The sequence below is a fragment of the Haemaphysalis longicornis genome, unplaced genomic scaffold (genome assembly GCF_048455015.1).
Source record: "Haemaphysalis longicornis isolate Haplotype H1 unplaced genomic scaffold, Haemaphysalis longicornis Haplotype H1 scaffold_1, whole genome shotgun sequence".
Lineage (NCBI taxonomy): Eukaryota > Metazoa > Arthropoda > Arachnida > Ixodida > Ixodidae > Haemaphysalis > Haemaphysalis longicornis.
Window position 1 is genome coordinate 250,341,132 of NW_027526203.1, and position 71,558 is coordinate 250,412,689.

The window sequence follows — 71,558 nt, forward strand, 5'->3', positions numbered from 1 at the left end:
CGCAAGGGTCGGATATCAAACAAACATTTTTAAAGGTTGGCATAAAACCGGTGGACAAAGATGCATTGCGTTTCCTGTGGTTTCAAGCAATACCAAAACCGGGTGTACCACTTTCACCAGTTTTGACTTGCTGTATGACCCGCATCCCTTTCAGAGTGATGGCTAACCCATTTCTACTTCCCGAAATGCTTCAACACCACTTAAACAAAGAGCAGTACCCTCAAACTGTGAGACATACACGGATGACGTGCTCACAGGAGCTGGAAGCGGGAAAGCTGCCGTGGAGCTGTACAAAAATGCCACTGAAATGTTTGAAGCAGTAAAATGCTATTCCAGTGATTTCAACGTGACTCCCGGGCTACCATGCATCTCGATTATTTGTCGGGTGTGCTGAAGGTTTTGCGACGTACGTGGGACCCGTGTGCCGACCACTTAACATTCTCTCTATGTATGGATTGTATTCATGGCATAGAACCATTCACGAATTGGCCCATGCTACAAACAACGGCGTGGATATGTGACCCACTAGGGCACAACGTGAAAACTTGGAAGTGTTGGTAAGCATGTTGAACCCTAGCCTAAACGACATGACAAAGCAGCGCTTCGTGTGTCCTGTTGCTATCGTACTGCGTCTTGTCATTTGCGCTGAGGTTCAACATGAACCACTGGGAAGGGAGGGGGAGGGGGGGCTTTCTTTTTTCATTGTCCATGCCAAGGTCCTGTTCCACGAAGTATGGCGTAAAAACATCGACTTCAACACGCTACCTACCAACAGCACGGCGGCCTGGAAGGTAGCTAGACGGACTCCCTATCTCCCTGAGGTTCAAGTACCCTGGTACTACAGGTCGCAAACAAATGGAGGGAGGACGGACTGCTTTCACATTTCTGCTGATACCCGTCCAATGCCATATGAGGCAGTTGCCTACCTCACCCTGGAGGGTGAAAACGGTACAAGATCGACAACTCTGGTAAGCAAACAAAGGGTTGCACCAGGCAAGGAAATTACACTGGCGAGACTGGAACTGATGGCATGCCTGCTCGCTGGTCGATTGTATGGCTATATTTTGGAAGCACTCAAGCAACAGCCTTCAAACATCTACCTACGGACAGATTCAACAACAGCACTCTATTGGATTCATGAAGATGTTGGCCGCTGGAAGCAGTTCACACGCAACTGAGTCACTAAAATTCAACGCCTCGCGAACAAGTGCGTATGTAGACATCATCCGGGAAGAGAAAATCTAGCTCGCGACATCCCAGCCATGCAGCTGGCCAAAAACGCACTGTAGCGGAGCAAAGCACTGTGGATTTGTCCCGCATGCATATTGGGAATGAGTGGTTCCGAAAGCGATATACGATGAAATCGAACTAGGGGAAAGGAAGAAAACAAGATCATTGCCAGCGGCAACATCGCCACCTACTGAGTCGGGCGTGATCGATCTGGAACACTACGGCAAAATCTTAAAGCTAATCAGAGTCACAGCTCGGGTTTTTCAGTTCATCGCTAGAACCAAACAACAAAGCAGCAAATTGGGACCCCTCATATCTGACGAGCTTAATCAAGCTGAACGATACTGGATATGTTGGGAGCAAAAAGGGATTCTCAAAAGAAGTCACGTGTGCCGCCCACGGAACACGAATTACCCCCAACTCCGCTTTAAGAATGTTCACTGATGATTGACAGTGCTGGCATTTTAAGAGTTCAGGGAAGATCACAACATAGCCAACTTTGGTGTGGCTTAAAGCAAACAACTATAACAATAGCCTAATTAGGCATTTGAAAAGGTTTATGATAGAAACCATTTTGTGAACCTGGTGTGTAAACACTACTCACAGGAATATGTCATGACTGCATGATTACATTACAATAACCATGTGCTTCATTAGTAAAGGTACTTTTTCGGATAGTGGTGCATGGAAGCTTTACCTAGCGCATATATGCGGCATACGTAAACAAGCAACAGCTGCAAGTGAAATGACCACGAAAACTAGTCCCAAACGGAAACAGCATCTCGCATGAAGCACACATCACGTAACCAGGCAGTGCTGAACGCGAAAAAAAAAAGCACAGCCTGGACACACACTGCAGTTGCTGTACAAAGCACACTTGCCACCACATCACGCGGCCACAGAATAGGCGAACTAGCGGAGCACTCACGACGCTGGCTTGGGAACGCTGCAGTCCACCAGCGGCACTAGAGCACTGGGAACACCCTCACATTTCAAAACGCACAAACACCGCCACACATCGCTACCAACTGCGCAGATATACAACGGGAAAGTTATGTAAAAGGTGCACCCCTCGGATGCGATGTGTTTCTTGCAGTATCGGAGCTAGCGGCGCCGCAGCTTCACAGACACACATTCAACTCCGGGAGAACTGCGACGCACCACACACGGCTGATCGCGAGAGCCGAACTTCGACACATCAAACAGATAACAGCACGGCGTACACACTTGATATGAAAAACTTGCACTGTACACAAGCGCTGACCGCCACTGCGCGTTGCTTTCACTCACAGTGACCATATTTTGAACGTTATCGATGATCCAAGCGCGGAGACAGACCTTGACAGCTCGGAGCGCGCGAGAGCGGGGCCACGATGAATTTGGACTTATCAATCGTCTCGCGCTAGCGATGAGCGCGACGAGCGTATCTCTACACACTTGATAGAGAACGAAAACACGGCGCACCACTCTGCAGACGCTGGTACTGGTGCCTTTTCTGCCTCGGCTCCACACAAAGCGCGAACATTTGAAATAGACGAACGATAAACGCGTATCGCAGTACCGACTCAGGACCGGGGTGGTCTGTCGTAACTTCTGCAAGTCGTTGTCGTTTTTGATATCACAATCAAGTTGTGCGACGTACACCGTCCCCGCAGCTCGCCGCCGCCATGTTGCCGAAGGCCGATGGGCGTAGCCAACTCCAGCCGGACGGCTCCAGCCGGACGGCTCCAGCCGGACGGCTCCAGCCGGACGGCTCCAGCCGGACGGCTCCAGCCGGACGGCTCCAGCCGGACGGCTCCAGCCGGACGGCTCCAGCCGGACGGCTCCAGCCGGACGGCTCCAGCCGGACGGCTCCAGCCGGACGGCTCCAGCCGGACGGCTCCAGCCGGACGGCTCCAGCCGGACGGCTCCAGCCGGACGGCTCCAGCCGGACGGCTCCAGCCGGACGGCTCCAGCCGGACGGCTCCAGCCGGACGGCTCCAGCCGGACGGCTCCAGCCGGACGGCTCCAGCCGGACGGCTCCAGCCGGACGGCTCCAGCCGGACGGCTCCAGCCGGACGGCTCCAGCCGGACGGCTCCAGCCGGACGGCTCCAGCCGGACGGCTCCAGCCGGACGGCTCCAGCCGGACGGCTCCAGCCGGACGGCTCCAGCCGGACGGCTCCAGCCGGACGGCTCCAGCCGGACGGCTCCAGCCGGACGGCTCCAGCCGGACGGCTCCAGCCGGACGGCTCCAGCCGGACAATTCGCTCGCCGAGCGAATTCGACCTCGGCGTCCAACTTGGCCCGACAGGGCCCCCCCGACAGAGCACGACAGGCCCAGCCGGACCATGTTGTGCTCTGTCGGACTCAAAAGAAAACGGGCTTTAGGCTGAATATTTTCACGCGGACATGTGGTAAGGCTGGTGCTAGGTGCTGTATTTAGTAAGCACCGTGTATTTAGCATGATAGTGAACTTTGTTTTACTTATTACAGGCGATACGGCGTAAAGGTGTTTCCCGTGGATGTTTCCGGTGTTTCCGGCGTTTCCGGCTGATGCAGCAGAGACAAGCTTTCCACGGCTATTATTCTACAATAGTGCTGTTCAACAACATATTGTGATCGCCTGGCGTTCGACAGCCGAAAGAGAGCAAAGATGCCTGATGCGGCAGACAGCTGTAAGTATTAAACACTTCATCTTTGGTCACTTTGCCATAGTCATCTGGCAAATAAAAAGGTGTCTTTTAGCCTTCATGATGTCATTTGCATACACTTTTGCTTTCTAGCATCAGCTGACCTTAGTTGTGTTTTATTATAAATGTCATTAGAGACATAACACGACTGCATAACCAACTTTCTGCTTGGTTAAACGTGTGTCGCTTCCACTGCAGTTCATTAATGCTGTAGCTGTTTCAAAGTGCCAAACACTGCAGTATTTTTTAACAAACTTATTTGGTCACGAGTAAGAGGCGATGTACAGCTTCATTATTGATGGGGATTAGAAATGCGGCAGTGCGGCATTTATTTTCTGCTTGCCTCTTGTTGCTCTCCATGATTCGGCCTTGTTACTGTTCACTGATCCCATGATTAATTCCAATAACGAGAGGCTGACAGTTTTGCTGTAAAATTGCTTGTCTTCAAGCCACCCTTTTCGATAACATCTAGTACTAGCAGGTGGGCCTGAGGTTGCAGGTTCTCTTGTTGGTCTGGCTGCCTTTTCTGGTAGAGGTTGAAAAAAAAGAGGAGGAGGACCCTGTTGGTTTAAAATTTCAATAGGTGATCAGGACCCCGATGCTTTAAATTAATCCGTGGTTGGTCTCGTTCTTCTCAGGTGGCTTTTCAGTGACAGTGCTGTTTAGCCTGACCCTTCTGGTGAAAGAAAAGCCAGAGGCTTTGCTCTCAAAGCTGGTGTGCATATTTTTCTTCTGTATGATAAGTAAGTAAAATCTAGAGTAGTGCTTGGGAATTATGCTAAATATTCAATGTGTAGGCCTGCCAAGCTGTATCTGTGTTTTATGTGGAGCTTTGATATTTTTTTCCCTCTACAACTGTTTAGGTGAGATTTTTCGGGCGGTCAGTGTGCCAACATTTCCCATTGATACGTATGCCGTGCATTTACTGGGTGCGGCAGAAACTGTGAGAAAGGCTGTTGCTCCTGCTGGCAGGACATCTAGTAGTCGAGCTTGGTATTTCGGCACCTAGTCTTGTTTGACAATCAGTAAAACTGCATTATTGTTCTGTGTGATCACAACAGCTGTTCGAGCAGAGCACAACAGAGTACATGCAAAGGGAGCAAAAAGTGCAGTCCCACATACTGCACATGTTGCTAACGCCGTACCTAGGTCATTTATTTTGTGGATGGTTGAGGTCAAACACTGATACAGGCAAGGCAAGAAATCGCTTGCAAACGGGACATCCCCCTCGGGGATAAATATCCCTGAGGGATAAATTTAGCTCTGTATTTAAAGGGGAAATGAAGACAAAGTACAGGTTTGGTTCATTTGCAACGACATCAATAATGCTTTTTTTATTGCAAGCTTCAAAAAATATTCCGGATATTAAGGAGAGCAGATGAAGCAGTGGCTGGTCCCCAGCCATTTTCCTGCAACACCTCTGACATCGCAGCATCTTGTTTGTGCAACGGGCAGCCACTGACCAAAGCAAATGCCAATTTAAACATTAATTGGTGATTGTAGTGCAATGTTCCTGATTGTAGGATTTAACGCGCCGATGCAATGCAGGCAATGCATACAACTTGAATGTTAATGTGCAGTTAACACACTGAAAACTATGGTTTTCGTGCTGTCCACTCTTTGTGTCAGGCCTGCACATTATCTGTCGCTGTAGCGTGAAATTTGAACGCTTTTCAATACTTCTTGTGTTTTCTTCGGCTAAAAAAAGGTCTTCTGTGGCTGGAATGGAGCTGAGTGAGTTACCCAAAGATAGTTCTTTCAAATTGAATAAAGTTTTATTTTGTCTTAATGGTCTCTGTAACTGCAGGCTTGGGTTGTGCTGGGAAACCTAAAGCTAATACAGTAAAAATTGCGAGAAATGCGGGGATAAAAAAAACACCTTTTTAGTAAGGCTACATCTTGAGAACTGCATTATGAAAGCATGGATATGGCTTTAAAGTAAAAGATCCTTAATTTGAATTCGAAGGGGACCATAAAATGGTTCGAATTAAGCGGAGTTCGAATTAGCGGGCGGGCACTTGAATGAATAGACATCGTGCCACACTGCGCGGGCAGAACACAATGAAGCCACCGCTGGAATCGTGATCGCCGATTAGATACTACACGTTTGTTGCGCATGCCCCGAGATCGCAAGCCAAAAGCAGCGACTAAGGCACAAAGAAAACCTGCACAGGTGTGCACCGTTGCAGCGAAATAAGCCATCGCAGCAGCAAAGCGAGCGCGCTAAGCTGTTGTTTTTCTGTTTCATTGCGTTGCATCTCTAGTAATATTGGTTTGTTTTGGATTTTCAACACATTGTAAACTCTCTGGGCCGACGTATTCTGTGGGGAGCGAAGGAAACCAATGGATCTCAGTTCGAATTAATCGTTCTGGATACACCAGAGTTCGAATTATCGGGCGTTTTCCCCCACTGAAATATACAGGGCTTCGTCGCGACCAGGGCGTCAGTTCAAATTAACTGTAAGTTCCAATAACGAGATTTTACTGTATTTGACTTTTAGTATTTAGCTACTGTCATGGATAAAATCAGCATGAATGGCATTGTAGACAAGTGTGGGATGCACTGGGGTTTTTGCTGGACTTTGCTTGCCCCTTTTACTGAAGTCACAATGCCTGAAGCAATGACTCATAACAAACACTTAGTGCAAATATTCGAAGCATTCCAGGCACTCAACTAGCCAGCCATTGCGAGCACATCAGAAGTTTCTGCAGACGTTACAAAACTGCCTCATAGTGGATTGCTGACCTCCAGAACTTGAGGGCCTGAAATTTGTGGTGTAGTAACCATCCATCAAAGCAATTCAAATTTGCTTAAGAAGGGTGTATTTTGCCTCATCAGTGGACAATTGTGAATGTCACATTGATCAATCGTTAACATAGTCACTAAATTATTAGCTTTAAGTGTATAGACTACTAATTAGCCATTCGTTTTCCTGAGGATCGCTTTGTACAGTGGTTGGGTAAAGCAGGTCATGCAGTGAATGTGTCCACTGTGGAAGGAAGAGCAAAATCCTGTTACTTGTGTTACCTCTGGTACTTGCATTTGTGTGCTTTTTATGCAGGAGCCAGGAGAGACTTCCCCTTACCCCAGGATAAACTGTGGAGGAATCTGGAGCCATGACTGTGCAGTTTGAAAAGCTCCAGCTGACGGCTACGGACATAGTGGACGGGTTCGCTTTGATTTTTTTGCGGTCTACTGGACCTTCAACATCCAGTATGCCCCAAAGGCAAAGCGGACCTGTCTGCTTTTTGAGATGATGCTCGGCCTTCTACCGACAGAACAGATGGTTTCGGTTATAAAAGCAGCGACTGCAATACAGGTGAAGCGACGTGTGTGAGGAAAGCAATGATGTCAAAATAAAGCATGAATTGCACTGTGAAAACGATTTGTCCACTTTTCTTGGCTAAGCACAAACGACAGCTTTTTTTGAAAAGACGCTTTGCTATGTTTACCTGCGAAGTAATTTTACTGTATTTCATTTTGGAAACTGGAAGGAAAGAGGGCTGACACTAATGCTGTTGTGGATGCTAAAGTGTAGTCTTGTAAAAGGTAACATCGTACTGCCTCTGAATAGTAGAGTTTGGCACCTTGCACGTAGTGCATAGATCCTGCTTCAAAGGAATACATTAGTTCTGACAGAGAGTAAGCTAGCCCTCCTTGAGGAGGCATTGTGGGACTCTGGTTGAAAGAATACAATGTTTCTGAAAAGAGTAAGCTAACCCTTCCTGGTGAAGTATTGCGAAATGCTGTTTGGTGGAATAAGGTAATTCTGAGGGGGTGTAAGTTAACCTTCTTGGCAGAGGTATAGCAAGATTCTGGCAAAGAATGGTATAACTCCCTGACTAGAGGAATTATTCCACCCGTGGTGAAAGAATTGCCGGACGCGGTTCCCGCAACTCCTGCGAAAATACCCCGACCCCCTCTCCGCGAGAGGCCGGCGACTCCCTTGTGAAATGTAAGGCTATTCTGCTAAAAAGTGAGTTGCCTGATGCTAGAAAATGGAATCGTATATGGGGCAAGGCTTTCTATTCCCTTTGTGAATTGGGGGACTCCTTTACTTCTTAGAGTGTGGGTACGTGCCAGTTAAGGAGGGAAGAAGTAGAAGAAGAATAATCTCGCTCGAGCCTGCCGTGCCGCATTGAAGAAGAACAAGTTTGACAACGACAGTGAGCGAAAAGTCGTGCGATTATGCTCCAAAAGACACTGGAGGACAAGAACGGGGAGGTGCAGAACCCTGCCGTCGGACGCCAACCGCCCGACTCAGTGAACGGTGCCAGCGCGATACATTCGTCGACAACCTCTGCAACAATATGGTCATCGCTAAAGTACAGCTCAGCCACTCTTCTAGCATCGACCTGAAGACGGTCGTTGGTGGGTTGTCAACCTGCAGCGGGGGTGCCTGGAGGTTTCCTCGTCAGGGTGCATGGTTGAAACTTCACGGAGAACAGGAGGGTATGGTGGTGCAGCTGGGGACCCCGTCCATCCCGGGGGACCTTATGAGCCACGTCAGCGTCATCCTGCTCCTGCGCCACCCATCCATACAGGAGGCCTGCCGCTACAGCCGACCTCGACGCCCCGACTGGCTGTCTGCAAACGCCCCATCACCGCCTTTGGCTTCCTGGTGGTGAGTTGCAGCCAGACTGTCTACACAAAAGTGGTAGACACACACTTGGAATAACCGGCGAGAATCCCGCCCGCGTCCATAACAAGGACGTACATTCAGTGCATCCGAATGGTCAGCTGACGGGCGGGATATCGCCTAGGCTGGGTGACCACCAAGAGCACCTGAGGCAGCAAATTGAGGAATATACTTTCTAGTTGAAGGCGACAAAACTTAAATAGCGAAAATCTCGCCGTGTTGTGATTATATGATGTATAGTATAATTTTATATGAACTACAAAGTATATGAAATAAAACCATGGAAACCGCATTATTGTGTGCACATGTTAATTCCGTTTTAGTTTAGCTGTGGTTTTCCTTACCACGGTGATGAAAATGATTTATGATAACGTACGGACAAATTGCCGCTTGCAAAGAGTGATGCATCACTTTCGAGGATGGAATATTATGACGGTGGATTGATACATTCTAGCGGGCACGCACACGCACGCACGCAAGCACACATACACACGCACGCACGTACGCATACACACGCACGCCCGCGCGCGCACTGAGAATATGTATATATACATCGCGTACCGAGCGGTGGCCAAACTGCGCAAAACTGCATGCCATCGACAGGGCCTCTCGATGAAAGAGAGGTCCTCCATTTCATCGAACAGCCGGGAGTAGATAGCGAGAGTGCGCCGGCACATCCGGCTGGTCTATATCGATGTTCTGGCGTTCGCGTTACCGCCGACTTCGCCTTCTTGCGCTCTATACCGGCCGTGGCGAAGCCTTCCTGCTGCCATCTCTGCTCGCCAGGGGTGCTTTCAATTCTTTCGGCACGTGCAGTACTATGTCATCTAAGAAGAACCTGGGTGTTGTGTGCATGTGGTGCGAGCGAAAATACCTTCTCGAGGAGACGAGGTTCGAGTCGGTCGAGGAAGCGGAAGGACAGGGGATGTCATGTGCAGATTGTGGCTGCTGGGTTCGCGCCTCGAGCGGCTCGTAGAAGAAAAGAAGCAGCTCAGGGTGCAAGTGGGCGAGTTACAGAAGGAGCTGAAGGGTGGAAGGAAGCAGCGGGAGGCACTCGAAGAGAGTTTGGCGCAAATGGAGGGCAAGTCGGGGACAGGGGACATTGCGGCAAAGAATGACGTACGCCGCAGGGCACGCGCGCCGAGGATGCTTGGCCCCGAGGCGGGAAATCGGAAGGAGGACAGGGACGCCACACCGGAAAACGATGGCGGACGGGTCGGCGCTGGTCACCGGGACGGTACCAGTGCTGCTGTGGCAAAGGAGGATAACCGACCTATGTGGAGGCGCTGACTCAGACACAGCTGGGTCAGGTAGCCGTGCCGGATGGGGTGGGGGGGGGGGGGTGGGGGGGGGCAGTCAAGAGAAGGGAAAAGGGATCTCCAAACCAGTCGGAGAGCTGGTTGGTCGTTAAAGACAGCACGTGGAAGATAGCGTCGTAACCATTGCAGGAGATTCAAATATGAAGAGAAGCGGCCTTGCCGTAATGGAAAGGGTACAGGGTGATAAGGGTGTCAAGGTGGGGTGGTTCCGCGGTCAGACGATGCAGACAGACTGGGATAACGAAAGCGACGGAGCAGCTGGCCTTGTCCAGACAAACTAGAAACCTTGTGGTGATTGCCGCGGGGCTTAACGATGTTCTCAACTGAGGAGGGGAGAGAAAACTTGGCCTGGAGGTAGCGAAAGGGGTAAAGCATCTGCGGGTGACGGCCCCAGACGTGCTGATTGAAGTATGCACCATGCCGGATGTGACGAAGCAGGGCGTGCACACCGAACGAGCAGCACGCGCAACAGCGAGATTACGGGGCGCGGCAGGGAACTTGGGCTTGGAGTGATAGATGTAAACAGGGTAATAAACAGCACTGGATACAGGCAAGCTTTCCAGTGGGATGGGATTAACTTCAGCCCCAGACTTGGAATTAAGGTAGGGTGGCGCACAGGGGGGCGAGCGGTAGCTTTTTTTAAGGTGCCTCGAGAAGCTAAAGGTCGTATTCTGAATACCTCCTCCCCTCCATTTGTTTCCTCCACTCGGCTAAGGAGAGGAAGCGACGATGCTTATGTATGGGGCAATCGGTTTCAAGGATCTCCTTCACTGCAGGCTCGAATGGGGGAAGGTCTCAGAATGCTAGGGCCAGAGCAATTTGGCTTCCGACCATCTTGTGATCAGCTCTTGTTATCTTACGAAGTACCTCCACACTTTGCACAACACTTGGATTTGTATTTTTTTTTATTTCAATACCTTCAATGCCCGGAGAACGTTGCAGAAGGGAGTGGAAATTGGCATTAGCAAAAGAAAAAGCAATAGTGAACAAATCATTGAGAACAACAAAAACAGAAACAATAGTGTACAACAAAAAAAACGAGCATCATACACAACAGAGTTGACAGCATAAATGCAATCATAAGAAACAAAAGTAATTTTCATTGCGGCAGTCTTAAACGAAGGCACATTGATTATACAAGCTATTATTTGTTAAACCAATTGCGTTTTTTTTTCGCCTCCTCATAGCGCTTGCTGCAACCGACCTAAGCCGAACGAGCAAGCAGTGTTGTTTATTAATGAGATCATTTCTACTACTGAACTCGAACTGCAAGCCATCCTCCTTGGTGCCCACATGATCCCAGAGGTTATAGCTAAAAATACAACTCGAGTTATAATCTTCACCAATAGCCTCGAAGCCATCAAAGCGTTACGCACCCCACCACGACGACACACTACGCCTCATCGTATAAAAGAACTCTGTGGAACCTTCCAGCGTGACCATAACATCGATATACGAGCTCAGTGATACCTGGCCACACAGGTAACCCCTGGAATGAGGAGGCCCATAGGGTGTCGAGGGAGACAATTCTCAACCACCCCTCGGGAGTCTGCAGCGCCTTCTCTTCCACATATCCCTTTCCCTAAGGAACGCAGGAAAACACTTCGACAACAAAGCCAGAAAGAACTCAGAGCAACGATTCTTGAACTACAGCCCCTGATACCCCGCAACATACCACGAGCTGCACTAGTTATTTTTACAAAGGCCCGCACGGATTACGCCCTTCGCTGGGAACACTACCGCCAACACAAGAACGCACAAGTTCCACCAGACCGGCTTCAGTGCTCCCTGTGCCACCAAGATATACCGACAATCAGCCAATTGCTGTGGTCATGTAGGGCCCTGAAAGGAATCCGAGCAAGACACAAGCCCCCTGGCGTCACATATCTGCAGGATTGGCTCTACCCAAGAAATAACATCAATGATGTGCTGCTTGGACTGTGGGCCTTCGTGAACGAGGCTTACCTCGTCAATAGAAGTTGAACTTCATCGACCCTGAACCCAATCCCGTTGTTCCCCCAATAGGCGAGAGCGCCACCCTTTCTATAATAAATTTATTCATTTAGTAATTTTTTCCTAACTTGGGCCTTTTCATGTCTATTTTGTATCCTTCTTTTACGGAAGAATGCATTCCTTATTCGCAGAATATTCCTTCCGCAACTCCAACCAGCTCCCTTACCTGTTTTCCTTCTGTGTTTGCATTGAAGTTGCCCATGATGATAAAGTAAGCAGTTCTTAATTTTTGTTTCATTGCCAACTCAATATCCCCATTAAATTTTTCCAAAATTTCATCGTTGTAGGTGGAGGCAGGTGCATGTACCTGGATCACCTGAAACCTGTATTTTTCATTACGCCGAATGACAACCGACCGCGGCTAAAAGAAGCGGGATAAAGTTGCGGCGGAGTAGCTTCTGTACGTGCACAATGTCCAAAGAACAGATGTTTCACTCGCGTCAAGTGTGCATCGCATTATGGGGTAACGAGAAACAAAAGCAGGGCGAAGGGCCAGCTTGCTTCATTGCTAGATTCACCAGCCCAGGTGCCGCTCGTCTGATTTCGTTTACATTTTGTATAGTGCTTCTCACAAAGATTTACCCGTCGTACCGTACACCCAAGAATGCAGAAACCCAGCATTTACGTACTCTACGTCCAAAGGCCTACACTTAAGTTCCTATTCGCAATGTTTTATAAGCGGAGAGGGGTATCAGGTGAATTATTCTGTTTTACACGGCGAAAGAAAGGCTAGTGGTAACAAGATTTTATTGCGGCGCGGCTATATTCGTAAGTGTTATGACTGCAGCTGGGCCGAAATTATTCGTGCCGCTCCGCTACCGCACGCCTCATAGGCTGTATCTTTCCTTTGAATTTGTTACACAACAAAATACCTTTGAGACTGGGTAGTCACAACTTGGTTGAAACAGTTCAGTGACAGCACCCTTGCATGCAACCACTGGCAGGTGACGTGAAAACTGCGACGTGAAAGACAAGGCATGCGACTGTGCAGTGTTCACGAACAATGGCGTACGAACTTGATTGATTGATGTAAGGTTTAACGCGCCGACGCAACGCAGGCGATGAGGCGCGCCGTAGTGGAGGGCTCCGGATTAATTGACCACCTGGAGAGCCTTAACATGCGCGCAAAACTCGCCCACACCGGCGTTTTTGCTTGTCGCCTCCATCAAAAACGCGGCCGCCACGGCCGGAAATCGAACCCGCGACCTCGTGCTCAGCAGCGCAACGCCTTAGCCACTGCACCACCACGGCGGGTTGGCGTACGAACTTAGGCGAGGAAGTATAGGTACGAAGGCGACCAGCTGATTTAAATACGGCCTGCAGAAAGTGGGACAAAATTGGAATACAAAGAAAAAAAAAACGTGACTTTGGAGCCTTTCGCGTTTCTTTCGGAGCCTTTCACGCGAATTAGCCGACATTACGTTGACATGAGAGTTGAAATTACGTGCGCGCTATACGAGCGAAGTGCTGGATGTGCCGGAAAGCTAGCGGCCAGATGACGGGCAGATGCTACGCTACGAAAGTTTTCAAATTAAAAGGCTGTGTGACTTGAAATCGGCGCATGAGAGGTGGTGATGGCTCGGCGCATGTGCATCAGCTCGGTGCAAGCCCCGGCTTTGCAGCGCGGGTAAACCTAGTTTGTACCCGTGTTACCGTGTCACCCCGCAATTGCAGAAGAGACCCCGTGCAGCGCTCATCACCCGGGTCTCGAGAAACGAGAAACGAACGACTATTCGATGCTTTATCCAACCTCGAGTGCAGCCTGTCTGATTGCCACCGGCAATGTCTTCTTCCTTATATGCTGCTATTCTATTCAAGCTGGCCCACTGCTAGCCTCTAATCTCTGCCTCCGTTTTAGGGGCTTGTAGTCAAGTCAAGGAAACATGCGGGATGGCCCAAATGTCTAAACCGTGTGTTTAGTCAGGTATGGAACTTCCGGCGCGGAAACAAGTGTCTACTGCTCAGTGGGATTTCATGTGTACACACGTCACAGGATTCAGATACCTTTCTTTATAGAGGCGAGAGAACCATATCTGACGGAACTGTTGGTTTTTTTCTTTACTCGATTAGCCTGGACCTAGAGCCACAAAAGACGCCTCCGAAGGGAGATACGGGGCACGGACAAGCAAAGGATGTAGACGTTCCCCAAGACTCCCAAAGTCCCACCTGCTGGTTTGCTTCTCTCACCCGTCAGTCCCGCAGGACGGTCAGAGCCGACAATCAACTGAAGTGGTCCCACAAGCACCCTTTCCATTCCGGGCTTTTTCCAGGAGTCAACTTGGGAGGACGATCCGTGGTGTTGCCACCAGGCGACGAGTGCGTTGTAACGCAGAACCACGTGCATAAGCAACGGTAGCGAAAGCCTCGCGTCTTATTGCGTGCTGCTTTGGAAACGACGGCGCACGCCTATGCGAACACTTTCCACGCCAGCGGCGCAACGAGCGTGTTTCAATACCAGAACGCATCCATGTTACTTGTGCCTCCGACGCCTTCGGCCGGCCGGTATTAAAGTCATTTTATTGTACGGCTTCAAAGCGAGAGGGCACCCAACGCGTATATGACACTCAACGCCACCGATTTGGTTCCAGCCGTTCCAAGCGATCCGAGACACCCGGGCATCCGCACCCCGCGGAGAAGCGCGATTGGAGTTTGCCTCCTCTACCACTAAGGCTGTGTGTCCTCTCTTCACCTTCTAAAGCGAAAAATGGAGGATTAAGGGTTTGTGTGAAAAGGGTTTGAGATTCTGAGAGTGGCTTTTGTGATTGCAAAATTCTGGTATAAGAACCTCTCCCCCCCCCCTCCCCCCCATGATACCAACCTGTGCTTGCACTGCACAACACGCCGGTTTGGCGGGAAATGCGCTACATGGCTGGAACTCGTGACCGTGCATTTTGTATCGCCATTACTGTTCAAACAAATTCTGCGGAAATTGAGAGAATTATCTACTAACGCCTACCATACATAAGCCGCTTGTCCTGAGTGCGAGATTTTTGCAGCCAAATTCCTGGGTTTTTCGAAATCCTGCCAGACCAATTACGGTCATTTACGCTATTATGACTATTAGAAGTGCAACATTCGGGAAATCTGCATTATTGTGGAAATTGAAAAGTTATACATTTTGCCATTTTCTGTAGTTGCTTAATATTTTTCTTATTTTTTCCGTTTTTCAAAATTTCGTTCAACCAATTATCTCCATTTACGCTATTATAACGACTACAGGTGGCACTTTACTGAAATATGCATTATTTTAGGAATGCAGGGCGTCACAAGGTTCGCCATTTTCCGTAATTGTTTTATACATTTAAAAATTTTTCTAGTTATTCAAAATTTCGTTCGATCAATTATCTCCATTTATGTTATTACAAGGATTACATTGCGGACTTTCCCGAAATCTGCATTATTGTGGAAACGCAAGGCGTTAAACGGTTCGCCATTTTTCGTAGTTATTTTATATTTTTATTATTTTTCTGGTTTTTTCAAAATTTAGTTCGCCCAATGATCTCCATTCACGCTTATATAACTTAAAATTTCACGAAATCTGCATTATTGTGGAAATGCCATGTGTTATACGTTTTGCCATTTTCTGTAATTTTTAAATATTTTCGTCATTTTTTAGTTTTTCCAGAATTTATTTCGATCATATTGCAACGATCACATTTGGAACTTTCGCGAAATCTGCATTATTGCGGAGATTCAGGGCATCACACACCTTTCGCCAATTCCCGTATTTTTGTACTTTTCTTATTTTTTAGTTTTTCAAAATTTCGTGCGAGCAGTTATCTCCGTGTACGCTATTATAGCGATTACAAGTGGAACTTCCACGATATCTGCATTTTTGTGGAAATGCAGGGCGTTACATGGTCCTGGATGTGGGGGTATTCGGAAAAGAATGCTACGCATTAAAATATCTTCATTACTGAGCCAGTGTTCATTAAGTGCAGAGAACTTTAGGGGCTTGCCTTGTTGTCGTTGCTCGCTCGCTGGACCCAAGTAGAGCCCCATGGCGTTCCGTTGTCGCGGTGTAACCCAGAGGCTTGGAAAGCCAAGCGGGCTATATAGTCATAAGCGTTTGAAATTCGTGAACCGCTGGCGCTTGTCATACATCTCCCCGTTGTTTAGCGCAAAGAAAACTTTAGGTACATTTGAGGCAAAACATACGTAATTAACCAGCAGCGCCTACGTTCATTTACTAAGGAACGCTCGTTGGGTTGGTTTTTACTATAGTAAGCAAAAAAAAAAAAAAGTGGCAGTGCAACGCCGGCACGTGCGGGAGGAAAAGCAACCACAAAAAGAACAGAGCTCCCGCTGGCGCAGTTTCAGGCAGGGGGCGCGCGAGCACTGCGAAGGCGCGAAATTTGAAATGCGTTGAATGGTATCAGTGAGCGGATAACAGCGCTACAGCCCATTATGGCGAATCACTGCTCTGCACTTCCGACAGCTTTCATTTCGAATGGAATGGCTCTAATTTTTTTGTAATTTGTGTCGCTAATAATATATACACTGAAGTGAACACTGTCTTGTAAAATTGTATGTGGTGGTCGCTTTTCTAAAAGAGGCGAAAAACAAAAACGCCTGTGTGTACGAGATTTCGGCGCACGTTAAAGATCCCCAGGTGGTCAAAATTATTCCGGAGCCCTCCACTACAGGGCGTCTCATCGCTTGCGTTGCGTCGGCGCGTTAAGCCGTACAATCAAATCAAAGCAGTTTCAAAATTGTACAAATGAAACGACTGTAGGTATTTTTCGCTGTTTGGTTCGTATGTTCGAAAATGGTGGATGTTTCAATAAGGCTAGGCCTTGTTCATACCTTTAATGCTAAAAGCTCCCCTCGGCAGTGCCTCGTTTTGGCACCTTCTTTTTTGAGCACCTATTTCTATGCTTGTTCTTTTCGACGAAGTTAGCACAAAAACATTGATTCGATCGGATTTTATGTCGGGAGCCCTAAGCGGGGGGTGGGGGGGGGGGAAGGGGGGTGTATTTGTACTTAGAAATCTCTTTTAGCAGTTTGAGGAAAAATAAAAAGGCATTTTGCTTCTATTTTTGCCACACTTTCGTTTTACAACTTTTCTTTTTACACTTTCGCTTTATATCAGGCGGGAATACACTCGATGTCAACTTCGAAGCCAGTGTCAAACTTGTTGACCACGAATGTGAATTTGCTTACGTTCAATGTTCACTTTCTGTCCTTGTGGATCAATCCTGTCACCAAGTAAACATATATCAATGAAGGCAAGCTGTCAAAATGCACAACGTGAAATGATTTTGCGGGTAAAATATTTTCAAACACGACTACAACTGCAGTGACCCCAGCCACTACCAGTTGCGGCCAGGTAGTGGCTGTCCTCCGGTTCTTCTGCCCCCACCACTCCTCCCTACTCCCGAGGAGTGGGAATGCGCGCTGACCAGCTCGGACCTGTTGGACCAGCGAAGCGTGACCCAGTGGACCATGCGAGCAGCGATAGCACGCGGCTACGTCGACTAAGAATGACACCCAGCTGCTCTAAATGTAGAATATAATAAACGCTTGTTTCTTCTTTGTGTACGTAGTTATAGGACAGACAGGGTTTGGTTTTTATAACGGCGAGGGAAGGCGACATGGCGAGGACGTTTGACCCGGAATGACAAAATACCACCGCACAAATCGCTAGTAGCAGACCTGCTTTCGTGTAGGCATGAACAAAAAGTACGATTGACGATAGTTCAGGAAAAAAAATCAGGGTCATGCAAAGAGGAGCTGTAACTTACACGGGCATTTTTTTTTGTAGGTACCTGTATTGACTTGCCGGTTCTAGGTGACAACCCCGCTCCCTTTTCACCGAAAAAAAGGCAACGCGACCCTTTTCGAATTTTTTTACGGATGCGCTGGGGTCTATAAGATTTTTTAATCAAAGCGCCCATAAGATTCCTGAATTTAAAATGTAAGAAACTAATTTGTCATACAAAATCAAAGTAAAAATAATACAAAAGCGATCAATGGCCATGGACTTGAGCGAAAAAAATTCCTCCCGCACTTAAGTCTGTTTACGTGGTTTCAAGGTGAAAGCCTAACCATTATCAAATACTTTTTACTGCTACATCGTGCTTGCATCTCTTTCTTCAATTTCGTTTCTTGACGCGAATCACTCCGAGAGGCAGACTCGATGCAATTCACGCTGCAAAATTTCCCAAAGTCCGTGCTCCCTTCCACGTGCACCCGTTCTACGCCCGTGCCGCCACGTGCGTAACTGCGCACATATCAGGCTAGTTTTTGTCCCAGTTCTGGCAGGGTGCCGAGTTGACGCTGTGGTTAGAGCTCTTGGCTGCTGCTCTGGCTGTTCTGGCAAGCCGGGTACAAATCCCACATGAAGCCAATTTAATTTCCCTTTACAACGGCGGCCATTTTGGCACCATTCGTGTTGACACCAACGAGGACGACGACTACACTACCGTCACTTTTCGCGTTTGATAAGGCACCTAAGGCTTAAAGTAACAGACGAGCCCCGAGACGGATTTCAACCGTGCCCAAGGATTGCGCAACACTAATGCACCTCCCCATTTGCTCCGCTTAAAAAGCGGTAACGAAGATACAAGGAAAAGCCTTCCCTCACTCAAGTATGCTTGTCTTCGTAGAATACATTGATACAATCAGCTGCGCAGTGAAGCCGCAACACGGCTGAAACGTGCAACTTCCTCACTGCAATGCTTTTGAAAATCAGTTTTTCTCTCGTAAAATCAGGCGTGATTGGCGAGGTAAGTTTTTTTTACAAGCATTCGTATAGTAACGAAAAAAAAATCCTATGGAAGTCAATTTGAGTGGCCCCTTAAACTGCGGTAAAAATAATGCAGATAATTGGAGACGTAAGGTAGGAATGCTCGAATCACAGCATCAAGAGTGAACTACTGCGCAGGTGTGTGCGCAGTGTGTGTGGGTGAAGGCCAGGTGTAGCCGAATCTTGAAACTGCAGCAAAGGGAACGACAAGTTAAAGCCCAAAACCAAGGGGAATCGCACCTTGGCACTGGACAGCGGTAGTCCGAGGCCATTGTACGAACAGTCCTTAAATATATGCAGAACGATTGAAGGTGAATAGCTGACAGGAAGCCCAAGGGAACAAAGGTAACTGAACCAATACGGCGACTCGATCCTTGTGTAGCATTGTGGCGTTTAGAAGTAACCGATTGCGAACAACGTGTGACGTACGATGTAACACCTAACCCGTATTCCTAACCTATCCCATCCTTAATCTGTTGAGAGAATGCAGCAACGGCATATTTAAGGCGAACCGGTGCATTCATACAGGCCATAAGAGATGCTTTGTTACTACCGTCGTAGTAACGACCTGTTGCGTGGAACAAAAAATCACCCAAAAATAACGTGTTGTGCTTAGATTTTGAGGGGGGGGGGGGGAAGCATTAAATCCATTCGATGATTTGGTTGTTCGCAGACCCTTCCTACCGTGGCGGGCAGAAGGCAACTGCCCGAAGCCAGCGGAAAGTCACCTGCCTGAGCTAACCTCATTCACTGATCGAAAATGAGCCTTACGGGATTCAAATCTCGCATCTCTGCACAGCATATAGTTGAATATACGGTGGTTGGAGAGAGCGGAAATCTGAAACGTTAAGCGATGCAGGAAGCAGTGTGCGAAACACCCCAAATGTAACGGGGAGGATGTTTAACCTGGAGAGATTGCGAGACGTGGGACTGAAAGTTCCGGACCTTTCATAGAAGGGCAGTGGGAGTGAGCGACAAGGCAAAGGAGTAAAAGTAGGCACTTTTATTTGTTAGGTAAAAGCTATTTTGAACAGCAACATTTTAAAAGGTGCACAGCTTGTATAGTACAACAGTGTAAATAACGTAAATTCACACGATTAAACAGCAGACGTGCTTGGCATTACTAGACTTTCCGGAAGAAGAACACTTGGTCGTGCTTGGCACTTGTCGATGGACCAGGCTCTGTTCTTACGGAACTGTGCACCGAGGAAGATTGAATTGATTCATCGGAGGACCACCGCTTGAACTCCCCATCATCCGTCAGAAGTTGAGACTGCAGCAAACAAAGAAAAGGGCGAAGTGAAAATCGGGTCATCAGCGTGGCACGGAAAAGGACAAAGCAATGCTAACGGGAAACAGTAAAGGCAGTGCACAGGCAAGTGAAGACAGCTACGGGAATACGAGGGGGCCAGCTGCTGAAGATTATTCGGAAAGTATCTGTGGGCGAAATCGTGGCATGCAGCTAGCGTAACCGCAGGTACAGGTTAAGGTGGCGAAAGGAAAACAAAGACCGCACAGTATCGAAGTGTGGGGCGAAAGGTAGGGAAATGCAAGGGAAGAGAGAAGGTATTGTAGGAAGTTGTGCATGTTACGTATTCCTTAACGGCAGCGCCAAAGTGCGCGGCCTGTAGCGTCCGCATTTAGCGGGCTGGCGAAGAGCCGAGGCGTACGCGGATCACCCGAACTGCGCATCAGAAGTTTACGCTTGAAGGCTAGGCTAGTAAAAGCCCCGCGATGCACTTTAGCCATTGAAGCGATGAGATGGAAGACTTGAAGATAGTATTTGGATGTACACAGATCGAAACGAGTACTTGCCTTCCGACCACCAAAAGCGGGATTCATGAAGCCCGAGTCTGGAGAAGCCGTGGCGCACTCGTCAGCAGCCGCAACAGGATGCTCGTTGTCCAGCAGGCCCTCCCGTTTCCCGAATGCGGGCTTTTTGAAGCTAACCGAGAAGTCCAAGGCAGCCAGTTTGTTCCTGGGACGGAACAAGAAAAAACAGGAGGGCGGAGGACGTGATTACGATTAATCAGAAAATACGAAATGGTAGCAAGCATGACAATATTGTGTGAAAGGGAAGTGGGCATAGCAGTAAAGTTGAAGACAGGAAGTGAACTGGGAGGAAGACAAGTAAAAAGGATGCGAAAGGGGAGTGTGGTACTTGTGTCTGCGGTAGAGGATGTAGCCGAGGACAAGCAAGGCGACACAGAGGACGGTGAGAAGTATTGCCGCTAGCGCCGTAGAGCGGGAGCTCGACTGTACATGTGGCATGGCCACCACGACGGGGAGCTCGCAGGAAGGCCCTTGGAAGTCATCTGAGCACCTGGGTGATGGAAGGGGAAGGAAAAAAAAGGGGTAATGCACTAAGGGTACCAGAATTGCACGTAGGAAGCCGAATAAGAGGGTTTGCAGCATGTACGGATCTTTTAGAAACTGGGAAACTGAACGGGGGCACAATACACCGAGCTGAAGGGGGGGTGGGAAGGGAAAGTTATATACTCACTTGCAGAAGTAAGAACTGTTCTCGGACAAGCATCGGCCTCCATTAAGGCAAACCGGGTTGCACGGCTGGGCAAGGACGTCAGAGCTGCTGAGGTTGAAAGACCGGTCATCTAATAGGAAAACAGAGAGGGAACGACTCAATGAAAGACTGCAGGCGCTGAAGAATTGCAAGGGATGGAGCAGCGAGTACCGGATTCGACGCAGGTATGAGAGTCTTTCGCGAGCGTGAAGCCGTGAGCACAGGCACAGATGTAGGACGTGGGGTTGAGCAAGCATATGTGGCCACATGGATTGTGAGCGCAGCGGTTGACACCTAGGAAGACGGCGGCGGTAATCGGCATGGCAACAAAGTTAAAGGGCAGCAAGGAAACCCGGGACAGATTTTTTAACAAAGCTTCCGGAAAACAAGCCGAATGGTGCTAGTTTTAGGCAAAGGTGCAGCGAGAGGCATATACCGCTTGGCTGGTGCACGGCGTGGAACACTTTGAGCACGGTGGCCTTGGCTGTGCCATGGTGCACGAGGGTGACGTCAGCGCCTGTGTGCTTGTTGCAGGCCATGATGGAGTCTGAGCCCCAGTCGGACCAGTAGAGCCAGTCTTGAAAGAGAGCTATGCTGAACGGACTGGAGATTCCGACACCGAGTACTGTGTTCCTGGGGACGAAAAGAATACGTGCAGCATTGTGAACAATGTAGGGGCGGCTCGGGAGTGCGCACCTGCTCACGTTAGCAAGGCATGCACAGGACGAGTAGCGAGTATACGAGCAGGGGGGATTGGAGGATTAAGGGAAAAGAATGTACCTGTTCTTTCCATCGTACGTGGCGCTTTCCAGAATGTTTTTGTTGGCATCAGCCCAATAGATAAGCTTGTGTACTGCATCAACCGTAACGGAACAAGGCCACAAGATTTTGTCGGTCAGCAGAATGGTCCGAGCAGTGCCGTCCATGTTAGCGCGCTCGATTAGCCCATGAGGCTGCCTGACGACGTCCATCCACACGGCCCAGAACATCAGCCTGGAAAACAAGGTCAGCATGAATCGTACCCTGTGCGGGTATTAAGTAGCTCATGCATCCTGTATTGCATGGCTGAAGAGAGGGGGGGAACAGACCCGTCGTTGGCAGCTAGAGTGAAGGAATTGACGTGGGGGTACGTGGTGTCTACGACATCGGCGCAATGCTTGAACGTAGGCTCGCAAGCTTGAATGTGGACCCAGCCGTCTGTGAAATAGACGTTGTTTGCCACCCAATCGACAGCGATGTGGAAGGGCTTGTAAATTTGTTCAAGAAGCGTGAAATGCTTTCCATTTCCGAGAGTCATGACATTGATGGTACCCTGGAAAAATGGAAGGAAAAAATAGACGTACGTGGACTGGCAAGAGAGACCAGCTTAGGTGACCAGCGGCCGTACGTTTGGCCCGCATACTGGTCAAAGAGTTGGTGAATTAGCAGTAGAGCATGGGAGCAAGCGAAAATGAGTAATGGAGACAAGGTCCTGATAAAGGAGATTGTAAGCTTGCCTCATCCATCTCTGTCCAGTAGATTGATTTGTCGGCAACCCTGTAGTCCATTCCGTACATGTCGGAGAAGTCGTCGCGGGCCAGTATGTGCTGGGCATGACCACGCATAGAGAAGCTGCGTATTTGGTTGGGAAGCATGTACAGCAGGAAGGCTTCGCCATCTGGAAGAAAGCGCCGAAGTAAGTGGAGGGCACACAAAGGACTGCAGCGGCACGTACGCTGAACTTTGCAGGAGCGATGGTCAGCAGCAAGGGAATAGCCATCAGCACAAGTGCACTTGTAGCTGCCCTTGGAATTTTGGCAGAAGTGGCTGCAGTGGCCAGGAGTACCGCATTCGTCTACATCTGAAGTGCAAGAGGCAAGGACAGAAAATAAGGGATCGTCCAGACTGCGAATGGAAGCCGAAGAAATGGTAAGCACCATCGCAAGCCTTGGAATCTGCGTTGAGCCGGTAGCCAGGGTGGCACGAGCATTGTGGACCCAGTGGGGATTCGCGGCAGATGTGAGCACAGCCGCCATTAGCCGTGCCACAGTGGGTTTCTGGCGGAAGCAATAATAAATGATGATTTTTCACAAGGTGGTAAGGATGCTTACTGCAACTGGCGCGCTAGTCCGATTGGCGATAGGGGAAGTGGCGAGGTACAGTAGAAGCGGCAAGAGTACAGAGGAAGACGTAATTTTGTTCAAGGGGGGGGGGGGGGGGGTTAGTCGGGCGACGGAAGTAAAGATTGTGGGACAGGCAAGGGAATAAACACAAGGCAGGAATACATATAGCACGACGCGTTACCACAGTGGCTGCCTTCGTCGGAGTAGTCCGCGCAGTCCAGATGCATGTCGCAGACGCGTGACCAGGGAATGCATTCCTTGGAGCCACACCTGAACTCGTCACTCCAACAAGCAGAGTCAGCTGGAAGGGTCAGGGTAAATGCATCGATGCAAAAACTGGGAAACGCGGGCAAGGCACTGAAGTATAACCGTCTGGTAAAGCAGCAAGCGGCAGAAGGTAGCGAAAGGAAGGTGATCACGATATGCGGTCCTAAAGAGCTGAGCATGATCTGAAAGTAGTTACAAAAGCGCAGAAAAAAAAAAAAAAGAGATGACGATCCCTTTGCGAAAGGTAAAGATGAGGCGTAAGACACCAGAGCGGTGTCTACGATATCTCGTCAGTGGCCTTTCCGCTTTTAGATTCAGTGATGTTTGAAAACTCCCAAGCTTGCCCGTTTGAAGAACTCACTGGTGGCAATAGGACTGGGTGTTGTGGGGTGACAAATGGGCAAAAGTTCATCCATATTGTCGCCGCAGTCGTCGTCGCCATCGCAAAGCCAGCTCTGGAGGATGCAGCGCTTGGTGTACGGGCAGAAAAACTGAGCTGAATGGCAGATTGCAGAAGCTGCAGGGTGGGAAAATGGTGGAAAAACATGTACGTAAATGACCCCCGCAAAAGGGAACGGAGGGATCAAAATTCGTGCAGGGGAACTTTTGGATGGAACAGGTGAACTTAATTGGGAAAGGCGTCAGACAGTGGAAGTGTAGTGGACAAGTACACGTATCTACAAATGAAAGGGAGAAGAGTGGGTGCATTTTGAAGGGTAAGAGAAACGCCGGTTACGATTGTGAAGCCACATAGGATTACGGTAGGGCGGGACCAGATAGATTGAGGGCACTGAGGCATTGACGCCAGTGGTGCGATTGTGGCCGGAGCGAAAAAGAGCACAGGGCAAGCGAGTAGGGGGAGTGCGGGAAAGGCAGGACCGGGAACAGTTATGGACGAGAGTGGTGAAGAGCAACAGGTGAACACGAGGGCAAGAGAGCCGGCTGAAAGCCGTGAAGCTGCTAAGCGGCTAGGTGGGAGCACTGAGCTAAAAGCAGCTGTTGGCAGAAGAGCTTGTGCAAAGGTCGCAGGTGCGGATTACAGTATAGGGCTAAGGGCAAAGGCAGAGTGGAGGGGAGAATTTCAAATATACTTCGGTTCCCGCGCATTTGGGAGCGGAGGACAAACTTACTGCAGTTGCTCTCGTCCCGGCCGCTATGGCAGTCCGCGAATCCGTCGCACAGGTCATGAGCATAAATGCAGTGGCCGTCCCCACAGTCGATCATGCCATGAACGCACTTTGACTTGTTTGATTTACCGTAATCTGAAAAGGCACCGCGAAAAGAAATTGGTTGTGAGGATACTAGAAGCTTGGGGAGAATTGGATCCCGGAATATGACTGCCAAGACGCACGAGAAGCACGAAAAATCGGACGAAGTTGCCTTGTCGGGTATGAAAATGCGGAGCGGGATACGGCAGCCGGAGGGACATAGGCGCTAATATACAAAGCGAGCGCAACTAGGCTACGAGGAGATCGCGTCAAAGAACCGCAACTGTTAACGAGCGAGGGGCGCGACAGAAAGTTACGCTTTATTCCTTAGTGTCGAAAAGCCGAGAGGACGGCAGATGAGTTACGTGCCTGGAACAGAAAGTAGTCTAAGTGCATTAGTATAGCCAGTGGACCGATGGCTGTGCACTAGGCGCGACCAAAGATGACCGTGTGCGGTAAGCGGAAAGGACAATTTTACAACGTGGAACGGGTAAGCATAAATGGACGCACCACACCCAAGTTCGTCAGTGGAGTCTTCGCAGTCTTCGTCATGATCGCAACGAAGGCGCTTGTCGAGGCACTGGCCATTCTTGCAGTGAAAGTCGTCCGGAAAGCAATCGGACGGTTCAGCTGTGAAGAAAGAAAGTATGCGAATGACTGGCTGTGCACTGTCAATGTAATGGCTTAAAAGCACACCAATAGTTTGAGCTTGCATTCCCAGGTGGGTGTTTGCACCGAAGCATTACATGGAGAGATTATGGAGAGGCCTGCTACGACCGGTGGGAAATAAGGACGTGTTACCTCGGCAGGTAAAGGACTCCGGAAATAGAGCAATAACCAGATAGCTTGTATAGTACCGACTAATGGATGCAGCGCTTACTGCAATTTCTTTCATCGGAGGAGTCCGTGCAGTCGGCATGGCCGTCGCAGTACCAGTCGTGCGGAATGCACTGGCCGTTGGCACAGCGGTCGTGCCCGTTGGGGCAGCGGATGTTGCCGCAGTTGAGTTCGTCCTCGCCAGCGGGACAGTCTTTCTCGCCGTCGCAGCGCCAGAGGAAAGGAGTGCATCCACCGCTAGTGCAGGTGAACTGGTTGGGCGTGCAGGTCTGCCGAGCTGTACACAAGCAGAAGCTTCAGTGTAACCACGTGAAACATGGGTGCTTTAAGGGTAACAAAGGGTAAGAAGCGGACGGGTCAGTGACAATACAGGTGGCGAAGGGTAGTGCTACTAGATTCGGCACACGCGAAGAGTCGTGGGAATGGCTAGAGTAGATTAGGATGCGGCAGCAGTAGAGACTACGATCCAGCCACAATCTCTTGGGTATGTTGCCCCCAGAGAAAGCTAGTTTGATTTGTATAGACTCAAGAGACGGGCGAAGAGTAGGAGAGCTTACTGCAGTTCTTTTCATCGGAGTGGTCCCCGCAGTCGTCATAGCCGTCACAGTGATATGCCTTGCCGATGCAATGGCCATTAGCGCAGGAGAAGTCATCCGAGGGACAGGTGGCAGCGTCTGGAAAGAAGTACCGGTCAGGGACAAGAAACTAACTCGTGGCAGGCTCGCTCACCGCAAGCCTTCTCGTCCGCGTTGTCAGGGCAGTCCTGGCGACCATCACACCAGTAGATGGCGGCGATGCAAACTCCAGCGCAGGGCAGCTCGTGAGGGCGGCAGGTCCCACTTTCGACTGAATAGACCGGCGACATTTTGAACAGATGGCCTTGGTAACTTGTTGCAACGCGAAAATTTAACGTTACTGCTGGATAACATCTGAACAGCGCCAGTAAGGAAACGGACTTGTGTGAGCGGCTACTACATGCATTGCAGCCGTAGCGATTAGGCACAGCGATGAGAGAAGCAAAATGCAGAGTTATGCAAGCAAGAGGTACCACGGCAGGTGACGTTGTCCGCATTGAGAGCCATTCCGGGGGGACAGAAGCAGGATCGGCGGGTAGCAAGAACCGGAAGACATGTGTGCGAGCAGCCGCCGTTGTTGACACCGCAGGGACCAGGCTCTGAAGGGAAGCGAAGAAATAGCAACATATGGAAATTGCCCTGGAGCTCAAGGGAGCTAAGAATCAACCGGCACGAAGTGACGCTACAGGACGTCGATTACAATAACGGAGAGCGATAAGGAGGGAACGATTAGAAGGCCGGGTTTAACAAATGGAATGAATGGATGGGTGGATGCGATCCTATAATGGAAGGGAATGCGCGCAGTGGCGCGTATTCACTTAACCGTAGATGGGGCGCGCGCGGAAACTGACAATAGAAACGACTGAAACAAATTGTCGGGATAACTTGGAAGAGCTGCCGCGATGCTCCTTGGAGGAAACACCGTGGGGAGTAATTCAGTTGCGCGTGCAGCGGTATAACTTTTGCACTGTAGACGCACTGCACTGTGTAGACGCACTGTAGTAGGCAAAATGCAGCGACCAAAGGGAGTGCACGAACGTTTGACGCCAACGGCATGGCTCCGTTTGTACAAGCAGTCGAGTGAGAAATATCGGAGGCAAGTACATACCAAATGGTGGCACCAAGGCGGCGAAGAGTACCCTCCGTGAAAAAGTGCCGTTGCGCACAGACCGGAACGGCACGTAACGATGCACTGGGGGCTGCTGGGAGAGGTCGATGTAGTGAAGAGACGCGTTGTCCCGACACGTCCAATGAATCTCGTTGTGCGCCGCAGACATTGAAGATACGTGTTCCTTGACTTGCTGAACGATGAATGGAGTGCTGAAAAACACAGCAGGGAAACCGTTCTGGGGGCAAAATGTAGTTTGGACCTGCGAAATGAAGCGTGCCAGCCGTGGGAGCTAGAAAGTAGTTCAATTTACAGCTATGATGCTGATGAGACGCAAAGGAGATTCTTGCGCTTACCCAGTGAAGACGTTGCCAAGATCGAGGGACTCGATGGTACCGCGGACTGCATCAGCCCAAACGAGCTTGCGAGCCACCAAATCGACTTCGAGAGAGACGGGCCGCAGGAGGGTGGATAGAGGTAGAGTCTTTGGGTTCCGGCCATCCATTGTATACGAAGTAATTTCGGGCTTCTCGGCAACGGTCAGCACAAAAAGTATCCTGAAAGGAGAAAGGGGAACCGGAGTTTAAAAGGCGTGTGGCGGAGACAGTGCTGGAATTGAAACAGCAATGGATACACGTACAGTAAAAATTTCCTACGCTAAGCCGAAAGTGCGCGGGGGGCAATTGAATGTAGAACGTTAGGTCCCGAGCGAGGCAGACGTTTTATACCGGAAAGCCACCGAAAAAGACAGTAACAATTTTTGTAGAGCTTATGCTTTGAAGTCAGACCCAGAAGTCTTAGGAGTGGTCTACAATTTCGACAAAGGTGTGCGTGAAATGGCGTGTGGCAGACAAGTGCAGTAAATAAAAAAAAATATATAGATATACGCGTATTTGCATGCATATATGAACATGGAAACAGCGTGTTGGAAGGAGCTAAGACCAAGCATGGGAAAAGTTACCCAGCAAACGGGTAGAGGGCGACATCGACAGGGCGGCGAAGGTCGTCGAGGACGATGACGTGACCCGAACCATTTGCGCGACAGGCTTCAAGCGTGAACTTGTCCGCGTCGACCCAGTAAAGCAGCTGGTGAGCCACATCGAAGTCCATGCCGAAGACCGACCCTAAATGGTCGTGAAGGATCCTACGTAGAGGGGAAGTAGTTCACAGAGGGAAAATTAAAGCACGAGCACGACGGCTGCGCAAGCGACAAGTGCGTCTATGTGGAGAGAAGTACCTACTTGAGCTCAAAGTTGTTGACGTTGACGGCAGATATGGTTTCCTTCTGATTATCGCTGAAGTACAGAGTCTGGTTCGGCCAGTCGAACGCCAAAGCACCGATCATGACTGCGCCCGCGACAGGGAGGAGCACGGGGTAAGGGGCGCCGACGCGGTCGAGATCGATCTTGAAAAGTGTGTCTTCTTCAGCGATGATCGCGAAGCTGGAGTCTTTGGTAACTGCAATTAGCATTACAAGATTAAAGTAAGGACTCAGCGTGAGCATAACGCAACTCAATGGTGTGGGCAAGCAGCAAGAGGGCAGATTGATGGAGGAACGACAGCTGCATAGGAAGCACAAAGAAGAGGGGACTGCAGGAACGTACTAACCTGCACAGGAGTGGCCATTCGGGGAGACCTTGTAGCCGATGCGACAGACGCACAAATAGGAATCGCCAGAAAGTACACAGATGTGAGCACAAGGATTGTCCCAGCATGGATTGGAGAGGCCTGAAAGAAAATGCGTTTAGCGACATGGGTGCGAGCCAAGAAGGAACAACTTACCACGCGGTCGCAAGACAGGGTGGTAGACGTGGACGCCCATTATGTGCTTGTCATTTTCACGCAAAATACGGTGGTGTTGCTTGCCGGTTAGCTTGTGGCTTGAATCCAGCGAGAAAGAAGACCAGTCGCTCCAATAAATGGTGTCTTCGAACACGGCGAGGGCGAAAGGATGGTATAGGGCCTCGTTCAGAACCGATGTACGCTTCATAGTAGCAAGGTCGATGTACTCCAACTTGGAGTGCTTGGCGTCACACCAGTACAACCTGTTGGCAGGGGAGTCCAACGAGAGACCGTTCGGCCATCCAAGGTCGGTAGAAACGATGGCCTGGACATTCGTGCCATCCATGTTCGACCGCAAGACCGCTGGTGCGGATCCCCAATCCGTCCAATACATGGTCCTGGAAATGGCGGGTACCGAAGTGGTCAACGCGCGAAGCACATTGAAGCTTCTTAAAAAGCAGGAGGCGAACGTTTTAGGAACAGTATACAGAAAAAAGAAAGACTAGTGCACGACTCAAATTTAGAGCACAGCGTCAGAAATGAAAGTAGAACTATACCGATTTTCAGGATGTACGACAATGGCGCGCGGCGCGTCGACTTTGTCCTTGACGATAGCGGAGCAGGAAAGGCCGTCAAGGGTGCAGACGAGGATTCTTTTGCCGAAGGAGTCCGTGACGTAAAGGTTACTTGTGACCCAATCAAGCGAGAGATCTTCAAGGAGCGTGTGTTCTGGAAAAAAAAACACGGTCATGCAAGTTTGCGGAAATGGACGCGGAACATGGGCCGTACAGCAGCGTTTTATGGCGTGATAAGGGCGCTCTGTACAAGCTGAGCATCGTCTGGCCGGCATGACATTCAGCGTTGCCGTGCATGTGTGTGTGCGCGCAAGTAATCTGGCAACTGCAGCGATAAGCAGACATTGTAGGTCCACAAGGCAAGGTCTACACATGGAGGCGGGGAACGTGCACCAAAAAGCTGAAATACAGGTCCGCGCAAAAGCAGAGCACGGGAGCAGGGGCCGAATTGCATCGCTGCGCAGCGCAGAAGCGCCGACGGGAACCAAGAAGAGGCATTTTGCGGGTGCGTTCGCATTGCTCCCGCCAACCTATTTGATATGCTTTATCGCCGCTATGCTGGCGCGTCAGACCACGCGCAGCAGCTCCCGAAGAGCAGCTCTAGGCTAGACGGTCGAAGTGGTTGCGTTGCCGCTCTTTGCCGGCAGCAGTGACCAAATCCGCCGCTTCCCTGTTCGCACAAACAACACGCGCTCAGAAACGAGACTTCATGCACTCCGTAAAGCAATTATGAATGTGTAAACATGCGGCGTAGTATTGCCTGCCTATCCGGTTTCTCGCTGCGTGCCTACGGGATACAAGAGAGAATTCCTGGGGTACTTTATAATTGAGGCATAATTTTAGGCATATTTCACCGACAAGTTATAAGGTATTGCATCGCAAAGGCACACCAGGAGAAGCCGGAAAAAAAGGCAATACCTTGCGGCCTATTAGGACTCAATGTCACTTCAAGAGCGCAACAAGTTCCGCTTCCTAGCGCGCGTAGTTTGTGCGAACGTAGAAGCGGTGGATTCGGTCACTGCTGTACACTCGTAGCAGCAAAGGAACCAGCGCCACCGTCTAGCCCAGCGCTACGCTTTCAAAATCGTGACACGGCCCGATGCGCCAGCGACTAAGCTTATCAGATAGGCTGGCGGGGGCAGTGCGAATGCACCCGCGGAACGCCTCTTTGGGTCCCGCCGCCGCTCGTACCCGTGCCACCGTGCTCCATTGCTAAGCGGAGCTGTACAACTGAAGATGTGAGCCTGTGTCGAAGCGGGTGTAATGGGGAAAAATTGTACCCGTAACTAGTTAAAAGGCTGGTCGAATGTTAGCTAGCTGTATGCGTGGATGACACGCCGGGTTTTGAACTCCTGGAAAAGCACGTAGTGAAAGTGGAGATCGCCGCAACTTGCGAGCCCAAAACAGAAGGTTCAACAGGTAGCTGGAAGTACAAACGGGCTTACCAGAAGTGAAGAGGGTTTTGAAGCCAGTGCCGTCGAGGAGACAGGAGTGGATGGAAGATTTCTGCGTAGAAACGTCTGTCCAGAAAACGCGTCGCTGATCGCTGTCGAACTCCACACCAACAGACTGGCCTTCGGCCGGATGGACCTCGAAGTAGCGGTTGGAACGGAGCCAGATACCACGCACTTGCTTCGAGTCCGAGAAGAGGAGAAGTGGCTCGGGGTCACGAGCTCTGCAGAATGAGGCATCCGCCAGTTGATAACCGTCAAGACAGGAACACTTGTAGGAGCCGGGGGAGTTCGTGCAAGTGTGACTGCAAAGGTGCGGCTGTTCGGTGCATTCGTCGATATCTGAAATGAGGGTAAGAAAGTGTTCATGGAAGGGCACACCGCGTTACATAAGCAAGCGAAAGAGAAAGGACAGTACCAGAGCAGGAGACATGGTCTGCCAGGAGACGGAAACCGGAGTTGCAGTAACATGTTGATCCGTTGGAGGAAACAAAACAGCCTTGACTGCATTTTTTCCGACTGCACTCGTTGACCTCTGCAAAAATTCCGTCCGTAAGTAGGAAAACAGCACAGCAAGCGCTTACAGGTGCCGAACACGACTCGAAAGGCGAGCAGAGAGAAAGTAAATGGGACAGTGCTACAAGGCGAGGCTAGGAAGACTGCAGGTACCGAAGAAGAAAGATGGCAGAGGTGGGAACGTGGCAACGAGCCAGAACAAACGGGGGAGCGAGAAAGAATCACTGCGTCAGGCTGAACGTTGTCCATTTGACTGCATGGAAGCGCTGACAAATGTACAGGTCAGTAGTTCAGGCAGATTTAATGTGGCAACATTCTTTGAAGCGCACATGGAATGCTGCGATTGATGCAAAAGAAAGCGAGCGCCGCAATACAAAGGGAAAAATGTACTATAAAACGCAGAACAGTATACGGTGGTAGAGAACACGCTTCGAAGATGTAAACGAAAGAGAAAAATTAAGGACCTTTAAGAAACTTAACAAGCAACGTAGCCTCAGCAAGGCTTGCCTTGAGTGTCGCAACTCCAGGCGATTATCTGACCGTACCGCCATAGGTAATAGTCAATTGTTTAAGTTATTTCCGGCCAGACTAATAGGCACTCCGAATAACCACGAGCATAGGTCTCAACGGCGATCGAACCAAGCGTGTTAAGATACAAGGACAGGGGTGGTGAACGTTACAAGAGAGCATCCTTCGGTAAGGCCACCGTGGCACTGAGGAGTCAAAGGAAAATTCAGGAACAATTTGACGGCCGAATGGCAAGACGGAAGGCTGGCATAACTAATCGCACTATTCCGGTGGTTGCGATAATGTACCGGGTTAATGTAGAGCAACGGAGGGAGGCTAAAATGAAAGGTGCGACCCACTCACTGGTAGTACAGTACTCACTGCAAAAAGTTCCTTCGTCGGCGCCGTCGGTGCAGTCTTTCTTGCCATCGCAGACCTTTTCAGGAAGGAGACATTGGCCGTCGAGGCATGGGAAGCGGCCCTGGTCGATGTCACAGCGAGGGGAAGGAGTGCTCGCGGATACATTGCAGTGGAGCTCGTCCGAAGCGTCGGCGCAGTCCTCTGTGCTGTCGCAGCGCCAGTTCTGGGGGATGCACTCGTGATTCTGACAGCGGAAGCCGGTGCAGTTAGTGCCATGGCAGTCTAACTCGTCCGAGGAGTCGTGGCAATCGGCTTCGCCATCGCACAGCCAAATCTTGGGGACGCAGTAGCTGGAGTCGTGGCAGGCAAACTTATCCGAGCGGCACGCATTGTGAGCGGAGCCTGGCGGGAGAGAGGAACGAGAAACTGCAGTGAAGTGTGCGGAAGGAAGACAGAAGCAGTGGCCGAGAAGAACCCGCGGAAACAAGATTCACTGTACAGAGGCATAAAGGGAGGCAACGATGGAGTAAGAAAAGCAGGGGGAAAGAAAGGGGCATTGAAGAGAAAGGAACGGCAAAGAAAAAAAAATTATAAAGAAGCGGGGGGTAGTGCGGAAGCAAAAAGTAAAGACAACAGACCAAGACCACGAAGAAGCAGAAAGTAACAGGCTACACGAACCACGCGCGGAGCGAGGCGCAATGCACGCAACAAGCCGAGAGGAGACCCGGCTAAAGACAAATTGGTTAAATTGCGAGCAGTCTTACACCTAACACCGGGCACGCTAGAAAATGCAATCGAAAGTTCATATTTGGGCAGGGGTGTGTTACAATAAACGACAACACCGACTAAAAGAAACTGCTAAAATATGAACAAAAGGTTTGTTAAAAGCTCCTGTGGCCGAAACCGTTACGGAAGACTACGAAAGCCTTCCCTCTGTGCGGGGGGTCTGCAGCCAAGGCACGCACCGCATCCAGTCTCGTCCTTGTGGTTTCCGCAGTCGTTCTCTCCGTCGCATTTCCAAAACATTGCAATGCAGCGGCCATTCTCGCAGTCGAACCATCCTTGTGGGCACTCCGCGACGACGTTAGAAACTGCAACCACAGACAACAAGTTGTAGAGCAAGCGAAGACAGTGGCCACAGAAGGTTAAAAAAAAACCCACCCCCTTATGCGATGTCCCTGGGGGACCTTCAAGGTAATAAAATGAAGTGAAACGTCGCAAAAGAAATAAGTGCAGAATGGCAACAACTAAAAACGGGGTTCAAAGTCTCTTCGTCTGTTGCGACATGAAAAAACACCCAGTGAAAGAATTTAAACCCGCTTTGTGGTGTTAAGGCATTCACAAGAAAACAAAAACCCTTAACTAGCTTCAAATTTACGCAGAAGAACAAACAGGCTTACCAAAGTGAAGAATCGCCGCTGCCAGGAGTAAAAACACGGCAGCCTTCATGTTTACGCCCCACTCCCCAGCTGTTTCAACCAAAAAATGGCGGAAGGCAGCACAGGCACTAACTGCCGTAGCCCACCCAGTAACCGGGCTGCCGGCCGAATGCGGTGATCCGCCCGAGAAAGGTACTTATAGCACTTGGTAAGCTATCGCTGGCCAATCCTGAAGTAATGGCTCGCTGGCATCGTAGCTTTCGTTCACGTGGGTCGTTCCACAGCAAACGCTTTATCAAACATCTTTCGTCGCTGTAATTCAAGGTCACGTGTAACCCATTTCAGTTGCGCGTAACACTGCACTCACCCTCACTCTCTCTTTTTTGTCGACAGATCGAAGCTCTGTTTCTGCAAAAATCCAGGAAACACAGTTTCTGCCCAGGAAGCTGGATGTGTGTGCCGAAGTTCGCCGAAGGTTTAGTTCTCTCACTTTCAAAGTTTGGTTGGGTTTACAACCATAAAGCTGCACCGCGTACTACTGACTTAGTGTAAAATGATTTGCTGAATATTATTTTGTTTATTTCGCAGATACTTCTTCGTAAAAATCACCTGTTAAAGGCAGGCCACTAGCAACCTTTCTAATTGGTTAAATGAGGTGACCTTGCCCGCTGAAGGATCATCGTGCAGTAGTTCGCGCAAAGTTTCTGAGCCGTCGTTTTTGCGAAAGAGCGCTGTTCCATACAAGCACTTCAGAAGTACGTGATTTTAATTTTGGCAGAGGCGATAGACAAAGCCGCCGGTGCGTGGAGGTAAGAAAATCCATAGCCATTCGCTTAGGGGTAGCTCACTGACCAGATACGTAAAACCCCGAGCTGGTTCGCAGAATTTAATGTAACTTTACATTTCACGCACACAGAACAAAAATGAGCGCATATTATGTCACCCGCGAAAAAGTTCTCTGATACGAATGGTTAACATATTGGGTTAGTTTCCCAGTAACGACGGCAGTTTCTTCAACGTAGGAAAAAAGAAACAAACGAAAAAACCCGCCCGCGCGAGCCAGATTTCAGCGCGCTATAACGAACCCCGGAAAGTCCTCCTTATCCAAGCCTCAATTTTGAGGGGCTTAACGCGCCGAAGCTACACCTGGGCTGTGAGGCGCACCGTAGTAGAGGGGTGCGGATTAATTTTGACCACCTGGGCATCTTTAACGTGCGCCAAAATCTCAACACACGCGCTCTTCGCCTCGAAAGAGTCTGCCGCGACCCGGAACGGAACCCGCGTCCTTGGGCTCAGCAGCAGAACGCTTTAGCCACTTTGTCACCGCGGCGTGTGAAGTCTCAAGTAATCCCTTCACCAGCACCACTATGCGTTCCGCATAGCGTAAGAGTAGCTTGCGAAACATCCATTCCAAAAATGGCGTTTAAAATTACTTTCGCGCATTTAAAGGAGCTGCAACAATGACATGACTTCTCGCGGGAGAGTATTGGTTTGGCCGAGTTGGTACATCTGGCGTATTGAAGCGCAGCAAAGACGAGGACAGGAACACAGACGACGCACAGCGCCCTACATGTGTGTCGTCGTCTGTGTTCCTGTCCTCGTCTTTGCTGCGCTTCAATACGCCAGATGACTTCTCGCATTATTTGATTGAAACGAAGCTACCAAAGATACCATGTAATCTATACCGGCAGGTGGATAGACTTCTTAGACGTTTTAAATAATGCAAAGGGCACAATCCATTTGCTGTTTCCCATACTGTCTTTCAGATGTAGGCGAAAACACCCGTGCGTCGAGATTTGGGCATGTCTTAAAGATCCCCAGGTGGTCAAAATTAATCCGGAGCCCTCCACAACGGCGCGCCGCAGGGCCCAGACGTAGCTCCGGCGCGTTAAGACCCATAATTTTTTGTTTCCTATACTTTGCTCTCGCAATATTTTTTGTGCCCCACAAAACCACAAATAAATGATTCAGGGAATATCACGCGTGCGCTTGACTTGAACATTATAAGCATTGGCCTGAATGGTATCTTTTCCTGGGATCAGAAGAAAGGGTGACATTAGAGACTGCAATTACGCGCACTGCCCGTGTTATTTCTCTATATCGTCGAGCAACCGGTTTAGTTCTCCGGCCTAGCAAAAATTATTTTGTTTGCGTCTGTTTGCTGTTTGAACGATTGTTCTGGGAGCGCAGTAGCCAGCCAGGCAATTGATGTGATTCTGTGTTTCCATGACGCGAGGATAAATAGCTTATTGCGCAGTTTATGTTCATAAATGTGCTTATTTCAGCACGCTTAAACTTTAAAGCATGCCTGTCGACATTCTTTTTTTTCTTTCCCTTTCACACACGACAATTTTCCTACTAGTGGGTTGCTCACATCAGATCGAACGAACGCTTCCTTTTCCTTCACTGTGTAGTTGCTATCAATAACGCACGCGCATGCGCCACATGCATATCCGGAGCGCGATAAACGCGCACGCGTGCCTGACGAAATATTCCCCCACCGACCGCAGACGATAAGACAACTCAGATAATAGGCCCGAGCCGGGACAGCACCGTTCCTGGAAGATGGCAGCGCCCCAGAAAGAATCGCACGCTAAAATTATAAACTTTGAAGGAAGAAGTTTGAAACCGGCGCAAACCATCCGCGGTGGCTCATGCATTATGCAACTTAGACCAAGTACGGCGGTTAGCATTATAACAACGAGATAAATAAATGAATGAAAAACACTGCGTGATGTTATTTAGCTCCGAGCGCACCTTTTGCTCACATTGGGCCAACATTACCAGTTCGCTTTGTGGTATTGAGACTAATTTCGGGTAAATTAACGTGTTAATGATTTTCGCGTTAACCCTATGTATCAATTTTTAGAACACGTGCCAAGTGTTTTTGTATCTTGGTGTGCTACATCAGGTATCGACCTGGCGAATTTTACAAGCTAAGCGCCAAACTATACATGCCGTTTCGTCCGAACTTCACGTGCATACGTCACTGATCACTTAAGTAAACTTGTAGAGTTCACGGAAGATTCATGAAGTGGAGAATCGGGTTTCAGCTCCTAACCTTCTTCTACCCTTGTGGAGTCAAAGTAGTGCGAAGATAAGTAGACTGTAGTCCGCGTGTCTCAAAGTGCGCATTTGTATTTCGCGCCAAAATCTAGCATGACCGGGCCCTTAACGGTATGACACAAAGCCTCAGCGATAAAGAATGAGTTAAACGTATGCTGCCGCTTATTTAAAAAAATGGCTGCGGCTCAGCTCCGCTAACCTTGGATGTGCAAAGCAAAAGCTTGGCTTAGTCTGGTTGAGTCTTGGTTTCGATTGGTTAACCTTTAATTTAGCTGTACTGCCGACCACGTCTCAAAGCCGTTCCGTTCCGTGCAACGCTCACAGAAGCAGCCCGGGCGAGCGCGGCGTTCATTCATGTCGAACGCACCGTTCCTCTTCGCCGGGCGCGAGACGAGTCACGTTGCCCGAAACGACCCAGCGCCGCATGCATGGGAGGCTGCGGGGGTGGTTGGCTGCCTCGGCCGCAGCGGCGGTGGCGACCGCTGTCGGCGCCCGCAGGCGCCAACAGCGGGCCCGGTGAATCACGCGATGCGCTTCGAGGGGTGTGCCACTGGAGGTGCCTCTCCGGTCGAAAGGCCATTGGTGCATCCTCCACGAAATCGCTGGACGAAAGTAGTAAAGCTTTGCTTTAAAAAATGGCCGCCCGTGTATCTGCTTCCTTCGCCGCAAATGTTTTCGAAAGACGATAGTCTTTGACCGCCCATGCCACGTAAATGTCTCTCTTCACTGTCCCGCCCGCCTCTCACGCTCTTTCTCTGCCGCCTCGCTCCTCCCACAATAAACACGGTGGAGCTTTGCTCAAGTCAATTCAATTTTACCTCGTTTTATACCTCATGCGCCATCTGTGACAAAAGGCGCCGCTAGCACCTCGCGCTAGACCTTAGGACGGAGCGAGAGCATCGGTTGCGGCACGTCAGACGTATATATTTCAATGAAGTGGGAATTGAAACAAGAGAAAACGCGAGGGAGGAGGGGCACGGGAGGCAGCAAGGGATCGACACGACTATATACGCGAGAATTAAGTAGCGTTCGCCGACAAGTCTCCCTCTGAGGAAATGTCAGTGCACTGGCCTCACCGCATTGATGCACGTCAGTCACACCACCCACTCATGTCGGTGACGCGAGAGCTCAAGCCATCTGCGGTAAGAATTTGAGGTCTTTCTGTGACACCTCGGCCCTACGGCGCGAGGGGTGACCGTTGACCCGTCGAGTAGGCACTCCGGTCGCGTGGGAAAGGGCTGCCCTGGTGCGCTGGTTGCGTTGCACATGCCCCACGTCAGGCCTTGGGAGCTCGGCGAGGTTCCGTGTCTCAACTCGGGCCTACACCGCAAGCCACTTTAAAACACGAATGGCCAGGGCTCCCCGATCCACCAGAACAGACCTGGGATTCGGCAAGGGTGTCGACCTGGCGTTCAAGAATACGGAGCCCGGTACACCCCGTCCGCCTTGACGCGACAGGTTGGTGGGTTGGACCCTTGAATCATGGCGCATACCCACGTGGGGGATCGGCAAATAAGCTACCTGTGTTGATTAGGCTGTGACCCGGTTTATTTTAAAGAGAGAAAAAAAGAATAAAGTAAGGGACAAAAATTGAGACAAGAAAAAAGAAATCTTCATCCTCATTCTCAAGGTGATGACCAAGTGCCAGGGTGCGGAGACACTGAAGCCTGCGCCGAAGTATATAGAAAGGCGGCTCGGTCGCGCGTGCAGCGGCTGTGGTCGATGCCGCCGCCATTGGGGTGGGCATCCACCACTACTGCCGTATTATATCCCCTGCTAGCTCCCATTAACGCACAAAGAAACCGCTCAGACAAGTTCGGGAAGAATTAAAGAGCAGTTTGGAACAAAAGCGACAAAATACACAACACATGACTGCGAGTGAGAAATTAATTACAAACATGAAACTAGGACGTTTCAGAACACCGTAAAATCAAAAGGTCTGAGTAGAGAACGCTGGAAATGTACCGAGATCACAGGCGGGTGCATCCTCTTGGTTGATGTGAAGGACGCCTGGTAAGTGGAGAACAGCGTTGAGAAAACGCATTGCTAGGACCACGCGCGAATCACAGCCGCTGCCAGCGATGCATTTCTTTCGCTTTGAACTTCTGCAGGGCTTGGCATCCCTTTTTGCAGTGAGTCGCGAAGGTCGGTGTCGCTATCTTTTCGGCTCTCCTCCCACGCTGTACGCGCTCCAGGGACAAAATAATGACACATGTGTTGTTTTTTTAATGAAAGGACATGTAAGGGCCTACATCTCGGGAAAATTTTGGAAAAATCGATCATGTTTTTTTTTTCGTGCTTTTCAGTTTTTTCTCCATGCTTGCCCTGGAGTTGCCCCTTAACCGGACGGTATAAAATTATAATATTGCGCTTGTTTCTTTAGAAATACATGGCGCATACGTGATTAAAATTTGAAGGTTGTAACATATGTACTTTTTTGTAATACTATAGGCTCAAAATTAGAAAAAAAATCTTGCACCCCTCTGTCTAACGACGAAGATGCTTGAACGGGAAGCTTTCTCGTGATGGATTGGTTGGCCAGTATTTGGTTGGTCAGTCCTATACTGCGAGTATGTGCTACTATGGAGCTACGCACCACTTTCGAGAATACCCATAGCAACTGTCGGGTGTGCAACCCGTATATAGGACTAACGTTTCGGTTTGGGGTGTGCGGCTTCAATCGGTATCTGCTGCTTTGCGTTCGCATCGACCGTATCGAAATGAAGCAATCGTTTAGACGCCGGTGCGGACAATAAGAATTCGCTTTAAAATTGAGCTCTGAGTCGAATTTGACATTTTATTGAGAAAGATTTATATTCTTGTAATGATGACCACGCCGATGAACCCCGTCTTGACGGTGACCCCCCTCCCTTCTCCTGGCCTTGTTGTGTCTCCGAATCCGGTGGCGGAATGTTGGGGCGGCCTCCGCCGACGCCAGTGAGTCGCAACCCTCTGTTGGGCCTCGTCGGCGGCTTTTACGCGGCGTCGGGGAGGGCTTTCCTTTCATCCTGACCTTCGGGGACGGCCAGGGGGGGACCGGAGGTCAAAACCCTTATTGGCATGTGCACTGCTGTGGGGGAGGCGGCATTGCTCTCGCCCTGCTCGCGCATACATCGACGAGTTCGTCCGGAGCAGCCGCCGAGACCGAACGCTGGCAGACCTGCTCCTGTGGTAGCCTCTGGGCCCCAGAGCCCCACGCACGTTACAGCCAACCGCGCGGCTGTTCGGCACACTTTTGGCCTCCGGGCCCCCATCAGGGATCGCGCCGCGATACCACCCTTTGTGCGCTGCGGCGCCTTTTAATTGTAACCCAGTTTTCGGTTGTCTTATGTTTGCTTCATCGTCTGTAAATATGTGTAAATAGACTTTTTCTCCATCATCTACCTCCTGCGTCAGCGGCATCGGCTACTTTCCCCCATCCACGGCGACACCAAGCACCTTCTTCAACGAACCAAACTTTACTATTCTTCTAAGCGACAAAACGTTTTTGGAGAAGCTTACACCAGGCTTAAATTCAGCATAAATATTCGAATTGCCTCTCGTTAATATTTTCGTAGATAGGCATCGCTAAATTTCACGGAGGCGCACGGGCAGGTTGCGACGGGGACTCCAGCTTGTCAAGTTTCAATTTCTTTACAGTACGAGAAAATGTATCCCAGGGAAAAAAATTTGTTAGCCTGAGCGTTAGAATGAATAGGGAATGATATAAAAAAATTTCAAGCAAATTCAAAAGGTCGACCAGGAACCCTTTGTTCGTTCCTATCTGAAATCACCCGGTGGCCGAATTAACGGGGTTTTACTGTATACTTCTTCTGAAAACCCTTGGATGAATATAAAATACGCATTAGGCAAATATTTATTACTTCAATGCGACGTATCAATCTTACGCTAGAAACAACATAGCAGCGCAATACGTGGAAAAAGAAAAATATTTTATAGCATTCAGGTGGTTGCCATATTTTGTGTGCAACAAAATTTACGGATTGGTGGAGAGCGGCAGCCCGCGAAGTTTCCAAATGTCAAGGACCCCAGAAAGATCGAGGTCTCTGCGACCCACTAATCGACCTTAACCGTCGCGCTAATTCGTCATCCAAGTTATTTAATTTTTCCTGGAGGATGTGACAAAGCCAGCTTTGCTACTGTTATACACGTATTCAGGTATTTATGCACCCCACCCCCCCAACATCCCCTCAAAAGTATTTCGACACCCCCCCCCCCCCCCCAAAAAAAAAAATATTCCACAACCACGAACACCCTACCTAGGGATTTATACACCGCCCCTCCTCCAACATCCCCCCAACAATCCTATAGGAGGACTTCAACACCAGACCAAATTTTAAATTCTGGGGAAACCCCTGCAGGTGTTCTGCTTTCCTTCAACAAGTGAATGCATCCTCTCACAGTCCCCATCAAAGCCTCCTGTGATGGCGTAATTTGTCGCTTTTGTCTACAGTTAACTTCGAAAGATCATGTATGCCACATATGTGTTCCTAGAGCAACAAGGAAATTTTACTGTTTAACACCGCTCATCCCAAGACAGTATTGTGCGTCTGTGCTTTAAGAATGCTCTTGAAAAACCTTTCACCCATGCAATCCAAGCTATTTTCTTCGAACAGAAAAACCGAATTGCAAACGCTGGCTACTTGCAGCTCCTGTTGGTTCTGAGAGAGAAACTACTAAGAAAGGTTAGTCACTACATTCGAACAAGTGATGAGACCTCAAAAAAAGAGAGAGAGAGAAAGTTGCAGAAAGGGATTCAGCTGGCCGAGGGTGCCGCTGTAGCCCACGCACTAATGACCGCCACCTGAAAAGAAGGAGGAGTTGCATCCTCTCTTCGAAACGGATCTAAGATAAGGTTATTTTTTGTCTCTTTGTCACTTTCTCTCTCTCTCTCTCTCTCTCTCTCTCTCTCTCTCTCTCTCTCTCTCTCTCTCTCTCTGAACTTAATCCTTATGTACACAACGTACGCCACAACAGCAAGGGCTTTGGTTCTCGAGCGGCTTTCAGCGTGGTGTTTTCCCACCCCCAACCACCCCCCTCCCCTCCCCGCAACAAACTGCCCAATTGAAATAAAGCAGCCCCCTGGCAAAGAATTAGGACAATAGCGTGCACTGCACAGCCACAGTGGTGTCCGTCCTTCCCAGATACTGTAAAAATCAATACGTTGGGCGCACTAAATATTGCATCGATTATAAGCTCCGCGAGCATCAGTATAACATGGGTACGGCAATTGGCGGTCACATTAGCACACAGAGCCGCGATCACGTTTAACGACGGTTACTGCAGCAAGTTGGAATGCTGGCGAAAAGTAAGAGGCAGGCAAGGAGTCCCCTGAAGCGAAGGAATTTCTTCTCTCAGTTACGTCACATCAGCGTCGCCTCAGTAGTGCTGTCAAAAAATAACCTTGGCTTCCCTGATTATGTATATTGCCGCGAACCATGCCTTGAATGTTGCTTGTTGACGTTTTGTGGACAACACGTGGTTGCGCCCTGCTATATTAGCCTGTGCTTTAAGACGAGTGGATGTTTGCTCCTTTTGTCGTCTTACCGTGCCAAGCAATTTTGATTAATTGATTCTGAGGTTTAGCGTGCCGACGCTACAAAGGCGATGCGGCGTGCCGTAGTGGGGGGCTCCGGATTCATTTCGACCACCTAGGGATCTTTACCATGCGCCGAAATCCCGAACACACGGGCGTTTTCGCTTTTCGCCTCCATCAGAAATGCGGCCGCCGCGGCCAGGAAGCGAACCCGCGGGCTCAGCAGCATGCACAACGCCCTTAACCACTGAGCAACCTTCCAAGCAATTTTGTTTGAAGGAAAGGGTGTAACCCGTTCCTCACTGTAAGCTAGACTGCTCGGGCTTGATCTACAGTGTTCCTTACCTGATGCGATGCTTGCGGAAAGGACAGCGCCCCGAGGTAAATGCGCGCACACCCAACTCCGCCATTCGATTCGCCGACGCTGGACAGTCCCGGAACTTCGTTTCACTGCTTCTTCGGCATGGGTGATTTGCTTGGATTATTGTGGAGGACAAGTTCGCTCTAATAAACTTTATTACTGCAGGAACCTCGCAACATTATTTACTAGAGCGCGGTGGTAGTGCACACAGATCCTTTTCTAGACACACAGATTCAGATGCCATGCAAACTCAGATGGGTTTTTACTTTTTTTATTTACTATTTACAGCTGCGGCCTTTTTGTACTTTCGTACGACACCGAAAACAAGGTTGAACTAGGATTGGCCACCAGGAATAGTAATCCCATCCAGATATATTAACCCCATTGCAATTCGATCCCGAAAACTGACCGCATCACCCCTGTTTATGGTGCCTCTGTTTTTCCACCCCACCTCTTTGGTTCTTTCAATTATCAATGCACGGCGATACGGGCCATGTCCCCCCTCAGTGGAAACCCTCTCGTGTAGCGTTTCTTATAAGACCCGGACGAGGGAAACACGAACACTTTTCCTGGCCCACCTGGACTGTTCGTATGTTAATAGGACTAAATTTGAATGTTAGGACTAAACTAGAATACACTTCGGCTATCTGGGATCCGAATTTACTTCGTTGTCTTCCTCACTTGAATCTATTCAGAACCATGCGTCTCGTTTCATCGTTTCCATTTACTCGAGAACAGCTAGCGTATCGTCGATGAAAGAAACCTCAAACTTCCCACTTTAACAATTTCAATAGGGAAAATTGCATACGGGAAAATTGTTTGCAGGGAAATTGCACGCTTAAGCCTTTTTCACAAAATATACTACACTAGTCCCGACATTAAAATTCACGTTTTTTCGACACCCCCTTACATTTCCCCGCGCTTCAATCCCAAATTAAAAGCTGCAGCCCCCATTTCCGCACCAATTTACGTTATAATTCTTTTTTGCCAAAGACAGCAAAGCACGGGAACATCTTTCACGCCTCCATTGTAGGCAACCCTAATCCTGTTTCACTGAAAACGTCCATAATTTGCAGTGTATAACTTACCCCAGTCCTCTGTGTAATGCTCGCCGGGTATTGAGAGCATTGAAAGAAAGAAATGTAGGAAACATGGAAAGCATCGCAAACGAATGTTGAATGCACGGCTGTACTTCTTTCTTCACAAATCCAGTCTCCCCCATCCTTACCGTCCGGCTTCAGTCCAGAGCAAGAACACACCGACGGAATTGCTTAACCTCCGCAGACGTCTGCAGGACTATCGCGATCCAGTGTCCTTAGTTTTATACCATGCCTTTGCCGGTGCCTCCGAGGTACACAATTTTGCATCCGAGTCTAATCTATTTTTAATGGCGAATCGTTAATGACCCATTGAGCCGAAAATCCAGCTTCCGGTAGCTTCAGCAGCGAAACGGTTACTTAAACGGCTGACGGTGTAACGAGAATAAAGTAAGCAAATTGAGTTGAAAAAAAAAATTAGGGAAATTCAGGAATGAATGGAAATCGACCCACAACTTCCGAAACGCGCGTCGAGCAAGCATCTATGTTCCCTTGGCTCTTGCACGAATACATTAAGGCCTTCAGATTAGGAAAATACAAGAAATTGGCACACGCAGCTGGACGACGTAGAACGACTCTGATGTTGCTTGGCACATGGTTAGGCGTAACATTAGGATAAACACATGTTAAAACGGTCCTGAAAGGCGTTTTGAGCATACTAAATGAACCAGCGCAATCATTATAGGTTGGGTGGTCAACGTCGTCTGTGCCAACTATAACTTTTTAAGTGCAGCTGAAAGCACATACTTTTGTTGCAAAGTTTGTCGCCGCGCTCCCACCTTTTCCTGCGCGCTTTTGGGCTCCGCTATTTCCACGAATGTGCGTCATCGATTCTTCCATGTGCGTCACGAAGCAGAAATTCTGCTATTGGCCGCCTTTTTCTCGCACTTACTGCGAAAAAAAGCGTCGTGTGCTCAGCTTCGGCGGGTCCCGGCGGCACCTTCGCTTAATTAGCGCTTCTTGCAGCAGGCTTAACGTTATCGTACTCGCCTATACTTATCTTTTTTTACTCTATTCTTTGCTTCTCGTTAAGGCGCGTCGGCTAGGCCGACACGATGGCGGCGGCAACTTCCGAGTTGGCAGACACGCCTTGTCACACGACGCGGACGGTGACAGGAACACATCAGCCGATCGAATGTCCGTGTGGTGTGACTGGCTCTCTGACCGAAGACGCCGACAATAACGATCGGTCGAACAGCCGACCGGTCGTCGGGAATCGATCGAGAAGCGAAAAGTGTGCCCCGATAACATTCGTGCCGTAATGAATATGGCTCTGTTCTGGTAGTTCCTATAGTGTAATCAACGCCGCTTGCGGCGTTGGTGTAATAAACATAGCAAGGTCCATGAAGCCCATACAACTCAACGCTAGCGCTAATGCGATCTGTATTTCGGCTTGCGACGCTTCGGCCGTTCGCTATGCCGACTTCGCTTCCCAGAGTTGTAAACTGCATATTCGTGATACGACCAGCAACGTTTGTAGACAATATAAGCTCAGTCAAGAGCAGAATAAAAATTGTGATGAAAATTGTGAAAAATTTAAAATTCTGCGACACAATCTGAAAAATAGTCCGCAAAGTACGTCAAGCCACGCCTGCGTTTTTTTTTTCTTTCTGCCCACCTCTTTCTAGGGATTTTTTATCCCTACATCCCCAATCCCTAGCAGAGAAGCATGAGAAGCAGAGAAGCCGTGATGCGCACCTTGTGCGGACGACCCTCCTTCACTAAAAGCATGCGCCAGTGGTCCTTCAACTCATCCCAAAAGAGAGAACCGAACTTACACAGAGCAGTCAACGAACAATTAAGTGCTGCTGAACTGTGCCTGTTGGTTAGCAGACGCTCGGCCATCCGCCACATTTGCCAATTAAGGTTAAGCGCCGCTAACACAGGCCCATCGGATCCCGAACGAATCCCAGCCGGAAAAGAGAGGACGGCATATTCCACGTACCAGCACAGATGGCATAGAAAAAAAAAACTTATCTAGCGGACTGCCAGATAGTCCCTTTTCCAAGTAGAGACAAACATGCCACCGTGGAGCTGAACCCAAGCGTCGGAAATATGGAATCGACCGATCACGTCCTTCAACGCCCGAGCACTGCAGTAGGTCCGCCTTGCCCACGTCTCCGCACATCATGCTGAAGGTCGTTCACCAAAAATGTTGGGTAAGGTTAGAGCATGAACGCGTCAATTGATGCGAAAAAAGAGGACGAGTCAGAGTGCTGCGCAGGTGCGTACACAACAGCTCGCAAGAGACGAAAAAATTGGCTGCAATCGTCTGAAAGAAAAAATCGTCTGCAAGCACGCACCTTCCGTTAGAAAATGTACAATAAGCCTTCGGGCGCAAGCTGTCGCGGAGAAATACGACGCCTACGCCCGGTTCAGCGTTCCGGCCAAAAGTTGAGATGATATTGGAACAAGAGGTTTATATAAGCAGAACCGCTCGAAACTCCTGGAATCGCTGGCACTGGTCCATGCCCCCGATAGGTAGGGCAATGAAAAGTGTAGGTACATTTGAGGGAAAATATATGTACTTCGCCGGTAGTGCGCCAAGTTCATATAGGTAATAATGCTTGTTTGGTTGGTTTTTACGGTAGTAAGAGAAAAAAAATTGGCCGAGGAAGAAAAAAACACAACGCGTTCATAATGACGCCTTATTCGCTCCAGCACATGCGAGATGAAAGCAAGCACAAAAAGAACGTAACTCCCGTTCGTGCTGTTCCATGCAAAGGGCGCATGAGCACTGCGAGGGCGGGAAAATTAAATTATATTGAACAAACCTCTGTTCAATTCATCAAGAGATGAGTGGGCCAGGGAGGCAAATAGCGTGAGGGGTCGTAGCAATGAGCAGATACCGGTGCCACAGCCCCAATTGCGAATCACTGCTCTGCACTTCCAACAGCTTTTGCGTTGAATGGAACGGCTTTAAATTTTTCGTTGGAATCGCGGCATTCTGTAAGGATATCTTCTATTGCAGTCATTCCTGGCCGAACTACGCGATATAAATCATAATCTTACCACGTCGCCTCCGCAACAGCAAACGGCAGTTCCCGGGGTTCTTCCCTCATTTCCCTACGTTCAACGACCTGCTGTTCTTTGGGACACCCGATGACGCATACCTACAGGCCAATACAGACGCAGTCTTTACTTTTTGAAGTAGCAAAATCAGCTAGAGACCGCTGCTGATCGGGCCCTGTGTCACCTTACGACATGGGTTCAGTATGCCAAAATGACAAAATGACATATAACTAACATATACATTGACATTACACGCAGCAAATGGCTCCTGTTTACTCGTATCTCATACTAGCCTTGAGTGCAAAGAAGTCCAACTGCTCGGCGGAGCCAGTGGCGGAGATGCGGCTGCTCGGAGTGGTCTTCAAGTGCCGGTTTAACTTCGCGACATGATGGAACACTTCAAATTTATTATTGAGAAACTAGCGGCATCGATCCCAACCTTCGCCCGTATGCACACAGTTGTCACCCGACGGCCCCTCTGAGTCTTTGACAGTTTCAGACCTTTTTCGTCACGTCGGCTGTGTCGTACGCAGCTTCAGCTTAGTGGCGCAGGAACTCACACATGTTTAAATCGAAATAGCGCTGGCGTCTTCAGCCCCCACAATTTTCCGCGACGGAAGCTCAGAGTACCACCAGAGCTGCTCTCGAAGTTATTGCAAACACATTATCTCTGTCGATCCAAAACGTGCAGGTCCTGGCATTTACACCGTCTTATGAGCCAGTGTCCATCTCGTGCTACTGTACCACTTATGAACCCTGACCCGTGGGCCGCCCTGTCAACGCCACAAATCCTCCATCAAGACCGAGTTCGGAGGGACCGCGGAGACCTCAAAACGGTCAACATTTCAATCTCTGTGAGATATAGACTTATACTATCTCAGCCTGCAGTATACAGGGTGTCCCAGCTATCATGCGCCAACATTTAAAAAAAAGCAATGGCGTAACTCGAAGAAAACCTAGTGCATAATGTTTGCAGTACTGTGGAGAAGCGTGCAGCATTTTTTTTTGTTAATGAGACCTACGCTGAAAATACCGCAGTTAGATGCCCATCGTGGGTAACTACAAGTGCCTCATTGACACTTCAGAGTTAGAAAAATAATTACAATTAATTAGTTAAGTCTCATTAACGATAAAATTACTGCCCGCTTCTCCACAGTACTGCAAACATTATGCACTAGGTTTTCTTCGACTGACGCCATTGCTCTTTTTTTTTAATCTTGGTGCATGATAGCTGGGACACCCTGTATAACTGGTTATTGAGCATTTCATGACCATAGCACCTCCCGCGAGTCAAGAGAATGTTGCTATACTTTCTGAAGATATCTGTTCTCAAATGTGCGCAAGACGATGTTCGTGCAAAAAATGGATGTCATGCTACTCAATAGCCATGCGACATCCCACCAGCGACACGTTGTCCGTTTGGGCGGTGTCTTGATTGTTAGTCTGTTATTAATCCAGAGGACATACCTGATGTCGTTGAAGCAGACTGCCGCGGAGTGTAATAGTCGCTTCGTATAGCACGCAAGCGAATGCTGCATTTTTTACTCGAATCAACTTCTATATGGCTCATCGTGGAACTTCTGCTCCAAGCGTTTTAGATCAGCGAATTCTTTGTTCTTTTTAAATGCTGTTGCATTTGTGAGCCCACTAACGCGATTTTCGCAATGTCAGGCCGATCAGTGTCTCGAGCGCTAGGGCAGGCGACTACTTAAATTTTACACGGGGTGGTAACAGGCTATGTTGTTGTTGTTGTTGGTAAACTTTATTGACACACACGCACACACACAAAAAGAGACCCCCGAAGTCCGGGGTTCTGAAAGGGAAAATAATTATCTATAGAGACGCGAGGACCTGACGAATGTGAGCCACCAGAGCTCGCCACCAGGCCGCTCGGTCCGGTCCCTCCGGCGGCGCGAGCCAGTCTTGGAGAGAAGAAGGAGGAGGTGAAAAGGATTTAAGATGAGTTGAGGGTGATTGTTGCGAAGCAGAACAGTCCCAATGAACATGCGGTGTCTTGGGAAAGCCAGAACACTTAGAGAACCGTGCAGGGCTGCGATGGCCTTCTAATCGATGTAGTATGTGTGGGGTTGGAAGGCTGTCTGTTTGCGCTTGCCGGTTAAGACAAGCCTCTGCCCGGGGTAAGAGGCGAGATAGAGACGGTAGAGTCTGCCTATTGCTGACTAACTCGTGCACAGTCTGGCGTCGATGTAGACGGGCTTGCCGCGCCTGCGTGGGTGGGTGGAAAGGGTTTGGCCAGGGCGTCTCCGAGTCTCCCGGTTGGGACGGAGCACGGGAGAGCTGATGCGCCAGCTCGTTGCCCGGGACGCCTCCGTGACCAGGAACCCAGTCCAGCACGTAGCTAGTACCAGTGTGTTTGGCCAGATGAGAGTGAAGTGCACGCGTCATATTGATGGGAAGCAACTGCTCCTGAAACAAGCGGAGAACATCCTGACTGTCGCTGAGAATCACGTGGTTACCGGGAGTATCTAAGGATAAGATGGCGTCAGTGATTGCTTGAGCCTCGAGAGACAGGACGGAAGGAACGCCCGAGTATCTTTTCTGGAAGGGCGGGTTGGCAGGATGAACAACTACTGTGACCCCGCGTGCGTCTTTGGTGGAGGAGGAGGCATCTGTTGTTAGATCACCGTAGCGGTAGCGAAGAGTGCATATCCGAGCTCGACGACGTCCTGGATGTGAGGTTGCGGATACGTTGATTGGAATGGCAGGAACTGTTGCGCGAGGGAGGGGATACCAAGGGGGGTATGTCGGTGTAATGCCGGGTAAGGACGATACCTCGTAATGGAGTGAGGATAGCAGAAGACGGCCATGAGAAGTAAGCTGGAGACGAGTGTGTTGTGCCACCAAATGAAGATCAACCTGATCTGACAGTGACGCGAACGGCTGAGCAGCCTCTAATTTAGCGAGGGGGGTGTATCTAGGTGCCCCTAGAGCCAGCCGTGTAATACGCCTGAGGAGTCGCTCGAGCTGGAGTCGCTGCGATGACGTTAATTTTACGTGTGGCAGGGCGTAAAGAATGCGAGTATATATTAGAGAGTTCACAAGTCTCGTAATATCGTGTTCTCGTAGGCCTTGGCGACGTCGGGTCAGCCGGCCGATTATGTAAGTGAGTTGGGTGATTTGAACCTTACATCGATTGAGCCACTGAGAGGCCTTCCCATCATCCTGCAGGTCAAAGCCGAGAACGCGCAGCCAGGCCTTACGTGGGAGAGGGGTGGCATCAATCGTGAGTTCTACTTGAGAACGTTGGTCGCTATAGCTTTAGCCCGCAACAGGCTATGCACATAGGTCTTGGGCGGACTTTTTCGCCTTTCAGCAAACTTTGATCTCTCTCGGAAAACTAGTTGGTGCTACATATTCGTTTCGAGCTGCAGTTTGCCGGTCAACAGCTATGGGCTCCCTCCACCGTGATCCGCGGCTTACAAGCCTGATGTAAGCGAAGGAGCTGAAATATAGCACCCCCTATATATAGCTTGACGGCGGCACCCGGTCTTCAGACATAGACTAACAGCGGCCGAATGACGGCGCTTTGAAACCTTATTTGCAGTGTAAATTCGTGGGAAGCCGCATTTACACCTACTCGTTTATAAAACAATTATCGTACAGACAGTTGGTGCACAAAAGTACGCGTTTGATATACGGATGATGGACGATCAATTGCAGCTATGCTGCCTAACCATAAGCGCGGGAACTGCCGCAACAGCGTGTGCCACCGAGAATGACGCTGCGGAAGACGCGCAAACAGGTGATTTAGTAAATTCATTTGATCGGAAAGCAGTGGATTTAGTGTGAACACTCATGGTGGGTCGGTCCCAGAGAAGGTCGAGGTATAGATCGCTTCGAGCCGCAAGCGCGCGTAAACGCTCCAACATTTCATCAATGATTTAGCCAGTAATTGAGTCCTTTTTTTCAGAAGATACGTGCGGTGAGAACTTTCAATATAGAAAAAAAAAATCGGCCATGGAGCGCCCATCGTGTGTTCGAGTATTCGGCGCACATTAAGTATCCCCAAGTGGTCAAAATTAATCCTGAGCCCTCCACTACACCACGCCTCATCACCTGTGTAGCTTCGGCGCGTTAAACCTCATCATCAATCGATCAGTCAGCTAGCGCCTCAGCCTTCAATTTTATTATACGTATACGCCGCAAAGCGCAAGGAACAACATCGCTCCCTCCAAGTAACGCGGGACATGCGGACGCGGTCATTGCTGCAAATGAAATGGCTGCTTCCCTGGGGCTAAACCTCTGTACAGTAGTTACCTAAAATAGGCCCCTCAAGTACTTACCCTCGGAGATCAGAGAACTGTAACGCACATCCCGGAAAACTTGGAGTCTGATGCTGCGAAGAAAAATCGCCTTCTGGCGGCTATTTCCTAAGAGTACTTGCCCATCGCCCACTGAGGATATGTTCCAAATAAAAGGGGATGGTTATTATCATCAACATTTTATGGCACGAGCCTGGAGGCCGCTCGAGGTGTGGCCTCACAACGCCGGCAACAAAGGCCTCCATTAACGCTCGGGCTGTCAACGGTCTTCTGGCTAGCGTTCAAGCGTGCCCCTCAACGCAAGGAAGAACAGCCCAGCAAGGTTTCCGCGGAGTGCCGCCCGGATTCAGCCTGACTGACGTCCCGCACGCTTTCCCGGTCTGCTCGGGCGAGGAATCTTCCCCCTGCTGGGGCGAAGGACGAACGCCGTCAACATGCTTAACAGTCTGTCGTCGTCGCGCGCGCAGCTGCTCTCGGAGAAAGCACGCCTGCCGCTGACTCGACTCCCGCGCAAAATCGGCATCACGCTTGCCCTCAGCGGAACCTTCCTGGTATTGGTTTGCGTCTCCCTGGGCCTTCACTGCGCTCTAAAACCCCGTCCGCCGCTCTTTGTCTACTTCGGACCTCCGGTCGAGCCCATAAAGCGGACGCCCATGGCCGATGGAACCATCGACAACAACAAAAGCTCCATGAATGGCAACTCCGGACTGACCGGCCGAGATCACGGGAGCGTCGCGCAAATGTTAGGCCTCATTTCGCGTCGTCCCTTCAACGAGACTGGCTCTCAGCATGGCGACGGGGCCGATGACTCGTGAAGGGTCGGTGTGATGAGGCTGAAGTGGGACTAAGCCCTCTCCGGTCATTCGAGCCAGTAAAGCGTAAATTCAGTTCCCGCGGAAGACGGCAACAATTTTGTGTCGCTTTGTCAATGTCTGATGACGTGCTGTTATTTTCGCAGCATGTTCTTTTCCATTGATGAAGATATATATGATTAGTAGATCATCACGCTTGATAGCGCGGCAAAATTCGAAGATGCGTTTCACTAGCACTAGAACCATTGCCTGGCCGGTCTTAAATCTCCATCTTTTAAAGGTATTCGTTGATGAAAAGGGGCTAATGGAGCAAGTTTTTAAATTCTTTCAAAGGTTAGAATATTTTGTCAACACTACAATCAAGATACTCAAAAACATTCGGGTTTACCTGCAGTAGCGCTGGTTGAGGGATCCACATATTTATGTCAGTGCAGCATCATCTTGTGCCATCATAGGCACGCATTATTTTTATCGACGCCGTCACTTACCGCTTGCACGTTACCACCCTTCTAGGCCCCAGACGACCTAATGCTTTGCCTAATTTCTTAATTTTATTGTTTCCGCGTTCAAACATGACGTAAAAGAAATCACTCACCGGCTATCATTGGCTGATTCCACTAGAGCACGATAGAGAATACGTGCACTGACGTTTGTTGTTTCCAATTTCTTCTGTGAGTTATGGGCACATAACGTACTAGCCCAAAGGTGAACTTCGCACCCCTGAAGGAGGTGCCGGACAGAAAAAAACAAAAACAAATTGGAGCAGCTTGGACTAGTGGTGCGAGGCTGGGGAAACAGCACAGCTGAGGTTCGACCTAGCTTCTTCCGGGTTCGTTAAATTTTACTACGTTTTGCTAGGCCTTGCAAAGCTTTGTTAGGTTTTGCGATGTTCTTGCTAGGCTAGGCTAAGTGTTGAGGGGTGATGAGTTGTATAGCCGGATTTTACAAGGTGTTATCGAGCAGCCACACGACAGCGTTCGCGCTGCGCTTCTTCTTCCTCGGGAGTCACACGCTTCTGCCGACTCACGTTTTGCGCCGCCGACTCTAAACGACGTGCTCGGCGCGGAGCCACTAAGCGCTGTGTGTTTCCGACGCAGCTGACGCGTTCCCCGAGTAGAGTTGAGCCCGGCTGCGAGGCTAGCTCTCGATGCTGCTGGGAACTGGGCCCGACTGTAGTTGAGCCCTGCTGGGAGGCTAGGCCGGGAGGCGTATAGGCGTACTGGCGGTGAGATGTTTGAGTGGCGCCCCCTGGCTCCTGCCATCAGCTTAGGGACTCACGCTGCTGTTCAGCCACCTCCTGGCATTCCTCGAGGCCACTGGACTAACCCAGCGCCTGTAGCTGAGGCTACTGAACAAACATTCGCGCCGAACACTCGCGCCGCTGTCGCCTATGTAATGACCCCCCCCCCCCCCCTCTTTTTTTTCTTCTCTCTTCTCTTCTCTCTCTCTCTCTCTTCTTCCTGTCTTTCTAATTCACACCTTTTCTATCCCACCCCTAACCTCCTCCCAAGTCTTTTATCCCCTCTTCTCCTCTCCACCGCACTGGGTTGTATGCAGGTGAGCTCCCTACTGAGCTCAATAATATCCCCAGTGCACTTTCCTTTCCTTTCTTCCACCAAATCACTCCTCTCTCTCTCACAATAAAGCTTGACTTTGGGCTAGTTGGGTATGCATGACACCTTGAAAAACAGCGCAAAAACACGGACGTAGAGAGGTTACAGCGCTCGTGTCTGTGTAACCTCTCTACGTCCGTGTTTTTGCGCTGTTTTTCAAGGCCTCTCTCTCTCTCACGCTGCTGTCGTCTGCTGCACTCCGCTTGTGAGGGGCAGCATTGCGTCTGCTATAAATCACCCGTTTTGATGCTTTAGTGCATTAAAAAGTGTATTTCCAGTAATTCATTTTGCCAGATTCTGGCACCTCCGAATAATTTCAAGCTGCATGCCGCATAAGTTTCCAACACACGAGGAAAGAGAGAACAACTTTCTTCAGAGCAGCGGTCAGAAGACCGTGTGTAAGTCGTCCTTTCTAGCTTAATTTGCGAGGTTCAGTGCTCAGAGGTCCTCGATAAGTATTCAAAATGCGTACACTTCCCTAAAATATTTTTGAAATGCCTTTATTGCTGCACTGGACCCTACACTAGCCTCTGGCTGCGAGTGCAAGCACTTTATTCACCTTTGATGCTTGAAATAAAGTGAAATGAACAAAAACCAATCAATCAAAGGTTTAACATAACTATCGGTCTAGGTCTGGCATAGTTAAATTATGAGTTACACTACTAAATGCGTTGTAACACCCTAGCTTGAGAAACGAGGGTCAGAGTTCCTTTATCATATCTAAAAAGAAAATCAGAACGCAAATATTTTCTCTGGTCAAAACAGCTAAGTCAGACTACTCGTCTGGTTACACTGACATAAACAAGTCGGAAAATGGCGCTGCACTTGCTTTGACACAATTTCACGGCTAAGGTCACAATGCGATTTTATTTGTTTCTTTCGGAGAATGTGGTGTCGCTTCTAAGGGTAAACGATGCACGTGAGGTGACTGTGCTCGAAGTTGAGTGAACAGCAATAAAAGAAGGTACCGCTCGCTTACCCGGCGTGGTGTCGCGCCGTGCTGTTTAACTGCTTGTGGCTGTTGGTGCGCGATATTCGTCTATGCTGCTGCTTCCATTCTTCTTCTGGGCTGCGGACATCATATTGAGTCACTGTAGCGTGCCTTGCTGCAGTTATTTCACTGAAAAAATTCCTACAAGCTTTGTACCATACACCTTCCGGCGTTGTCGCCAAGCGAAGTTTCTCGATAAGCTCGTCCGGAAAGAGAGGTATCCGCAACTGCGACAGAGTGGATTGCAGCGTCGCCGGCCGCTTGGCGGCTCTCTAGTCTGTAGGATGACAGAGACGGTGTTTCACATTGGCTCAATGGTACAAGAGAAGTTCTGAACAACGGAGAGAGGACTACAGCATTTAGAGAGTGCGGCAACAGGGGTGCATACAGATAGACTTCTAAAGTTGTAGAATCTAAACTGAAAAAAAAAAAGCCGCAGAAAATGTTCCAGCTAACACGGCAACAGGGGTGCATACAGATAGACTGCTAAAGTTGTAGAATCTAAACTGAAAAAAAAAAAAAGCCGCAGAAAATGTTCCAGCTAATACGGCAACAGCCTACAGTGACAGATGAAATTCCTATACGGCTGGTAAACCTACTGGGCCCAAAAAGCAAACCACAACTGGTTCGAGCAACCGAAAAAGTGATAAAAACTAAGCAAGTACGGGACGATTGGCGTAAGAGCAGGATGAAGATGATATATAAAGGTAAATGAGACAGGGCTGATGCCAACTCGTACAGGCCTATTACAGTTACCTCAGTGGCATACAGGCTGGCAATGCAAGCCATAAAAGCGGAACTACAGGCGTGGATAGAGGGTAACGGCTTACTGGGACAACTACAAAATGAATTCAGATGAGACAGGCGCTTAGAGGACAATTTATTTGTCCTAACCCAATGTATAGAGGTGTCAATGGCTCAAAACTGAGCAGTATGGGTAACCTTTCTCTATACAAAGGGAGCCTACGACACTACAGATAGAGAACTTCGATGGTGCATACTTGAGCGAAAGGTGTTAGGCCAGGAATTTATTCAGCTGTTGCAGGGTAGTTACAATGAGATAGACGTGCAAATTACCTTGGAGGACCTAAAGTGTACCGAATCGGTAGTCGCAAATAGAGGTTTAAAGCAGGGTTGTCCTCTGTCGCCATTGTTGGTCATGCTGCGCATGGCAAGACTAGAAAGAAAACGTGACAACAGTATAATAGGTTTCAATTCGTGTCATAGCCGCAAAGGGCAGGAAGTGGAACAACATATCCCGGTACTGATATATGCAGATGACATATATTACTACTAGCAGATAGCGAACAATGTCTGCAACAGCTCACAGATATATGCGGGGAAGAAACCACTGAACTGGGGTTAGAGTTTAGCACAGCAAGGTCGGGAGTTCTGGTTTTTAATGACGACGCCCGTAATGGAGCGGTATTCGTTCAACAAGCAATACCATGGGTAACGAAATACAAATATTTGGGCATATGGATAAACGAAGGTCAGACGTATCTAAAAACTCATGAGGAACATTTAAGAATGAAATGCAAAAGAAACGCCTGTATCATGAAGCACAGAGCAGTATGGGGAAATAACAAATGTGAAGTAGTGCGAGCCTAGGAATCTTGAAGGATGTAATGGTACCGGCCCTCACCTTTTCAAACGCAGTAGTGTGTGTCAAATCAGAGATTTAATCAGGGCTAGAAGTAAATCAAAGAGTGGTAGGTCGATTGGCATTACGAGCACACAGTAAAACAACAAATGAGGCTGTGTAGAGAGACATGGGATGGGCCTCCTTAGAAGTGGGAGCCGCAAGGAGCAAAATATATTTTGAAGAACGACTTAGAAATATTGATGACCAGAGATGGGCGGCCAGAGTTTTACGGCATCTTTACGTAAAAAGCGTGGACACACAGTGGAGAAAAAGAACCAGAAGGCTCAGGACAACGTATATGAAACCTGGAAGCGTAGGGGAAACGACCAAGGCAATAAAAAATGAAGTGGAAGAATCACAGACAACTACCTTGAAAAAGAGGAAGGACGCAAAGAAGTCCTTCGACATATACAGAAGCGGGAAGCAGGAGATCATGAGGGAAAAGTTTTTTGGTAATACCAAAGCAAGTGCATGGCTTTTTGAGCCCGGGCGGGTTGCTTGCGGACAAAAACGCTTATCCGCAAGCCGGTACAGAAAGGACTGTGCGCAGGCTGCGGCAGGGAGCCAGAAACCATACGCCATATTGTAACGGAGTGCAAGGGTATCCGTCCAGTCCTCAGTGAGGAAGATATCCAGATTCCGGAAGCCATTGGCTTTGAGGTTAACGGAAAAGTGAATTGGACAGCACTGTCACAGCAGTAGTGGTTAGTAAATTAAAAGAAGGTTGGAATGTTGGTGGGAAAACAGCAGAGAACAATCTGGGAAGACATGCGAACATAGTAGTCATGTTAGCACAAAAATTCTATTAAGGATTTTTTTAGGTGAGGGCGAGGGGATTCTACAGTGGCGTTACGACTAATGTCGCTGTGCAACGCCACCTCGTTACAAAGGGGAAGCCACTAAGCGTCATTATCATCATCATGGACGCCTGCGGCTGCCACCCACCTGCAGTCTCGAGGCGCTGCTCTTCCCGAGGGGCCCTGACCTGACTAGAGTGCGGGACTTACGGAGCCTTCTCCAATACCTCAAGGCCACGGGGCTGAATCAACGCCTCTACCCACCCCGGTTAGAGCCGTTTGAACTACTTGTCTTTCTTTTCTCTCCTTTTTAACTACTTTTGACTCTGTTCTTTCCTTTCTCTCACAACACTGTCCTCCCACCTTTAGCGGCCATCCCCATCACCCAGGTAAATGTAGGTGTGTCATTATATGGGCACAATAACATTCTTGGTTGAACTTTCCGTTTCTACTTTCTGAATAAAATCACTCACAACTACTACTGGGGACCAGACAGCTGACCAAGCGGTACGGAAAGTCGGTAGGGGAAAGTGGGTAGGGCAAGTTAGGGGAATAAAACAGGCAACTCGGTTGCTTGCAACCGGCGTCATAATACAAAGGGAGTGCCTCTAATCATCATTATCATCGGCCTTCGCCGCGTTAGCTACCCAACATACCTAGTAACGTTGGGCCTCACCGATTTACCAGTCCTGGACAGTCCACGGGTAGTCCGAGGACGGCCTTCGGCCCGGATGTTCGGCCCGGAAAAACCGACGCCGGATCGCGCCCTGGGCAGTCCTCGGACGATACTGGACTGATAATCGAGGGGGCCTGTTGTTAGCCGCCCTAGCCGCTTATCTTCTGGAGCCCGAACGACAATGGGAGCCAGCGCGCGGAAAAATTGCTGGCTAAGAACGTCGCACTCCGTCAGCTGGTGCTAAAAAATGATTGGGATGGTGGTGGAGGAAAAGCAGAGGTGGTAGGTATACAACCTGTAAAATTGAAGATTTAAGTTGAGTCAGAAGCTAAGGGCAAACTTCTTTCTTGCGATAGCAAGTGTCACCACCCCGATCGTAGGCGCGCTCAAAATCCCGCATAAGGGTGGGGGGGAATTCTCTTCAGACCCCACCCCCAGAACCCGCCCCCTCAAAAATCACCTGTGCATTACAAAAATACATGCAATGGTATTATGATCCCCTTGGAATCATTAAATTAAGAAATCATATTTTTATATGTCTGTTTTACCTTGAAAGCGATACATATGAATGCATGCGTATGAATACATATGAATGCACATGAATACATATGAATGCGGTGCATAATAAATTACACAAAGTGGAAGGCTTAAACACATTCCAAGTGTCGCACGTAAAGTTACCCAACTCGCGCGCACGCACGCACGCACGCACGCACGCACGCACGCACGCACGCACACGCACACACACACACACACACACACACACACACACACACACGCACGCACGTACGTACGTACGTACGTACGTACGCGCGCCATTACAGCACTTACGAGGTCGCGGGTTCGATTCCCGGCCGCGGCGGCCGCTTTTCTGATGGAGGCGAAAAGCGAAAACGCCCGTGTGTACGAGATTTCGGTGCACGATAAAGATCCCCAGGTGGTCAAAATTAATCCGGAGCCCTCCACTACGGCGCGCCTCATCGCCTGCGTTGCGTCGGCGCGTTAAAACCCCACAATCAATCAATCAACCATTACAGCACTTGACACTTCAGTCTACCTTTCACGAACGGAGTTTACAGCTTCAGCCTGACATGCCCACCTGGTCGTACAGAACGACTTCAACGTTCAGCTTCGTACCTCCGCAAGTTTGAACTTCGCCAGTTATGAATATTTGAGAAAATGCAGGGCGCCAGACAGTTGGTCCGTTTTCACGATTTTTTTATTCGTGTTTCGGTTTGTCTTTCCGGGTCTTATCATTTTTTCTTGGGTTTGTAAGGGTGGTGTATGCGGTACACATTTTGATTTCCATATTTCATTCTTACCCTTCTCTAAGTTTTGTTTTTGTATTTGTTTTTTTTAACTCCCTTCGGCCAGTTAACTTCCTTAATACTAATTAACTATTAAATGGGTTAACTTCCCCGCGCAATTCCGTATTATTTAAATGCATGATTGGTTGTTTTAACTATTTCTTTATTTCGCTGTCTTTTTTTTGTTTCTTACTTTCATGTTCATTTGTGAGTACTTGGTATCAGATTAATTTTCTAATTTGGTTAGTTATTTTTGTGTTTTTCGTTCTCTATTCTTTCTTTTCTTTTTTGTGTTTTCTTGACCTTTCCGTGCACCAATTATCCCTGTTTTCACTACTGTAACGAATAAATGTGTTAAAGGAGTACTGACACGAAATTTCAAAGCTGTGATAACTATGTAAAACGCTTCGTTTTTATCAGAAGATATCTCCCAGCAAGTTTCAACAGCAACAATTCAGCGAAACATATTTAAAATCCATTTTAATCTTCGCCCGCACGAGAAAGCCCAGAGCGGGCCGACATGACATCATGTGCTACTTGCCCCAAACTGCCGACGACGGGGCTCTCGTGACAAAGCCGACGCGCTGGCTGTGGTTGGCGCGCGCTGCTCGGGCGTGTGTACACGTCATGGTTTTGGGACTGACGTCATGCTGCCCGGGCCTGTGGGGACGGCGAAGACCTCGGCCGGTCTGGGCGCGTGCGTGCGCTCGATCGCGCGCGCTTCCAGAGAGGCAGCGATGCGGCAAGAATGGTGACGTCATGTGATACATCCTGTTATGGCGGCCGCTCGGCGTTTTTCAGTTGAAACCGAAACTGCCGCGAATAAACGACGCCGTAAATGAATGTTTACGCTGCGCTCGACCGACTAATCTGTCATTCTATGATTAGTGGGCTGGTAGGCACGCATAGCAGCGAAAAAAACGTAACACAAAAATTTCGTGTCAGTACTCCTTTAACTTCAATTAAGCACGGCAGCTCGGTCTTCACGATTTTCTTTATTTGGGTTACGGATTGTCCTACTGAATTTTTAAAATATTTCCCTTGCCACCCGTACACGCCTCGGAAACAACAGCATATCCCAAGAAACGAGCCCCGTCCTTTCACGAACATTTCCTACCTCAAATGCCAATGCCTAGAAGACACTCTGGGCTGTGATCAGCACATTATCCATATCTCTCTCACTTTCTAACTCCACCTTCGAGCAGTGGAGAGCTTCCCTGGCCAGCACAGACCCGGATACCCAGCTCAACCTGGTGACTGGAGCAAGGACATTCAGACGAAGTCAAGTAACCTCAAACTAGGGATGCCTTTCACGGGTAGAGGCCCATAACATCAGCTTCTGCTCGACGAAAAAAAATTATTGTCCCTCTCCCCCCTCAAACTCAAACCTCGAACCGGTCAAGCTACAATCAAAGATCCCCACCTCCTCCCAAACACTATAACCGACACTGAAGAAATCAACTAATCACTGATGTCACGAAGCATTCCAAGACAATTTCCCTTAATGCGGTCAATACCTCGGTTGATTCCCATCAATTGGAGGCTCGCCGAGGTTTTGTGCGCAGATTGAAGAGGCGCAAACAGACCATATTTCGCAAACGCCGAACTGCTGCCATGACCTACGCCAACACATTCCAAAAACAACATTGGGCCACCTTTTGCCACCAACTCCCGGGTTCGTACATTGAACCAAGCCCTGAAAGGTTACCAGTCTATAATCCAAAACCATGATCGCAGGGATGAGGACGAGGAGGAAAACGTTTATTGATATCAAATAAGAGCGCTGTGAGTTGAGTCGTAAGTCCAGGACCCCAGTAGAGCTTGCTGCCGCCTTCACCCTCTCGACGAGCCGAAGCTGACGATCAGGATCAGAGCTGGCCAGCTCTCGCTCCCACTGCTCTAAAGTTGGATGTCGTATTGTGCCTATGTTCTTTTTATGTTGACAAGCCCACACCATGTGATATAAGGTTGAGAGCTCTCCACAGTGAGGGCAAGTGGATGTATACATTGCAGGTAATATAGCGTGAAGCCTGGTAGGGTGCGGAAAACTATTGGTCTGTGGCTGCCTACATGAGGTTTCTTGATCTTTTGTGAGGGATTTATGACCTCGCGGGTATATCTGTCGGGGAAGCCTCTAATGTTGAGTGATATCTCTGTACGTGGCTAACGGCTGGTTAACCCTCTGCTGACCTTGTGGAGCCTGGCCGGCTAATTCTCGGGCACTCGTGTGAGCGACGAGGTTTCCACGAAGGCTGGAAGGTGTCCAGACGATAGTCACATTCTTAGGAGGGTTTTGCTGGAGGATTTGACGGGCGGTTTTGGAAATTCGTCCATTAATATAATTTCTGTATGCTCCCTGTGAGTCTGATAACACAGTCATGGCTTCAGTTTGAGTTATGGAAAGCACAATGGCTGTTAATTCCGCTTGCAGTGTATCGGTGCGTCTAAGTGTCAGGCTCGGGTGTGTTCGCACCGTGTCGGTGACCACTGCCGTCATAGCATATTCTCTGGCGTAGTCTGCCGCGTCTGTGTACACCACCCTGCTTTTTTTGCCCATATGTCCTCTCTACGTTTTCGGCTCTGACCGTTCTTCGGCCCTCATGGTACTAAGGGTGCATATCTCGAGGTAGGGGGGAAACTCTGATGTTTTCTCTTATTTCTTCGGGAATGTTTTCCATGGCAGGCCCCGAATTCACTACCGAATATCCGAGGCGCCTCAAAAGGTGACGGCTAGTTGGAGTGGTGGCGAGTCGTTGCTGCTGGTTGGTCAGGTGGGCTTCTATGAGCTCGTCTATGGTGTTGTGGAGTCCAAGCGCAAGCAGTTTCCCGGTCGATGTGCTTATCGGTAGTCCGAGGGCTTGTTTGTAGGCCTTCCTGATTAGTGCGTCCAACTTATTGCGTTCAGAAGTTTTGATTATGGCATAGGGAGCGATGTAGACAATTTTTGATGCAACGAAAGCTTGTACGAGGCGAACCATGTCTTGTTCTTTCATTCCGTGCTTGTTTGTGATACGGCGTAGTATGCGGGTGATTTGACTGATCGAAGAGTCGAGGTTGCGGATCACCTGAAAGTTGGAGCAGTCTTCTTGAAGGATCATGCTCAGTATTTTGATGGAGGGTGAGGGTTTGATGCGGACCCCGCCTATTTCTATTTCTATGGTTGTCTTCGTGTCGTTCTTGAGTCGAGGTCTCTTCTGCACCAGTACGAGTTCTGATTTCTGAGGGGTGCATTTGAGGCCAGTTTGCTGCATAGATTCGGACAACGTCTGCAGCCTGTTGTAATTTGTCTTGCATTTCACCTTCCGAGCCTTCCCCTATCCAGATCGTGATGTCATCAGCGTATATTCTGTGGCGCAGACCTGGAATTTGATCCAGTTGCCTTGGAAGGTTGATGAGGGCAATATTGAAGAGATGCGGGGTAAGCACCGCCCCCTGCGGAGTACCCTTGCATCCAATCGTGATGGGTTGAGAGCTCACATCCCCAACTTTGATGACTTCCACACGACCCGTTAGGAAGTCTCGAATGTATGCGTACATTCGTTCCCGGCAACCAAGGTTATTAAGGTTTCGGAAGATGATTTCGTGCTTGACGTTATCGAACGCCCCCTTTAGGTCGTGGGCCTTCGGTGTGAGCTTGTTGGCTTTGCTCAGAACATCTTCTTTAATTTTCAGGAGACGGTCTTGAGTTGAATGATGTGGCCGGAAACCAAACATTGTGTGTGGCATGCGTTGGGATTCTTCAAGGTAGCCCTGTGGTCTGTTAAGAGCAACATGCTCCATGACCCTTCCAATACATGAAGTAAGAGAAATTGGCCTCAGATTTTCTATGCTTGGATCTTTGCCCGGCTTTGGGATAAGCCTGACTTCGGCTTCTTTCCATGTTGAGGGCATTGCGCCTCTCTCCCAACAATGGTTCGTGTATCGCGTGAGTGCACAGATTGAGTTGTCATGAAGATTTGACAGAGCTGTGTTGGTGATTTGGTCCATTCCTTGTGATATGTTCTCCCGGATTTTTGCAAGGGCTGCCCTAACCTCTGCCTCGGTGATTGGTCGATCAAGGTGAGCGTTGGGGAGCCATTGTAAGGTGGTGGGTGGAAATGGGGTGGACTGGGTATGTAGCGCGATTGGAGAGCACGAAGCAAGTGTCTGTGGTTCCCAGACATTGATGTATGATTGTCTGCATGGTTTTACTGGTTTCTCCTTTGCTTTTTGTGGGGTCGATGGTGTATCGGAGGAGACTCCAGGTTTTGGATGTGCTTAGAGTGCCTCGGAGCTCATCACACTTTCCAGGCTAGTTCTGCTGGCAGAGCTTCGTCGCGCAGGCCTCTGCCTCTGCCGTCAGTTTTGCAATGCGGAGCTTAAGTTTCCGGTTGTGTTTTTGTCTCCTCCATCGCCTAGCAAGGCTGTGCAGAGCACCAACAAATGAAAGAGATGGCTTTCTATAGCTGGGGTCTGGGTAGCGGTTTGGAGGACTCTAGTGTGGTTTTTTTATGTCTTCTCGCTGTTTCTGTGCCCAATTTTCGATGTCTATGACGGGGTACTACGGAGTTTGGGGCCGGTTTTCCCTTAAATTATACCAATCTGTGATTCGAGCTTTACTGAGATGTCTTCGGTAGAGGGATCCCTGAAGCTCAGTCTGGATTATCATGTGGTAACTCCCAGGTTTTCCTCCAGATTGTGCCAGGAGTTGTGGGGGGCGTTTTTAGCGAGAGTGAGATCGGGGCAAGTATCTCGCGAGGCGCTGCTCCCCACTCTTGTGGGTTCGGCGGGATTAGTGAGTAGCATCAGGTTCTCTTCATCAATACAGACTGCGACTTCCTTTCCTCGCTTATTAAAGTAGCAGTACCACCAGGCAGGATGAGCTGCAATGAGGCCTGCTATTATAAGGAGTGGGCTTGTGCCCGCTTCATAATCACCTGGTGGAAGAGAGATGCGAGACCGGCTCTTTTATTCTTTGGGCGACAGTAAACATTGAGAATGAAAGTTTTGCGCTCTTTTCCGGGTTTCTGGGTGATTAGTTCCGTAAACGTGTGATCATGCTCGCTTGCAGTGAGAATGTGTTGGACGGCTATAATGGCTTTTCTGACGAGGGTGCAGACATCTCGACCTTGCGTGGTGTGCGTAATGTAGCCAGAAAGCTTTGCAGTGGCGTTAGTTTTCTGAGGGCAATAATATCGGGGGTGGGGTGATCAATGGAGCCAATTTTTTGATGCAGAAGTCTTTGCTTTTACTTGTATCCTCTGCAATTCCACTGCCACTTGCGGAGGGTGTGGGAGTTGCGTGGATATTTCTACGCGACGTATTAGCACGTACCCACAAGAGGGATTGGCCACGGTTGAATCTTTGTCTCCAATCGAAGGAGGTACTCTTGCTCTTCATCGATTTCAGCACCGACGCGTGTCTCCAGTTACAGCACTTTCTTTGGTTGTTTATCACAAGACTGGTGTAACAATATCTTCATCAGTATGGCCGCAGAATTGGAAGCTTTGAGGCTAGCTGGTTTTGTGCAGGAAGTACTTTCTACAAGCCGCTCAAATTCACAGGCGTTGTAGTGTTTAAAAGCGTCTGTACATAGTGTTACGACACAGTGCGAAATGCTTTGCCGTTGCCTTGTGCACGCGTTTGCGTCTTGTGCGCGCGTTGTGTACAAGTTTGGCGCATTGCGGCGAAGGTCAGTGTGTGGCGGCAAGCGCGCCACTTCTCGGACAGGTTTCAACCTGTCGGAGAAGCGTGCACTCGAGGTCGGTGAATCATGCCAGGTGCGCCGTTGCGCGCGTGAATGCTCCGGTTGCTGGAGAAATCTCCGCTGATTCTAGGGACATTCGAACACTGCATCTTGGGAATATGTGTTTTGTATGTTTTTAATTCTCTTGCCATGCGCAGTGGGCTGGGCACCTTGTTGACCGTTGGGACTTGTGGTTGTAAATTCTCGCCCTTCGGCAAGCCGAGCAGTACGTCGTCGGCATCGGAGCAAGATGTTACTCTGCCCGAGTCATGCTGTAAGAACTCAGCGGGCTGCCTCCTATATCATCGCTACTCTCTTCTCGTGCCATGCATTAAACCGGCTCTTCTTCATTCGGAACAGAGGCAACTCTTCTGCTCTCCGCTCCTTCACCTTGCTGCCACTACATGACGGAGGAAACGGAGGTCTGTTCTGGGACACGTTCACCAATGTAGCAATAATTATTTGAATCGTGTACTTCCAAAGAGGATCAGCTGGCGTCAAATAACATGATTTTGTAGCTTTTCATCAAAGCACGCAGTGCTGAAGGTGACTTGACCTGGTGCTCCTCTTCCGATGCCAATGGACGGAGAGATTACCCTTCATAATTTTTATAACGAGTTGGGCGTATTTGCCGTCAAAGCCCGAGTTCTTGGCCAATCCCCACATCGGTATGTGCTGCAAGGTCAGGAAATCAGCCAACCGCTCTATGCAGTTAAATGTGTCCTCGAGTCATCCTCAATGCCGCCTGACAAAGTCGTAACCGCGAGCGGAGTCTCTTAAGCAATGCTTTGTAGGGTACCATCCAGAGACAACCTGAGTAACATTGCGTAAGTTTCCCTAGCCCCCTCCGTACGAAGATGCCTTCAGCGCCTGGAAGGAACAATCATTATCCCCGCTATCATGTGAAGAGCGTACAATAGTCGCGGGCCGAGCTGCTTTCCGAAACAGCACCAGAACTTCGCGGCGCACACCTCACGGGTGGCCATGATCACCGTGATGGTCAACGGTGGTATTTTGGAGCTATGGTTAATCTGAGTCGGCATTGCCATAAGTCTCGAACCCCCATCTGAACAACTGTAGTCGACTTTGGGACCGAAGTTCCGGCACTGCGCAGGTGAACACAGTCCTCGGAGTCACCAATGCCTCTAGAACTGTAGTCAGGACCTCTGTGGTGAGAACATACCACGATTGCTAGAAGTGGTTCCTCGACATGCCCCCCACGAGCCAGGTGCAAAGGACAAGGGCGACTCAGAGGATTTGAACGAGGCTTGAGATGGTGCTGCGGGAGTGCGTAATAGCAAGCGAAATATTCCATATAGGAGAATCGCGGACCTTCCTGCTTAGGAAAGCATCTGCATCCCAAAAAGACGAAGGCCATTTGTTCTTTCTAGGGGTTGGATAGAAGGATATCTTGACTCTTGCATGCTTTGTTTCGATTGATGAAGCGTGTCACCAGTTAGCAATCAACGTCTGGAAAGGTGCCACTATTTGCGCGCGTCGTTTTGTAGCGTAAGCTACACTGGCCGAGGTTGAGCAGTTTTGCGTGGACCTTGAAGGGCTGTTGTGTGCAAGCGCGAGGAGCATTGGATTGGATTAGATTGGATCGGGTTGGATTAGCTTGGCTTGGCTTGGCTTGGATTGGATTGGATTGGTATGGAAATTCAATCCAATTGGAGTACGGGTGTGTAGAGAATTGGGTCTGCACATTCGCCGGTCTCCGCATTCCAGAGGAGTGACGTCATACCGCGGCAGACGCACTGGCGCCGGTGCGTGCCCAGGTGTGCACCTCTGTGGCGGAGTAGCCAAGTCTGACGCTGCGCCGGAGCCGCTTGATAGCCGTTTCGCGTGGCTCCTATAGAGCCGTGCTGCGCATGCGCGACGAGCAGTGCGTGGACTAGACTGGACCGGGCTGGACTGTATCGGACCGGACTGGACTGGACTGGACTGGACTGGACTAGACTGGACTGGATTGGATTGGATTGGATTAGATTGGATTGTATTGGAAATCGTTTTAGCAGCAGTAAGCATGATAATCAGCTAATCCTAGATAACCAGGAAACCTAAGAATAACAGGCTGAACCTTAGCTCACGCTACGTATATCCTGACATAGTCGAGCGATTTGCCACTGCTAAGTTTTTATAATTAATTGCTTTCACTGAACGCGTGCTCTGGCAATGATATTAGACGCCGATAAAGTAAGACAAAACTATCGCCATCTACTCTTAACTCTCTCGTGAGTCTTTACTGACTGAAAGTATCCGCGACATGGCGTACGTCCGCCTTAAGCGTCACCCCGCTGGAATTCACTCGTCATTATATCCCGTCTTGTCACGCTGCTCGTAGTTGCCAGGCCGCTGGGATTCCGTCTCGTTCACGGCCTGATGCGCCCTTAAGCCGAGCACTTCGGCAACACTTTCACGCTTTGGGCCGATCAGACTGGAACCGCCGGTCAAGGATCCATTGGCGATTGCAAAGCTCAGGTTGGCCATGACCATCGGCGTTTTTTCCGGAATTGCTGGCCCGAAGTCAACCCGGTGTTCTGGTCGTGGCTTCAGCACAAAGTTAAGGGCGACGCAGATGACTGACAGCGCTATAAAGAAGCTACTGAGCATAAGGGTGATTCCGGGATAGCGCGGGCTTTCAGCCCGACGTAGTCGCCGCTGGTTCCGCGGCAACAATTCGGCGCATGATGACACACTGTGCAGCATGTTGACGGTGTTATAAATTATTCCCGGGAACCGAAAACTCGCTCACGTATGCAAGATGGGAAATCCTACGAGTCCTTGGTCAGGCGCCCTCTTGAAGGAACGTTTCAGAAACGTCGCTAGACGATACGTCGTAACGACAGTGCAGGCCTTCGTCTTCACCGCCGGAGGTCTCGAGGCTCGTTCCGGGCAATGTTGATGATTATAATGTTCACCATTTTTGGCACACATCTGTTCATACGGATGGGCAAGTACTCGTACGGAAGAGCCATCAGAATATGCTTCTGCCTGCGGCATTCCTGCAAATAAAATAAATAGGGATGTGCACTAGGGGAAATGCTCTGGTGTGAAATTAGTACGGCACGTGCCGATATGAGAGGGCTACTGCATAAAGTTGCAGACCCACATAACCAGAAATTTGGTTTTCACCAAACGGACCATTCATAAGGTTTGTAACTTAATTAATTCTCGCACTGGACAGTACTAAAACCTCTCCTTTCGCAAATACTGTTTCCGGTGTCCTTATTTCGAATGGAGATCGGTGACCTACTGGAGTATTTTTGTACAATTTGATTTGCTGGATTCTGAGGCATGGCATCTAATTGTTGGTGACAATGATACTGGTTTCGGAGTTGAAGACGCGTTATAGACCTTAATTTTTCTTCGCATTTCATTGCCTATATCTTAAAAGCCATTCAGTGCAAGATCCTACACCTTTTGAATACCTTTTCTTTAGGGCATATGGGCAATATGCAACAGCAATTCTTCAGAATTTCAATAAAGACATTCAACTTTGTTACTTCGCCAAGCTGCGGCTAGGAATAGCATAAAGAATAGAATTGCATAAAGGTAGGAATCACATAACCAAGCTAACGAAAAGTAAAGTTTGAGGAGATCACTTGGGATCCCCTCAAGTTATTTGTGTTGTCAGCATTGTTTAACATCTTGCAGGTGGTGATCAGTATAAGCACAGCGAGTGCATGGACTATAAACAGTATTTGCGCTTCGGCTTCATCTGTACGTAATCATCAGCACTACATCAACACTAGCTCATACGCCTGTGCTTCATCATCTTCATTCTTGTATATACTCATCATTAAGGCGTGCTCGCCATTCTAGCTACTAGAACTCTACAATAAATGTCGCTCCGGTCCTCAGTCTCTCAGTATTACTTTTTTATTATTGCATGCCTAAAGAACGCTCGCGAACGCTTGGCATATATATGTTTGATTATTTGAAAATTTGTTGAAATGACTTACGCAGCTTATTACTTAGGTGGTAAAAAATGTAATAGCAATGCGGATAATTTTTTGAACCACGCATGCTTGTTTATTCAAATATTCGGCTTATTAGTGGGGGGAGGGGGGGGGGTTGCAATGCCCATCTCTCTGGATGAAATTTACACCGTTTATAGCTATAACCACAAAGACAGACAAGTACTTACGATATGTGGCAGTTTGTTATAGGTGGCTAAGCACGCATGCGTTTCTGGAGTTCTGTTCAGACACTTTCTTGATTTGCTTGTAATGCTTCTATGCATTGTGCTGCGAGACACTTTATTCCTTTTGGTGCCTCTTTTGAGACACCGCTTCGTGGAGCCCACGCTCCTTTCCCGCCCTTTTGCTGAACGCACCGACACCAAGAGTGCGCCACGCCGCCGTATGGCCACGAGGGCCACCACTGGAGAGGCCGGCGCTGAGATCGTTTTCACGTCCCTTGTAGGCTCTTAGTTCCTCCCTTGCTGCGTAGTTGGCTTGCAGTGCGTGACACTTCGTTAAGGACGCGCTTTCTAAGTGTATTTTCGTGTTAATTTTCGGCATGTGAAGGTAATTCTTAGTGGGTGAACCATAGTTTGACCTATGGAGACTTTATAACCGCATCACGTGTAGTAGTCTGCCCGCAAACAACTTGAGCATGGTGATGTACGCGGATGAATGCGACTGAACCCGGTGTAAGCGTAAGCTACGGCTTGTTTCACCGTTCAACATTGTAGGCTACAACGATTGCCGAGCTAAATTTCTAGATTTCACTTGTGGTTCGCAAGAAATGGACAAAGCCGGAAATCATGAAGCGTTTACTGCTCGCAGAAATGCTCCGCACACACGCTCGTCGTGCCTGCCCGCACGGCCCACGAAGCGGCTCAAAAATGCGCAGGTCGCGGCAGCAACACCTTGCCGCCGCTTTTTAAAAACCACATTTATCGCGGAAAAGAAGTTCCACATTCGCGAAAGTGTATGTTAGTGCGGTGAAAAAATGTGCTAGGTAGTGTCATCAGCAGTGAGTTTGAAAGCCACCATCGAATATTGGCCGCGATCTACGCCGACGGTCCCGGCACCACCGGCCCCGTTCACGCGCGGTGTAGCAAGCGGCCGAAGGATGGCGATACCTGCGCCCAAGATTCGGTCGAGGCCATTAAGGTATCTTGATCAATGATCGCTTACATGGCAATCAGCGCGGATACAAAATTTAACATGTGAGAAAGGCGGTGACAGTGTGGTGAAAAGTTGTGTTAGGGACTGTCATTCGCTACTGTAACGAAAGCGGCGATGAAATACCTGCCGCAACGCTAGTCTTAAAGATCCCAACATCCGAATCCGACCATTCGAAGCCGGCTTCCACCTTTTGGAGAAGGCCCTCTTCTAAAACTCGGCGCGCGCGAGGATGTTGCGTTTGGTTTCTCCTAACTTCCGGGGGGCCCCAACGTTTGGTTGCCCAATTCCAAAACTCCCCATTACCCCAAGACGTGTTTCGCCTCGTACACAGCCTCACCTTCTGTGAGCAGTCGTGAGTTCTCCAGATTGATTTCACGAGAAAGACAGGCTCAATGTAAACAGGCAAAAGCCCACATTGTAATTATAAATTCCCGCGGCGAGGTCCTAATGAAAAGTAACCCGCTCGAAGACGTTGAAAACACGCGTTCATACCATTCATACATTGCGCAAAAGTTGTCGCAAAAAGTAAGCATATCCTTACAAAGTACAGCAGGGATCGTTAATGCCCTGATTTAAATCAGGGCATAGAAATAAAAAGACATTGAAGCAGCGATAGCCACTGCTTAAGCCAAAGTCCAGATTGTACCAGCACTTTTAAGCATGTACGGCGTAGCAATCCGCTCATCGTTCTAGCGTATAGTCATTCATATACCAGGCAATGCGCGCAGTACGCGCGGTGAGATCACAACCGGGAAGCACGTTTCCGTCGCTGTTGCAAGGTCTATTTTAGTTGTACACACAGTCTCGTACATGCCACGTCGCAAGTATTTCATAATGAATTAACAACGTACTTTTCTCGCCTTCAGTTGCAGCGTCCTTGGCGTTAGCTAGGTGCGTACGAGCTCTGGGTCGCGATTGTAGCGACTACATAGACGCGATGATGTCGCCGGGAACAAGCGACACCATCGCGATTGCTCACACGCACGCACGCACGCACGCGCGCACGCGCGCACACACACACACACACACACGCATGCACGCACGCACACACGCACGCACGCACACGCACACGCACACGCACACGCATACGCACACGCACACACGCGCGCGCACGCGCGCACGCGCGCACGCACGCACGCACGCACGCGGTTGCATAAGCACAGCAAATGTGTTCTTGCAGACAACATAAGCCGGCGTCCTACAAGTGACGTCACCTGTAGGTGACGCCACGGTATGGCCGCCACGGTATGGTCGCCACAACCGATTTTTGTCTGGTATATCTTTTTATCCGAAATGAAAGGGCATCACCTACAATACCTTAACCTGGAACGGTTTGCTGATAGCGCCCTAGAACTTTTTAAATCAGAATTTTCAGATCTACCTGCCATACTTGTCCCGCCGAAAGGAATGGGGTGGCAACCATTACAGTGAGACGTGCGGTAACATAATTTTAATGGCACGTGAGATAAAAAGTAGTGTTTAAAAACTTTTCCCCAGCTGGTACAACAATAATGAGCAACATCTCCTATTCCTTCATGCGTTTGTTGAATAACACGCTGAAATCAATGGAGTTGTTTGGACACGCATCGCCTCCGCGACTGGCTGCCGGCGGCGCGCCGCCGCCGCCGGAAGCCAGTCGCGGAGGCCATGGGCACGCCCGGTCTCGCGCGGGGTGATGTCGGAGACCACAG

General features: G+C 49.3%; 1 protein-coding gene across 1 annotated transcript; it reads right to left on the minus strand.

Moving 5' to 3' along the window:
* Positions 1-19,608: 19,608 nt before the first annotated feature.
* On the minus strand, positions 19,609-33,990 carry LOC144144053 (vitellogenin receptor Yl-like). The gene is made up of 31 exons (XM_077675493.1): positions 33,830-33,990; positions 33,395-33,520; positions 32,451-32,831; positions 31,465-31,581; positions 31,041-31,388; positions 29,578-29,749; positions 29,021-29,418; positions 28,847-28,966; positions 28,480-28,696; positions 28,200-28,382; positions 27,595-27,795; positions 27,239-27,450; positions 26,604-26,729; positions 26,285-26,401; positions 26,113-26,229; positions 25,599-25,832; positions 25,229-25,348; positions 24,641-24,772; positions 23,872-24,027; positions 23,425-23,544; positions 23,058-23,177; positions 22,856-22,981; positions 22,638-22,798; positions 22,230-22,453; positions 21,922-22,134; positions 21,578-21,774; positions 21,313-21,435; positions 21,124-21,232; positions 20,782-20,943; positions 20,436-20,598; positions 19,609-19,893 (listed from the first exon to the last, which is right to left on the minus strand). Exons 1-31 carry the CDS (start codon positions 33,876-33,878, stop codon positions 19,744-19,746), a joined length of 5,394 nt encoding a protein of 1,797 aa, XP_077531619.1. The 5' UTR covers positions 33,879-33,990; the 3' UTR covers positions 19,609-19,743.
* Between the last annotated feature and the right edge of the window lie 37,568 nt (positions 33,991-71,558).

Bases quoted from the DNA above. Each gene is read 5' to 3' on its own strand.
- LOC144144053 (XM_077675493.1), bottom strand. From the start codon at position 33,878: ATGAAGGCTGCCGTGTTTTTACTCCTGGCAGCGGCGATTCTTCACTTT. The intron at 27,451-27,594 runs GTAAGCGCAAGA...TGTGTTTTTCAG, and splicing joins CTTGGCAACGTCTTCACTGG to CACTCCATTCATCGTTCAGC. The intron at 22,135-22,229 runs GTCTGTTCCCCC...CTTGTTTTCCAG, and splicing joins ACTCTAGCTGCCAACGACGG to GCTGATGTTCTGGGCCGTGT.